At 38.8% G+C, this 72,089-nt stretch overlaps 5 protein-coding genes across 5 annotated transcripts in view; 1 reads left to right on the top strand and 4 right to left on the bottom strand.

The window, feature by feature from the left end:
• Positions 1-19,341: 19,341 nt before the first annotated feature.
• Positions 19,342-39,213, bottom strand: LOC109242655 (ATP-dependent DNA helicase PIF2-like). The gene is made up of 4 exons (XM_019409493.1): positions 38,361-39,213; positions 35,287-35,378; positions 34,586-34,705; positions 19,342-19,407 (listed from the first exon to the last, which is right to left on the bottom strand). The coding sequence occupies exons 1-4, from the start codon at positions 39,211-39,213 to the stop codon at positions 19,342-19,344; spliced, it is 1,131 nt and encodes a 376-aa protein (XP_019265038.1).
• A 100-nt stretch (positions 39,214-39,313) lies between these two features.
• LOC109242654 lies at positions 39,314-45,549 on the bottom strand. The gene is made up of 8 exons (XM_019409492.1): positions 45,480-45,549; positions 45,004-45,010; positions 44,767-44,859; positions 44,530-44,622; positions 42,228-42,547; positions 42,060-42,125; positions 39,512-41,632; positions 39,314-39,393 (listed from the first exon to the last, which is right to left on the bottom strand). The coding sequence occupies exons 1-8, from the start codon at positions 45,547-45,549 to the stop codon at positions 39,314-39,316; spliced, it is 2,850 nt and encodes a 949-aa protein (XP_019265037.1).
• A 174-nt stretch (positions 45,550-45,723) lies between these two features.
• Positions 45,724-49,095, bottom strand: LOC109242665 (pentatricopeptide repeat-containing protein At1g02370, mitochondrial-like). Its single transcript, XM_019409505.1, has 2 exons — positions 48,625-49,095; positions 45,724-47,352 (listed from the first exon to the last, which is right to left on the bottom strand). The coding sequence occupies exons 1-2, from the start codon at positions 48,931-48,933 to the stop codon at positions 46,201-46,203; spliced, it is 1,461 nt and encodes a 486-aa protein (XP_019265050.1). The 5' UTR covers positions 48,934-49,095; the 3' UTR covers positions 45,724-46,200.
• Positions 49,096-65,752: 16,657 nt separating this feature from the next.
• LOC109242664 (nucleolar protein 56-like) lies at positions 65,753-69,886 on the top strand. The gene is made up of 8 exons (XM_019409504.1): positions 65,753-66,074; positions 66,761-66,975; positions 67,237-67,394; positions 67,805-67,992; positions 68,077-68,329; positions 68,500-68,648; positions 68,763-68,897; positions 69,285-69,886. Exons 1-8 carry the CDS (start codon positions 65,870-65,872, stop codon positions 69,626-69,628), a joined length of 1,647 nt encoding a protein of 548 aa, XP_019265049.1. The 5' UTR covers positions 65,753-65,869; the 3' UTR covers positions 69,629-69,886.
• Positions 69,887-70,170: 284 nt separating this feature from the next.
• LOC109242663 (disease resistance protein TAO1-like) overlaps positions 70,171-72,089 on the bottom strand; it is a 2,417-nt gene continuing 498 nt past the window's right edge. The window contains exons 1-2 of the mRNA XM_019409503.1: positions 71,788-72,089; positions 70,171-71,159 (exon numbers count right to left, since the gene is read on the bottom strand). The exon at positions 71,788-72,089 is cut by the window's right edge and continues 498 nt beyond it. Coding sequence (XP_019265048.1) covers positions 70,434-71,159; positions 71,788-72,089 — 1,028 coding nt within the window. The 3' untranslated portion in view covers positions 70,171-70,433. The remainder of the gene's footprint in view (positions 71,160-71,787) is intronic.

The following is a 72,089-nucleotide window of genomic DNA, read 5'->3' as shown; positions in this document are numbered from 1 at the left end:
ATCTTCTCTCAAAATCGTCCACTCTCGGAACTAGGGTTCAAAATATGATAAAATGGAGCTAAGTCCTGGAATGGGAGTCTTAATACCAATCTCAGATGTCGCATTTGCGACATCAGGATCGCAAATGCAACATAAGTATCGCAAATGCGAAGGCTGGACAGTTGTTATCAGGTCGCAAATGCAACACACGACTCGCAAATGCGAGCTCTGAGATGTTCGCAAAAGCGACAGATGCGTCGCCAATACGGAGCTGCCTAGTCGCAAATGCGATGAAGTTGTTCGCAATTGCGAACTCCCCTGCCCCAGCCCAGCGTCGCAAATGCGAGAATGATCTCACAAATGCGGTCGTCGCATTTGCGATGAAATCCTCGCAAATGCGAGAACAGAGACACCAGCAAAGCTGAACCTCCTTCAAACACTCTGAAACGCGTACGAAACTCATCCGAGCCCCTGGGGCTCCATGCCAAACATCCACACAAGTCTGAAAATATAACACGAACTCGGGCGATCAAAACACCAAAATAACCTCTAGAACCACGAATCGGATGCCAAAACACATGAAAAATCACCATGAACTTCAAGAACTTCTAGAATCGCAACCAAGCGTCCGAACCATATCAAATCAACTCCAAATGGCACCAAATTTTGCAGGCAAGTCCCAAATGACATAACGGAGTTGTTCCAACTCTCGGAATCACATTCCGACCACGATATCACCAAAGTCAACTATGGGTCAAACTTCTTCATTTTCCAAAACTTCAACTTTCCAATTTTTGCCAAAATGCTTCAAATTACCCTACGGACCTCCAAATCCAAATCCGGACGTGCGCCTAAGTCCAAAATTACCACCCTAGCCTATCTGAACCATCCAAACCCCAATCCGAGGTCAAATACTCAAAAGTCAAATCTTGGTCAATTTCTTTCAACTTCAAGCTTCTCAAATGAAAGTCATTTCTAAAAAATCCTTTCCGAATTTCTCAAAAACCCGAACCGATGATGCACGCAAGTCATAATACACTGTGTGAAGCTACTCGTGACCTCAAACTGCGAAACAGGACGCAATTTCTCAAAATGACCAATCAGGTTGTTACAATTAAAAAAGATGACTAAAGGAAAATTCCTTATTCTTTTATACTTGAATATTCCATGAACATGAGAGTACATAATCTCATATATTATCTATAACAATAAAGATATCTTTTTCATTATTGCTAATTATAGGTAGTCTAAAATCTATCTTACATAAGTTTCTTATGATATTCTTAAATCTTGAGAAGATTATGTGTCACGACCCAAGTTCCCCCTCCGTGAACTGTCATGACGGCACCTAGTCTCTACGACTAGGTAAGCCTAAAAATTACGGAAAGAGAATTTAAAAGTACAAAAACTAGCCATCTAACAGGTAAATATAGATAAAGTGTTTAACACTCTCTCAAACGGAAGATAGCACTCCCGAAACCCGGAATCTCATGAACCACAATCTAAAGAAAATAAATAGTGTTCTAACTCCAGAAGTCTAAACGAAAGAAAATACAAGAAGTCTATAGCTAAAGGGAGAATAGAGAGGGACTTCTAGGTCTGCGGACGTGGCAGGTGTACCTCGAAGTCTCTGGATCGCCTCGCCTCACGGATAGTATGGCTAAGCAGAAGAACCTGGATCTGCACACGAAAAACATGTGCAGGAAAGGGCGTGCGTACACCACGGCGGTACCCAGTAAGTGCCAAGACTAACCACGGTCGAGTAGTGACGAGATCAGGTCAAGGCCCTACTAGTTATACATATATAACAAGGTAAAACAGTATGAAAGGTGACAGTATAATTAAAGATGCTGACAGTCAATAAAGATGAAATCACATAAAGAATACATCAATATGCAAAGATAGCAACAGGGGATCTCCCACGATAACGTCCCGTAGTCCCGAACGTAAATGTACCAAGGATCTTCCTGGATATCGTCCCGTAGTCCAAATCGTAAATGTTCAGGGGATCTCCCGGAATACCGATCCGTAGTCCAAAATAAACATGCAAGGAGATCTCGCGGAAATCCGTTCCGTAGTCCCAAAGTAAATACACAACAATTTCAACAAGGAAATTTACAGTTCTATACAAGTTCGTATCAAGTAAACAGGTAATTCTACACTAAGCATGCTACACAGAATTCAAGTAAAACAGTTAAAGCAGTTAAGACAGTTAAGTCACATAAGCATGCTTTCCTAAACTACACAGGAGGCCTCAAATACTAATATTACTCAATTAAAGGAAAAACATAGATATTTACTTAATGGAAACGGGGTTTTTCAACAATTAGCACATGTACGCACTCGTCACCTCACGTACAAGGCATTTCATATAACAACAGTACCAATATCCTAAGGGGAGCTCCCCCACACAAGAATAGGCAAGCCACTTACCTCGAACCAAGCTCAAATCAAATCCAAAATCACGCTCTTGCCACCAGTATCCAACTCCGAGAGGCCCAAATCTAACCAAATCAATTTCATAATGTAAATATAACTACAAACAACTAGTTTAGCTAAAGGAACCGAAGCTAAGGCGAGAAAATAGAAAAACACCCCAAAATCCTCCCCCGGGCCCACGTCTTGGAATCAGGTAAAAATTACGGATGATGAACACTCATCCACTCACGAGTTCACTCGTACAAAAATCATCCCAATCTGACATCAAATTCTTATTCAAAACTCAAATTTTCCATTGGGGAACTTTTAACCCATTTCCAAACTTCTACCCTCAAATTCCTTAATTAGATGAGAAAAATAACAATAGATTAATGTATTAGAACATGGTTAGAGTTAGAATTCATTACCCAATTGTTCTCCTTCAATATCTCTCAAGAAATCACCTTCTACCGATCTCTAAATCAATTTTTGAAGTTATCAACTCAATCCCTCGATTTCACTCTTTTCTACCCAGCAATTTCCGCTTCTGCGAGGGGTCCACCGCACCTGCGGTCTCGCTTCTGTGGCTGGGGTTCCGCATCTGTAGAAATTCATTAAGCCTCCAGATACCGCACCTGCGCTCCTTTCCTCGCAGATGCAGTTCTGCTTCTGCGGTCCTTGAGCCTCATCTGCGACCAACTGCCCTTATGCCTTAGACCGCATCTGCGGTTGCAAAAACCGCTTCTGCGGCGCCGCACCTGCGGTCCAAAATCCGCAGGTGCGAAAACAACAGGTTTGGCAAGTTCAGAAATTGCCTAAGTCCAAATTCAATTCCGTCAAGCATCCGAAACTCACCCGAGGCCCCCGGGACCTCTACCAAACATGCCAACCAATCCTAAAACATCATACAAACTTAGTCGAACCCTCAAATCACATCAAACAATGCTAAAACCACAAATCACCCTCCGATCCAAGCCTAACGAACTAGAAATCTCAAGAATTCTACAACCGATGCCGAAATAACCCAAACCATGTCCGATTGACCCCAAATTGTGCACACAAGTCACATTCAACACTAAGGACCTATCCCAACTTCCGGAATCGGATTCCGACCCCGATATCAAAATTTCAACTTTCGGCATTTCAAGCCTAAATAAGCTACGGACCTCCAAAACACAATCCGGACATGCCCCTAAGCCCGAAATCACCCAACGGAGCTAACGGAATTGACGGAATTCTATTTCATGGCCGTCTTCACACTGTTCTGACTACGGCCCAAATTCTAAAGCTTAAGCTCTCATTTAGGGACTAAGTGTTCCAAAACACTCCGAAACTCAAAACGAATCATCCCGGCAAATCACAATAGTAGAAATAAACACGATGGAAGCATTTAATAGGGAATCGGGGTGTAAATTCTCAAAACGACCGGCCGGTCGTTACATTATGGTTGTAGAAAGAACATGTTTCTATACATAATGTGGTTAAATATGCAATGGCTATTTCAACTGATGTATTTAACACTCTCTTGAGGACTAGATTCTATTTTTTGCACTTAAAAGAATTTAACTCTTAGCATGTTGTAATTTAATTTGAACAAAGAGTTATAAAATCGAGTTTTATTAATTGAAGTTATGTCTTGGGATTACATTTGCTATCTTAAATCCATATGAATAATTGTCTCCTTACTTTGCTATCATGTTTTACCTAAAATGCCAATTTGTGAATCTTTGATGGTCAGATGGTATAAAAGATAGCTATAGGCAGAAATATAACAACTTGAATGTGAGATACATGCTGGCTTTAGACTTGTATGTAGTGATACTGCTATAAGGCCTTGTGTATGTGTTTATGCGACATGGCCATGAATGGTTTATTCTTTAAGTTTTAAGTAAATGTTGCCTGACTTAATATGTCATAGTAATGCATTAAAAGCGTTAAATTAGTTGCAAATCCTGCCCGTGATTATATTAAAATAAACAGAATATGTGCTTTTCTCTTTTGGTTCATGGCCTGTAGCTATTCTGTTGACTTCAATTTCCTCTATAAAGAACAAACTTTTATATTGATAAGGAGTTTTAGCATCACTTTAATAATTGTGGTGCTTCACCGTTTTTATCTTCAACTAGTTGTGCATACGATTTGTAATATTAAGATTATATTGCTCATTCTTTATTTTTCCCTTTCATTGCATGTACACTTTGGAGCAAATGGAGTATTAATTCAAGGCTCTCACAGTGGAGTCTCTTAGAGACTCAACGCTACCACCACCACATGGAATCATTGCATACCTTCTTCCACAGAGCACCGGATAGCGAGAAAAACAAGCGAAACGCTTGGGGATGCCTAGCGTCTTTCATTTCTTTTCCTTTATCATTCATGCTATTTGATCTTTACTTGTGATTTGAGTTTATCTCAAATTTCTAGGATTATATGTTAAAAATTCGTACTAGCATAGTATGTTTAATTATGTGGAATATTTACTTTTGTTATCGATTTGGTACTATCTTAATCACATAAATGTAGCCAGTAATATAAGAACTTAGAATCAGTTTTTAAAGTGACGCTTCAAAACCTTTTCATCAAATTATTTTCTAACGGCCTTGTGTTAAACTTTCGTAAACACAAGATTTTTAAAGTCCGGCGGAATGATTTCTAAAGTATATATATGAAAACTATTTTTGCAAGTCCTAACCTTTAAAGAACGATTTTAATTGTTGGGTTTGTCAAGGCACCGTGGGGTTTAAACATTTTCCTAGAAGTTAAGTCCAAACTGTTTATTGTTTGAGTTTCAAATGCATAAAATTAATTTGCTTTCTCAATTATGAATGTATACAATACAATTCTGAAAGACTCATTTCTCTCTTCATAACGTTACTACATGGGTTTTTTTTAAAAATTCATTTGACAAACGTTTTATAATGCAAACACATGTTGCTACTTAATTTTTAAAATCAATTAACCTAGGTTTGGTCGGACCTCCGTAAGTAACGGATCATATAGGGTGCTTCGATAACCTTCCCTATAGTATTAACTAGAATCACCCTCCGATCCAAGCCTAATGAACTTGAAATCTCAAGAATTCTACAACCGATGCCGAAACCAACCAAACCATGTCCGATTGACCCCAAATTTTGCACACAAGCCAAATTCAACACTACGGATCTATCCCAACATCCGGAATCGGATTCCGACCCCGATACCAAAATTTCACTATCGATCCGAAAACTTTAAAATTTCAACTTTCGGCATTTCGAGCCTAAATAAGCTACGGACCTCCAAAACATAATCCGGACACGCCCCTAAGCCCGAGATCACCCAACGGAGCTAACGGAATTGATGGAATTTTATTCCGAAGCCGTCTTCACACTGTTCCGACACGGTTCAAATTTTAAAGCTTAAGCTCTCATTTAGGGACTAAGTGTCCCAAAATACTCCGAAACTCAAAACGAATCATACCGGCAAATCACAATAGCTGAAATAAACACGGGGGAAGCAGTAAATAGGGGATCGAGGCGTAAATTCTCAAAATGACCGGCCGAGTCGTTACATCCTCCCCCTCTTAAAAAATTCGTTCGTCCTCAAACGAGCATAGAGACATACCTGAAGTGGTGAAAAGATGAGGGTAACGGCTGCGCATATCTTACTCGGTCTCCCAAGTTGCCTCCTCGACCGGCTGACCCCGCCATTGAACCTTTACTGATGCAATGCTCTTTGACCTTAGCTTTCGAACATGCCTGTCCAATATAGCCACCGGCTCCTCAACATAAGATAGATCCTTGTCCAGTTGGACTGAACTGAAATCCAACACGTGCGACGGGTCACCGTGATAACTCCGGAGCATCGAAGCATGAAATACCGGATGTACTCCTGCCAAGCTGGGAGGTAAGGCAAGCTCATAAGCAACCTCCCCAACACGTCGCAATACCTCAAAGGGACCAATAAACCTAGGTCTCAATTTGCCCTTCTTCCTAAATATCATAACGCCCTTCATAGGCGAGACCCGAAGCAAGACCTGCTCTCCAACCATAAATGAAACATCGTGAACCTTCCGGTCCGCATAACTCTTCTGTCTAGACTAGGCTGTGTGAAGTCTATCCTGAATCACCTTAACCCTCTCCAAAGCGTCCTGAACCAAGTCTGTGCCCAATAATCTAGCCTCGCCCGGCTCTAACCAACCCACCGGGGATCTACACCGCCTACCATACAGAGCCTCATACGGTGCCATTTGAATGTTGGACTGGTAACTGTTGTTGTAGGCAAACTCCACAAGTGGCAAAAATTGATCCCAAGAACCTCCAAACTCCATCACACACGCACGGAGCATATTCTCAAGAATCTGAATAGTGCGCTCGGACTGTCCGTCCGTTTGGGGGTGAAATGTTGTGCTCAACTCCACCCGAGTACCCAACTCATGTTGTACGGCCCTCCAGAACCGTGATGTGAACTGAGTACCTCTATCTGAAATGATGGAAACTGGAATACCATGCAGACGAACAATCTCCTGAATATAAATCTCAGCCAACCGCTCTGAAGAATAGGTAGTACACACAGGAATAAAGTGCGCGGACTTGGTCAGCCGATCCACAATCACCCAAATGGCATCGAACTTCCTCAAAATCCGTGGGAGTCCAACTACGAAGTCCATGGTGATCCGCTCCCACTTTCACTCCAGAATCTCTATCTGCTGAAGCAAGCCACCCGGTCTCTGGTGCTCATGCTTCACTTGCTGACAATTGAGGCACCGAGCTACAAACCTGTGACGACCCGGCCCGTCGTCACGTGAGTTACCGCCCCGTTTCCCCCGTCTTATGTTTCTCTATGCTTCATTGTCGTTATTTGATGTGATCGAGTTGATTTGGATTGGTTTTGGTAGGAAATAAGACACTTAGTCTCTTTAAGGAAGGCTTGTTTTGGAAAAGTCAACCGGATGTTGACCTATGAGTTAGAGGGATCGGATGTGATTTTCGGTGATTTGGTTAGCTTCGGGGGATGATTTCTCACTTAGGAGTGTGATCGGAATCGATATTGGAGGTCCGGTGTAAAATTAGGCTTGAATTGGCGAAGTTAGTATTTTGGCGAATTCTGGTTGATAGGTGAGATTTTGATCCGAGAGTTGTTGTAGCTTCGTTGGGTGATATTGGATGTGTGTGCAAAATTTTAGGTCATTCGGAGGTGTTTTGGTCGGGTTTTTGATCAAATGCGTATTTCGGAAGTTTTGAGAAAACTTTGGCTTGAATTCGGAGAGAATTGATGATTTTAGCATTGTTAGATGTGTTTTGATGATTGGAACAAGTTTGAATGATGCTTTAGGACGGGTTGGTGCTTTTGGTTGAGGTCCCGAGGGCCTCCGGGTGATTTCGGATGGCCATCGGGATGAATTTTGGAGTTAGGAGATTGCTGTGTATATCTGGTATATGGTATTTCCGCATGTGCGGAAAAGGAACCGCAGATGCGGTTGCGCAGGTGCAGGAGGAGGTTCGCAGGTGCGGTCTATGGCTTGGACGGAAGATTTCGCAGATGCGGAAGGGAAGATGCATCTGCGATGCGGTGGCAGAGTCGCAGGTGAGAAAAATGGAAGCTTTGGTGTTTCCGCAAAAGCGGACAATCAACCACAGAAGCGGGGTCCGCATATGCGGATATGGGACCGCAGAAGCGGTCGTTGGTCTAATGAAGATCCGCAGAAGCGGAATTTTTACCGCAGAAGCGGTAGCTGCAAATGCGGTAATGGGACCGCAGATGCGAAAATCACTGTTATCAGAAGGGTTTTAAAACTCATTTTTTTGTTCCGCGAGCTTAAGTCCATTTCCACCATTTTTAAGCAACCTTGAGAGCTCTTGGACGGAATTTGAAGGGGATTTCGACTAGGTGTGATTGGAGGTGAGTTCCTTGGCCTAAATACATGAATTAATGGTAGAATTTGCATTAAAATTTGTGGAAATTCATCAAAAGAGGGTAAAGCTAGGGCTTGGCAATTTGATATTTCAAAGTGGAATTTGAGGGGTAAAATGGACTCCGATTTTGGTAATTTTGATATGCATAGACTCGTGGCGAGATAAGGAATCCAGCGATGTTAATTTTCTGATTTTTCGAGAAGTGGGCCCGGGGCTCGGGTTTTGTCAACTTCGTGAATTTTGATGTTTTTCGAGTCTTTTCGATTGGGTTATATTCCCTTAGCCTATTGTAACGTATTCGTTGTGGTTTTGGCCAGATTCGACGTGCGAGGAGGTTGATTTGCGAGGCAAGGTTATAGCGAGCTAGGACTTTGGCCGGCTTGAGGTGAGTAATGATAGTAAATGATATCCTGAGGGTTTGAAACCCCGGATTTGCACAACGTAGTGCTATATTGAGGTGAAACACGCGCTTAATGGCGAGCGCGGGGTTGTTTACTACTGGGTATTGTGACTTGGTCCGTCCTGTTTGATATTTTACTGAGTATTTGATTAAGCTGATTTGTTTATCATCATGATTTGGGCTAGTTTCCATGTTTGGGGCCTCGTGCCAACTTGTAGAACCCTTAGGGGTATTATGACTGATTTTCCTCACTTTACTTAGTACAAATCACATCCTCAGTCATGTTTCTAATTAATTAAACAACGTGAACCGTTTTTATAAGTGTTAATCCTAAATGAGGGGAGATATGTGGGCTGAGATCCCTACCCTATACTATTGTGTCCTAAAATGACTGAGAGGGGTTGAGAACCCAACAGTGAGGATATTATATATATTATGGATCGGGTTGCACGCCGCAGCAAATACTCATATGGATCGGGATGCACGCCGCAGCAAATATTTATGTGGATCGGGCTGCGCGCTGCAACAGTATTGCGCTTGGGCTGTAGGAGCCCCTCCGGAGTCTGCACCCCCACAGTGAGCGCGGGTACCCATATGGATCGGGCTGCACGCCGCAGCGATGGATCGGGTTGCACACCGCAGCGAGATATTGATCGGACTGCATGCCGCAGTGGTTATTATATGATACTATTCTGAGAGTAATCTGAGTTACTGTACTGAGCGGTTGATACTGGGCCCGAGGGGCAGTTGTTACTATTTATCACTTATTAGCTGTTTTACTTGATTTACCTGCTTTAAAATGGATATTTCACATGATTTCACGGATCTTACTACTTTAAGGGATTTACTGCCTGATATAGAACTGCCTTGTGCTGTTATGTGTTTTCTTATCTTCAGCTATTATTTATTATTATTACTCACTGGGTCGGAGTACTCACATTACTCCCTGCACCATGTGTGCAGATTCAGGCATAGCAGAGTCCGTTCCTGAGCACTGATATCCTTGTCCAGATCAGGCAGCGAGTTCGGAGCTTCGAGGTAGCTGTTGGCGTCCGCAGCCCCCTTGACTCCTCTATTTCATGTTATTTCAGTTATTCGAGACTTCTGTATCAAATATTCTGTTTGTAGACTTACAGAAATTCTGTAGTAGCTCATGACTTGTGACACCCCGGTTTGGGCTGTGTCGGGATGGTTTCTACTGTTATAATATATGCTTCCGTGGATTATTGTTATTAAATTATGCTTTAAAATTGTTTAATGGTAATTAACTGCTTAAAAGAGGTGTCGGCATTGTTCTGGCTGGCCTTGTCTTCACGAGAGGCGCCATCACGGCCGGGTTTGGGATTTGGGCCGTGACAATATCAGGCAGCGAGTTCGGAGCTTCGAGGTAGCTGTTGGCGTCCGCAGCCCCCTTGACTCCTCTATTTCATGTTATTTCAGTTATTCCAGACTTCTGAATCAGATATTTTGTTTGTAGACTTATAGAAATTCTGTAGTAGCTCATGACTTGTGATACCCCGGTTTGTGGTTTCTACTGTTATATTCTATACTTCCGCGGATTATTGTATTAAATTATGCTTTAGAATTGTTTAATGATAATTAACTGCTTAAAAGAGGTGTTGGCATTGTTCTGGCTGGCCTTGTCTTCACGAGAGGCGCCATCACGGTCGGGTTTGGGATTTGGGCCGTGACAAGTTGGTACCTAACTATATCTTTCTTCGTCCTCATCCACCAATAGTGTTGCCTCAAATCTTGGTACATCTTCACGGCACCTGGATGGATGGAATACCGCGAACTGTGGGCCTCCTCCAAAATCAACTCCCGAAGCCCATCAACATTGAGTACACATATCCGACCCTGCATCCTCAATACCCCGTCATCACCAATGGTCACATCTCTGGCATCACCATGCAGGACCTTGTCCTTGAGTGCAAGCAAAAGAGGGTCATCATACTGACGCTATCTAATACGATCAAGTAAGGAAGACCGAGAAACCAAACAAGCAAGGACCCGACTGGGCCCCGAAATATCCAATCTCACAAACTGGCTGGCTAAGGCCTGAACATCCATCGCCATGGGCCTCTCTGCTATTGGTAGTGTCACGCCCCAAACCTAGGGAGGCGTGGCTGGCACCCGGTGCCGTAGTGGCCCGAGCGAACCACTTTGTAACTCATTTACTTTCTTTATAACTATCATGAGCCAACAAGGCCACAACTCATAATGTACAACTGTAAGTGGGCAAATGTGATATCAATGAACCATCGTTCATAAAACATGAATACATATGGGCCGTCAAGGCCTCTGACATACTATACAAAATGAACCTCTGTCTACAAAGCCTCTACGATTATTTGACATCAAATGGAACAGGGTACCGGCCTACCCATAAGTTTGTAGCAAAACTCTAACACGATGACTCATAGTCTCGGATGCACTCCGAATGAGGTGGAGTCTTACCGATCCTTCGCTAAATTCCAGTCTCGTCTACTATGAGGGCTCGTCAAACTGATTATCTATACCTGCGGGCATGAAACGCAACGTCCCCAACAAAAGGACGTTAGTACGAATAATGTAATGAGTATTTAAGGCAGAACTGAAACATAACAGTAAGTCAACATTAATTAAAGACACATAAGAATCAGCCTGACTCTATAAAGTGTCACCGTATATTCATACTTACGTATATAATGCTTCGCTTTGAGACTACTATTCATATCGTATGATGCATGACTGCCCAACTGATCAGTGGTAACTGTCCGACCGGCCATCGCACGGTGGTAAATATATGACTGCCCAACCGGTGGTAAATAATGATACATAACTGCCCAACCGGTGGTAACTGCCCGACCGGCCATAGCCCGGTGGTAAATTAATATGCATGACTGCCCAACCGGACGTAGCACGGTGGTAAATATGTAACTGCCCAACCGGCCGTAGTTCGGTGGTAAATGCATGACTGCCCGACCGGCCGTAGCTCGGTGGATTATACTATATTGAACTATATACACAATCGTATATCTTTTATGTTAGTAACCCAAAAGTGGTCAAGATAGCCATTGTTAACAGTGCAATTATCAATCATAACAATACGTGGTAATTGTCTTACATTAAGTTGAATGAGTTTCATCATAGTATTTATCCAATAATACATATCACAACGTCAAACTACCTATACAACTAAATAAAAATGCATTATAAACCTTTATTATGCATGAATCATTACTTCAAAATCAATCTACGACAATGTAACGATATATTATAATCAAATTGATATTTTATAATATTTTGTGTTGTAACAATATATACTATTTATAATTCATTATGTTATATTTCATAATCAATTTTCAAGTGTAACTTGTCCAGACAACCGCAAGCTATAATATTAATATGTTTCTACAATCAATTATTGATCACAATATGACTACTCTGCTACTAAATATCATGTAATAACACAATAGTGTAAGTCTAATATTAAAAATAATCACGTCATATTTGTTCATTATATGAATATAATTACTGCATGTTTAGATAAACTATAAAAACTATATTTATAAACAAATCCCAACGCATATATTTGTAACACAAGTTCTCTATCATATACCTCAACAGGAACTGGGGACATACGTAGACATGCTTGAATAACCCTTTACAGGAATGAATAACATAGACATCCTTAACTGCTAAGAGTAGAACCATTTATGGAATATCATTACGTTTACGTATCGTTACTTGGATCATGCCAAAAGAAAGAAGGACTAGCCTTAACATACCTGAGCAGCTACTCGGTGATAATCCAGAACCTTAGTTTAATTTGCTCTTAACAATCCTCTAACACACGTCTTTTGCGAAGAAAAAGTAACGCCGGATCAAAGTAGGGAAAGCGAGACGAAAGATGATTTCAACCATCAATCAGAACTAGCTCAAGCTTTAGATAATTCAAGTATTAACACATTTATTTGCTGCACAAGTTAGTCGGAAGATACTTGTCTATACACGAACTAGGATGGGGTAATAAAAGCTCAGCATATAGTGATGACGACCTGTTCATCATTTGCTTCCTTTAACAATACTCAAAGGCTTACTATCTTTCCTCATTAAAACATAAGCACAAGCACCAATACATACTTCAAACCATCTACCTTGACCACATTCACCTTCAGTAATTTGAAACACCGTTCTTTTAACATCACTGGATTTATCGGACAATTCTAATTGGAGCATTAAATCTTCAATTAATTTCTCGGCATGATAAATTTTAGATTCTTTGTAATTATAAACAGAACCTGAACCAGCAGATCCGTGACGTACGTAAGTTCCAACTGAACCAGTTATTCCACCAATTTGAGGGTCGTAATTATCGAAATCTTGCAATATTCCACATGATTTGCAGACGAGATTCCTTGAATCTTCATCTTGAGTTAAAGTCCTTTTGTGACAATCAAACTTATGCCTTCATCTTGTGCAGGATTTCTCTTCCTCCTGTCATGACTCTAATATTTTTACAGAAAAAGTAAAACGTGTTCTTTGAGTGATAGATATATAAACTATGATATGATAATAAAAATATGGGAACTAGAGGGTGGGCGATGAGATAAAAATATGTGCAAGTATATAAATCACTGTGACTAAAGACATATGTGAAGGCTAACTTTTTGATTCACGCCTTTTTAAAAGGAATGACTCACGTACTTAATGCTTTTCCACAAAACAATATGACTTTAAGAGTCATCTTACTTAATCATATATGCTTGCCACGTAAATCCTTATCCTAAAGATTTTAACTTCCTAGTTAATCTTACCACCAAAATCATTAACCAGCCTAGTTATTCACATAATTAAGAATTATTTCAAGTTAATTAAAATACTACTCACTTTTAATACACATTATATCTCTTACTATCATGGTTATGTGGTACCATAAAATAAATACATACATTATTATTTTATTAAAACATCCATGTAAAAATACATATATTTTCTCAACTTATAATTTTCCTAATCTCATATAAAGAGTAAAAATTCCCGTACGCTTAATTCTTAAAATGGTAAAAGATAACCTTCTTTTCTTGTGAGAAAAGAATTTCTATCTTTACAATAAAGAAAATCTCATAAACTTTCTCATATTACGTGTATAATTTAAAGCATATTCGGAAGTAGTAATATTAATAACTATATAAAATCATATTTTTCAAACCATTTTTTTTTGTTTACAAAAATGTTCCTACTCAAAATACCATAGCAAATGCATATAACGGTGTCAATGTTGTTAAACTTACGGCGTGTAACAGGTAGATAAGCTAAACTCCCCAAACTCTCCGCCCGGCGACTCAAAGCATCGACCACCACATTGGCCTTGCCCGGGTGATACAAGATAGTGATATCATAGTCCTTCAGCAACTCTAACAACCTCCTCTGATGCAAATTAAGGTCCTTCTGATTGAACAGATGCTGCAAACTCCGGCGATTATTATAGATCTCACAAGGAACACCGTACAAATAATGACGCCAGATCTTCAAGGTGTGAACAATAGCAGCTAACTCGAGATCATGGACAGGATAATTCTTTTCATGCACCTTCAGCTGTCTGGACGCGTAGGCAATCACCCTACCATCCTGCATCAATACCGCTCCAAGGCCAATCCTCGAGGCATCACAATAGACAGTATAAGACCCTGAACCTGTAAGCAATATCAATACTGGGGCTATAGTCAAAGTTGTCTTGAGCTTCTGAAAGCTCTCCTCACACTCTTTCGTCTACCTAAATGGAGCACCCTTCTAGGTCAACCTGGTCATAGGTGTTGCAATAGACAAAAATCCCTCAACAAATCGACGGTAATGACCCTCCAAGCCAAGAAAACTACGGATCTCTGTAGCTGAGGATGGTCTGGGCCAACTCTGCACTGCTTCCACTTTCTTCGGATCCACCTTGATCCCTTCACTCGATACTACGTGACCCAAGAATGCCACAGAATCCAACCAAAACTCACATTTCGAGAACTTTGCATATAACTTCTTTTCTCTCAAAGTCTGAAGCACTGTCCTCAGGTGCTGCTCATGATCTTCCCGACTTCGGGAGTATACCAAAATGTCATCAATACACGAACGAGTCAAGATATGGCCAAAATACACTGTGCATCAAATGCATAAATGCTGTTGGGGCATTGGTCAGCCCAAATGACATAACAAGGAACTCGTAATGACTATACCGAGTCGTGAAAGCAGTCTTTGGGATGTTTGCCTCCTGAATCTTCAACCGATGATAACCTGAACGCAAGTCAATCTTAGAAAACACTCGAGCACCCTATAACTGATCAAACAGGTCATCAATACGAGGCAAAAGATACCGGTTCTTCATTGTAACTTTGTTCAACTGGCGATAATCAATGCACACGCATAGAACCATCCTTCTTCTTCCCAAACAAGACAGGAGCACCCCACGGTGACATACTGGGCCGAATAATACCCTTATCAAGCAATTCATGTAACTGATCCTACAACTCTGGAGGGGCCATACGGTAAGGAGGAATAGAAATGGGCTGAGTGCCCGGCAACAGATCAATGCCAAAATCAATATCTTTGTCGGGCGGCATACTCGGAAGGTCAGCTGGAAACACATCAGAGAAATCTCGCACTATTGGGACTGAATCAACTGTAGGGGTATCAATACTGACATCTCTCACATAAGCTAGATACGCGTCACACCCCTTCTCAACCATTCGTTCAGCTTTATGAAATGAAATAACTCTACTAGAAGTGTGATCTAAGGTACCCCTCCACTCTACTCGCAGTACACCTGGCATAGCCAGCGTCATGATTTTGGCATGACAATCAAGAATAGCATAATGGGGAGACAACCAGTCCATGCCCAAGATAACATCAAAATCTACCATGCTGAGCAATAACAAATCGGCTCTGGTCTCAAAACCACTAAGAGCAATCAAACACGACCGATAAACGTGGTCCACAATAAGAGAATCTCCCACGGGAGTAGAAACATAAACAGGAAAACTCAAAGAATCCCGAGACACGCCCAAATGCGGGGCAAAATAAGAGGACACATAAGAATAAGTGGAGCCTGGATCGAATAGAACCGATGCATCTCTATGACAGACCGGAACAATACCTGTAATAACAGAATCGGAGGCAACAGCCTCAGTACGGGCAGGAAGGGCATAGTATCTGGCATGGCCTCCCCCTCTAGGGCGACCTCTACCTCCCCGAACTCCACCTCTAGCTGGCTAAGCAGGTGGGGTAGCAACTGGTGCTGTGATCATAGCCTGGGAACTCTACGGAGCACGCTGTGGCTGAGAAGTCTGTAGAGGTGCACCCCTCCTAAGTCTAGGGCAATCCCTCACCATATGGCGTGTGTCTCCACGCTCAAAATAAGCTCTAGGAGGACGTGGCGACTGTGACTGGCTTGGGCCAGGTCTACTGGACTGACCACTGAAAGCACCCCGCGCAGGAGGCGCACTAGATACTGGAGGTGCATAAAAAGGCTCCTGAGGTCTAGAAGGAGCTGGAATACCACTGGCTGCTGGAAGAGCTGAATGAACGGGGCGACTCATATAACCCCTACCATGACGAACAACAGCTAGGGCACGGGCACCAGAATAATGGCCCGACTCACGAGACCTCTTGGCCTCTCTCTCCTCTCTATCCCGAGCATGCATGCCTTCTACTCTCCTAGCAACGCTCACCACCTGCTGATAAGCAATATCCATCTCCAACTCCCGGGACATGCTAGATCTGATGCTGGGAATAAGCCCCTCAATAAATCGGTGAATTTTCTCACGAACCATAGAAACCAAGGCTGGTGCATGCCTAGCCAAGTCACTAAAACGGACAGCATACTCCGAACATAGAACCCTAGCGCAAATTCCCAAACTCCGTGCGCCATGCGTCCCTGAGGCTCTGAGGGACATACTCCCTCAAGAACATATCTAAAAATTGAGTCCATGTAAGGGAAGCTGCCTTAGCCAGATTGTCCAACTCAAAAGTACGCCACAACTGATAGGCTCCTCCTCGAAGCTAGAAGGCAGTAAAATAAATCCCACTCGACCCTGATATACCCATAGTGCAGAGGATACGGTGGCACTCCTCCAAAAATCCCTGAGCATCCTCTGATGCTAGACGACTGAATGTAGGAGGCCGGTACTTCTTGAACCTCTCAAGCCTCCGCTTCTCCTCCTCTGAAGCTACTACCGTATACTCGGGCTGAACTGGGGCTACAGGCGGTAACGATATAACCTATGGGATATGATCAACCAGAACCCGCTGCTCTGGGGTGCGGGCAGCGGGAGTCTGTGCTCCTCCCCCGGCTTGAGATTGGTTGCACCAAAGGGAATCAACCCTGCCTGAGCTAAAGTGGTGTACATGCTCATGAACTGGGCAAGGGTCTCCTGGAGAGCTGGAGTAGTAGTAGTAGTATTAGGCGTATCACGCGCCTGGGCTTCGGCTGGAGCTGCTGGTGGCTCCTCTGTAGCAGCTCGCCCGGGTGCTCTGGCTGCACCACGTGCGCGTCCTCGACCTCTACCTCGGCCCCGACCTCTGGCGGCTCTAGCAGGGGCGCGGGTGTCTGATCATCTCCGGTAGCACGTGTCCTCACCATCTGTGAGAGAATAGAAGATAGAGGTTTAGAATTTTGATATCAAAAATCTCGCACGACAAGGAATCAAATGAAGTGGAATTTTCCTAACAGTTACATAGCCTCTCGAAGATAAGTGCAGACGTCTCCGTACTGATCCACGAGACTCTAATAAACCGACTTGTGATTCATGACTCCTATGAATCGAGAGCTCTAATACCAACTTGTCACGACCCAAGTTCTCCCTTCGGAACTGTCGTGACGGCACCTAGTCTCTATGACTAGGTAAGCCTAACAATTGCGAAAAGAGAAATTAAAAGTACAAAAACTAGCCATCTAATAGGTAAATATACATAAAGTGTTTAAAATACCGCTCGGCATATACAATAACACTTTCTCAAACTGAACATAGCACTCCCAAAACTCTGAATCTCATGAACCACAAGCTAAAGAAAATACATAGTGTTCTAACTCCAGAAGTTTAAATGAAAGAAAATACAAGAAGTTTATAGCTAAAGGGAGAATAGAGAGGGACTTCTAGGTCTACGGACGTGGCAGATGTACCTCGAAGTATCTGGATCGCCTCGCCTCATGGATAGTATGGCTGAGCAGAAGAACCTGGATCTGCACACAAAAAACACGAGCAGGAAAGGACGTGAGTACACCACGGCGGTACCCAGTAAGTGCCAAGCCTAACCTCGGTCGAGTAGTGACGAGATCAAGTCAGGACCCTACTAGTTATACATATATAACAAGGTAAAACAGTATGAAAGGTGACAGTATAATTAAAGATGCTGACAGTCAATAAAGATGAAATCATAGAAAGAATACATCAATACGCAGAGATAGCAACAAGGGACCTCCCAGGATAACGTCCTGTAGTCCCAAACATAAATGTACAGAGGATCTCCCGGGATACCATCCCGTAGTCCAAATCATAAATGTGCAGGGGATCTCCCGGAATACCGATCCGTAGTCCTAAAATAAACATGCAAGGGGATCTCCCGGAAATTCGTTCCGTAGTCCCAAAGTAAATACACAACAGTTTCAACAAGGAAATTTACAGTTCTATACAAGTTCATATCAAGTAAACGGGTAATTCTACCCTAAGCATGCTACACAGAATTCAAGTAAAACATTTAAAGCAGTTAAGACACTTAAGTCACATAAACATGCTTTCCTAAACTACACAGTAGGCCTCAAATACTAATATTACTCAATTAAAGGAAAAACACAGATATTTACTTAATGGAAACGGGGGTTTTTCAACAATTAGCACATGTACGCACTCGTCACCTCACGTATAAGACATTCATATAACAACAGTACCAATATCCTAAGGGGAGTTCCCCCACACAAGGTTAGGCAAGCCACTTACCTCGAACCAAGCTCAAATCAAATCCGAAATCAAGCTCTTGCCACGAGTATCCAACTCCAAGCGGCCCAAATCTAATCAAATCAATTTCATAATGTAAATATAACTACAAACAACTAGTTTAGCTAAAGGAACCGAAGCTAAGGCGAGAAAATAGAAAAACGCCCAAAAATCCTCCCCCGGGCCCACATCTCGAAATCGAGTAAAAATTACAGTTTATGAACAGTCATTCACTCACGAGTTCACTCGTACAAAAATCATCCCAATCTGACGTCAAATTCTTATTCAAAACTCAGATTTTCCATTGGGGAACTCTTTCCCCCATTTCCAAACTTCTACCCTCAAATTCCTTAATTAGATGAGAAAAATAGCAATAGATTAATGTATTAGAACCAAATTAGAGTTAGAATTCGTTACCCAATTGTTCTCCTTCAATATCTCTCAAGAAATTTCCTTCTACCGATCTCTAAATCAATTTTTGAAATTATGAACTCAATCCCTCGATTTCACTCTTTTCTGCCCAGCGATTTCCGCTTCTGCGAGGGGTCCACCGCACCTGCGATCCCGCTTCTGCGGCTGGGGTTGCGCATCTGCGAAAATTCATTAAGCCTCCAGATACCGCACCTGCGCTCCTTTCCTCGCAGATGCAGTTCCACTTCAGCGGTCCTTGAGCCGCATCTGCGACCACATGCCCTTATGCCTTAGACCGCATATGTGGTTGCCAAACCGCTTCAGCGGCGCCGCACCTGTGGTCCAAAATCTGCAGGTGCGAAAACAACAGGTTCAGCAAGTTCAGAAATTGTCTAAGTCTAAATTCAATTCCGTTAAGCATCTGAAACTCACCCGAGGCCCCCGGGACCTCAACCAAACATGCCAACCAATCCTAAAACATCATACAAACTTAGTCGAACCCTAAATCACATCAAACAATGCTAAAATCACGAATCACCTTCCGATCCAAGCCTAATGAACTTGAAATCTCAAGAATTCTACAACCGATGCCGAAACCAACCAAACCATGTCCGATTGACCCCAAATTTTGCACACAAGTCACATTCAACACTACGGACCTATCCCAACTTCTGGAGTCGAATTCTGACCCGATATCAAATTTTCACTATCGGTCCGAAAACTTCAAAATTTCAACTTTCGGCATTTCGACCCTAAATAAGCTACGGACCTCCAAAACACAATCCGGATACTCCCCTAAGCCTGAAATCACCCAACGGAGCTAACGGAATTGACAAAATTCCATTCCGAAGTTGTCTTCACACTGTTCCGACTACGGTCCAAATTCTAAAGCTTAAGCTCTCATTTAGGGACTAAGTGTCCCAAAACACTCCGAAACTCAAAACGAATCATCCTGGAAAATCACAATAGCAGAAATAAACACGGGGGAAGCAGTTAATAGGGGATCGGGGCGTAAATTCTCAAAACGACCGGCCGGGTCGTTACATTATGGCTGTAGAAAGAACATGTTTCTATACATAATGTGGTTAAATATGCAATGGCTATTTCAACTGATGTATTAAACACTCTCTTGAGGACTAGATACTATTTTTTGCACTTAAAAGAATTTAACTCTTAGCATGTTGTAATTTAACTTGAACAAAGAGTTATAAAATCGAGTTTTATGAATTGAAATTATGTCTTGGGATTACATTTGCGGTCTTAAATCCATATGAATAATTGCCTCCTTACTTTGCTATCATGTTGCACCTAAAATGCCAATTTGTGAACCTTTGATGGTCAGATGGTATAAAATATAGCTATAGGCAAAAATAGGCGAAATACATAGTTTACCCATCCAACTTACGACCAAATCCCTGTTACACACCTGTTGACCACGGGTTTCATTTTACACACCAAACCTTTCAAAAGCTATACTGCTTCATTTCCCAACCATAATATACAACACTATGATGTGCAAATTCGGGGTTTCAAACCCTGAGGATATCATTTACAATCATTACTCACCTTGAACCGGTGAAATCTCTAGCTCGCGACGCCTTTGACCCTCAAATCGGCCTCCACGCGCGTCGAATCTAACCAAAATCAGAGTGAATACATCACAATATGATAAGGGAACAATACCCAATAGAAAACCATCGAAAAATAGCAAAGATCTCGAAACTAGCAAAACCCGAGCCACGGGCCCACTTCTCGAAAAATTACAAAATTCACATCATCGGATTCCTTATCTCGCCACGAGTCTAACCATACAAAAATTATCCAATTCCCATAACATTTCGACCCTCAAATCCATGATTCTATCCAAGAGGATTTTCTATACTTTCCAACAAAATTCGCGGATTAAACACCAAAACTAGTGATAGATTCAAGTTATACAACCAAAATTGAGTTAAGAATACTTACCCCGTTGTTCTCTCCAAAAATCTCCCGAAAAATCGCCTTATCGGAGCTCCAAATCGTCAAAATGGCAAATGGGACGAAGTTTGGACTTTATTCTTCTGCCCAGGGATTTGTTCTTCGTGTCCGCGGTCCTCCTCTCGCGTTCGTGAAGAACAAAGTTCCAAAAATTCATTTTCCAAACTCTGCTCGGACAGCCTCTAGTGTAATGGTCATAACTTTTTACACACAACTCCAAATGACTATTATAATATGTTTCTGGAAACTAGATTCAAAGAGATACAACTTTCATTTTTGATACATCTCCAAATTCATTGTAGATTGAGAGATACGAGCCTCCAAAGTAAGACCTGCGCAACAGAATTGCCTCTTCTTCGCGAACGCGAGGCTCTCTTCGCGAACGCGAAGAACAAAACCCCAGAAGCCAAATCCTTCTTCGCGAACTCGAGGGGACCCTCGCGAACGCGAAGAACAATACCAGATACCAGCTTCAGCCATTGCAAAACAGCCCGAAATGATCCGAAACCACCCCGAAACACACCCGAGGCCCTCGGGACCTCAACCAAACACGCCAACATATCCCATAACATTATTCAAACTTGTTCCAACCTTCTGAATGCTCAAAACAATATTAAAACACCAAATTTGCATCGGATTCAAGCCTAACAATTTCAAGAACTTCCAAATTCCATTTTTGATCAAAAACCCAACTAAACCACGTCCGAATGACATGAAATTTTGCAGACAAGTCCAAAATGACATAACGAAGCTACATCAACTCTCGGAATTCCATTCCGACCCTCGGATCAAAATCTCACCTATCAACCGGAATTCGCCAAAATACTAACTTCGCCAATTCAAGCCTAATTCTACACCGGACCTCCAAAATCAATTCCGATCACACTCCTAAGTCACAAATCACCTCCCGAAGCTAATCGAATCACCGAAAATCACCTCCGAGCCATCTAACTCATAAGTCAACGTCCGGTTGACTTTTTCCAACTTAAGCCTTCCTTAAAGAGACTAAGTGTCCCATTTCTTATCAAAACCAATCCAAATCAACTCTAACAAACCAAATACCGATAACGAAACATGAAGAAACATAAAATGGGGGAAACGAAGCGGTAACTCATGAGACGACGGGTCGGATCGTCACATCCTCCCCAACTTAAACCAGCGCTCGTCCTCGAGCATACCCAGAGTTGTACTAGAAGCCGACCAATAGCTGAATGACCTTACCTGCAACCTCAGGTGCAATCACATGATATACTACATAACCCAAATACTCGAAACGATAACTTCTATCCATAGCAGTTGCCCACAACACCAGAATACCGGTTAGAAACTTCTTATTAGCTAAAGTCTTATTCCAACACTTTCATATACTGCCAACGATAAATGAAACACGCGATAAACCGTAACCATTTTCTCAGATCAACCATTCATGAAATCCCTTCCCTTTGACTATTACCACAACAGATTTCCGAGCCGAACCTCGATATTATCCTTCTAACAAACTGAAATCAAATCTGTTCGTATTCATTAATGACTCCACGATCACCTCGAATCCAACACACCACTCTGGTGATATGACATCTCAACACAGGCCTAAACCACAACTTACATAATACCCACACCAATGAGGAACGGTCTGAACATACTCAAATCATGACAAATGACTCAACGAAAAAGCTGTACCTCAAGCTCATCAATATCATTACAACACAAGGCTGAGACCCCGTCTCACATCATAGAAATAGAACAGCTGAATCTACCTCGAAAGGTCATAACTCCACGTGGCCTCGCCACAATGCGCGATCCTATCCAAACACTTTTACACATGAAACTCCTCAAGTCGCTATGCTCAAAACCGACAGCCACGCACAATTTGATGCCTGAAACCAAAGCAATTCATTACACCCACGGTGAAACAAATAACATACGACACGCAACCCGATAGGTCATAACCGATACTCCATTTACCGATCAACACCCAATTACTCTTCCCGCTCGACTTCCTCTATGAATCCCCAATAGAAACGCACCACATGTGCCCATATCCAACAAATCATAACGTCTCACAGCACAGAAAAGCAACTCATAGATCTCCCCAGATCACTAGCAAGTTCAATAACGATCGAATCAACCTAACCCTCAACAACACAATTCAGGGCCAACCGAGCCAACTCAAGCTAAACACGTATCCAAGCTTACCAACGACCTCATTACCAAGAAGCCTGAAGCTGCTCCTTCCACTACTATAACTCCTGTCGGAGCCGTACGATACAGTGCCCGGCACCAAATCAGTATCGAAATCCACAACCTCGCCCGGCGACATGCCCGGCCACAAGAACGCATCCGAAAAGAGTCCCTTAATACTGGAACTGAATCAATGGTAGAAACCTCTGCATTGACATTCGCCACGAAGGCCCAATTAAGAAAAGCAATCCTTCCCAGCCGTCCGCTGGTCTTCGGAATACAAACCACTCTGCTAGAACATAATCCGATGCACCTCGCCACGCAACCTGTGACATTTTCCGACATAGCCCATAGCACAATAGTCTAGAATAACCCAACACTGAGACAACCAGTCTACACCCCAATATCATATCCAAAATCTAATATACCAAGCAAAGAAAGATCCACTCGAGCCTCCAAATCCCAATAGCCGCTAACGGTACCAATACACACGATCCACAACCACTACATACTGAACAGTCTCCAACTCCATATAGCACACGAATCACTGTACCTGATCCCAAATTCTGCCGTATGAATACATATTACATCTCAAGTACCCAATCATTCCACGAAAGATATTCTTAAAATTCCCCTGTGCCATCAAACAACTCAGACATCAGCAGTCGATCTAACAAGAAAGCACCGCAATACTACCGAAGTATCATCAGTTAAGTCACATTACCCCTTTCCGAGACAAATACTCTCGTCAAATCACTTCCAATTAGCAGTATCATTTCCTTCGTTATCTGAGGCTACTCTTTACTTAAGAGTTTTATGAACTTCTTTTCAGAACTGAACTGTAACTCACCTAGCCAACAACTTCCACTGATCCCATTTGGAAGAAAATCATTTTCCATGCTTCGTATGCCCATAGAAGATATATACATCTCCAAACCATGGTGAAACCTAACAAGAATTCTTCCCCAATTCCATTTGCACAAGCTAAACTGTCAGGACTCAATCTTTCTAACTAGACCAGACTAGACAAGCCGTCAGCACTCAAGAGCTTTGCTGCACAATACCTGTAAGGGCTCATTACCTCGAACACATACAAAGAAATTAATCATATCCTTACCATACCGATTCGGTCCACTATCAAGCTATTCCATCTATCTGATTTCCTTTGTGATTCATCATCCACTTGACATTCCTTCTTGCTGTAGCACCACAATGCCTCAACCCAGGCTTACCGCACGAGACCCAAGCACGAGATCACACTGTCTAAGACCCATAAGCCACTGAATACTCGCTCAAATATTCCCAGAAATACCACATTCCCAAAATAATCTACTATGAAGAACTTCCTGCGAATCTAAATCCGTTACCTTTATTCTCCTGATACTGATGCATAGAATCCTATAATTAACATAAAAATACCATAAGTCTTGACATTTTCCAATGAAAACACAGTCTCTAACAACATACACAACCTTAAGACACCTGGTTGTCACATGTAGAATCTTGAACACATTAGAACCATTCTCGAAAGTCATTCACTAGTATTCAAACTGCAAATTACCTGACCCAATGAACAGAGTGACTCGTGCCTTATTGGCACTCCGATAACGCAAAATGAGATCCTTATCCCAATACAAACAAACATCTTCCTGCTCCATGCACCGAGCATTTTTACCAACAATAGCTTAAGACATCCTCTGATTCTTACACATCTACGAGGCACCATATAACCTTTGTCAAAATTTTGCTTCGCTCGTGCCATCCTCGGCTCAATTTATGCAACCAGAACTGATTCGCCATCGTACCTCGGAACGGAACCAACATAGCACATAACCGTGCAATCAGCTAATCAACAGCAACCTCCCCAACTTGGCTCGAAGCCATATATCAGGACACACTCAATAACACATAATACTTTTACTCTAATGATGTCACTATATCATAGTGAGATTAAAATCAAATCATCTACCAGTTCGTGAAAACACAGATCATCTAGTACTGTAATCCTCTGCAAACCTCGCATTCGTTCCCACCTAAGTTGAGTCCACTCTCATAAGCGACCCGAATTCTCAAATTTTAACACGTACCCTTCAATTACACATGAGATCTTCTAACATACACATAAGGATCATACCACTTAAGAACACTCCGCAGGGGATAACCCACCTACTTCGCCTCAATTTAGTACTTCAGCATACCTTCCACCATCATATACGTTTCACAGTCAACTTAGTCTTCCTGAGTCTGAACTCATACCGCCACACGTATTGCACTTTACTTTCCAACTAGGAGACACGAAAATATTCTTCACGCGCCCATATTCGGGCTACACATCAAATCACAATAGGAAACGAATCACTTAACAGTTCATCTATTATCCAGCAGGCTTCTTCGTCACTTCCAAGTCATCTAAATACATCTCGCAGTATTAACATACTCATCACATGAATACCAAACCGCCATTCCGGCTAATAGGGACAATACCGAACATATAAGTTCGAAACACTTGCTCACACGATCAGCACCTCAGTGCTCAAGCCATAGGCAAGATCCGGCCTCAAGTCCTCCAGACTGGCCCAACATCAAACTCACGGAGATTTCATCTCGCCCCTTGATCGGGGAATCACAAGCCATCAAGGCACATCAGATACTGAGCGCTCACGTGCGCATACAATCGCGTGGAAGGAATTTCAAGAGTTTTCTTTTCAAGCTGAATCAAGGACGCACGATAAGAGTTCAACAATGTGAAGTTTTCCTAAAGGTTCTGTAGCCTCTCGAGGATAAATACAGACGTCTCCGTATCGATTCGCGAGACTCTACTAAACCTGCTCATGACTCGTGAGACCTAGTAACCTAGGCTCTGATACCAACTTGTCACGACCCAATTCCCAACTCGGTCGTGATGGCGCCTCTCGTGAAGACAAGGCCAGCCAACAAAACAACAACGCCTCTTTCAAAATTTTTTAAACATAAATGATTAGATAAATACAACTTAATGACAATAACAATCGATATATCTACGACCCAACACAGCCCAACCGGGGTGTCACAAGTCACGAGCATCTAAGGAAGTCTGAACACGACCACAGGGTCAATAATATACAGAATAAAGTTTAGAATCAAAAGACGAAGTCCGGTGCTGCGAACGCCGGCGGTCACCTTGCTCAGCTACGATAGCAAATCCTCAACCAGCTCAAACCCACTACCGGGTAACCAATACCTGCATCTGCACGCGAGGTGCACGGAGTAAAGTGAGTACTCCAACTCAGTGAGTAATAAAGGTAAATAATAACTGAGCAGCAAGAAATCACGAAAGACACTCCATCATGCTATATAAAACAGTGCTACCCTTTGAGAAAACAGTAAAATCGTGAAATTCTTTAGAAAATCTATCTGGGCTTAGTTAAAACCTCTTTTGAAAATGTCTTTTTCAACAGTTAAGCAAATGAATGCGAAACAGATAGTGCAAGTCAGCACATAAGTCAGTCCCTCGGGCACAGCACTCCATCAACCAATAACACCAGGGTATCAGGTAAGCAGTGCAAGAAGTAGCATAGAAGCCAATGAAATGCGAGTGCTGAATGTCATGACACGTAATACAAACAGGAACCAATGCATGAGTGCAATGCAATGCATATGACCGCTGCGGCGTGCAGCCCGAGCCATCCATATTTAACGTAGACGACGCTCACTGGGGGTGTGTACCGACTCCGGAGGGGCTCCTACAGCCCAAGCGCAATATCAAGCCATCTCGTGGCATCAACCAGGCCCTCGGCCTCAAAATCAATGTAACACCGCTGCGGCGTGTAACCCGAGCCATCCATAGTCCAGAAATGCACATGTAACACTGCTGCGGCGCGCAGCCCGATCCATGCTCAGTCCAGAAATGCACATAAGCCACTTGGGCAATACAACATGGTAGTTATCAACTCAAAACGTCAATAAATGTTTCAGTTTTCAAATCGTAGAAAAACGGCTGAGTTTGCAAAAGAGTATTAAAACCTTGGACCGAGATCAAATAATATGCAAAGTAATGCGAAAACAGTGATATCAATCCCTGAAGGATTCACATAGTTGGCACGAAGCCCAAACATGGCAATCAGCCCAAATTATGATGATAACAAGTAGTTTCAGTCAAATACGTAGTAATTTCATCAATTGGGACAGACCAAGTCACAATCCCTAACGGTGCTCTACCCCACGCTCGCTATCCGGCGTGCAAGTCACCTCAATACAGCACTATGATGTGCAAATCCGGGGTTTCAAACCCTCAGTATATCATTTACAATCATTACTCACCTTGAACCGGTGACGCCTTTGCCCCTCAAATCGGCCTCCACGAGCGTCGAATCTAACCAAAATCAGAGCGAATACATCACAATATGCTAAGGGAACAATACCCAATCGAAAACAATCCAAAAATAGTGATAGATTCCTTATCTCTCCACGAGTCTAACCATACAAAAATTTTCCAATTCCCATAACATTTCGACCCTCAAATCCATGATTCTATCCAAGAGAGTTTTTTATACTTTCCAACAAAATTCGCGGATTAAACACCAAAACTAGTGATAGATTCAAGTTATACAACCAAAATTGAGTTAAGAATACTTACCCTGTTGTTCTCTCCAAAAATCTCCCGAAAAATCGCCTTATCCGAGCTCCAAATCATCAAAATGGCAAATGGGACGAAGTTTGGACTTATATTCTTCTGCCCAGGGATTTGTTCTTCGCGTTCGCGGTCCTCCTCTCGCGTTCGCGAAGAACAAAGTTCCAAAAATTCATTTTCCAAACTCTGCTCGGACAGCCTCTAGTGTAATGGTCATAACTTTTTACACACAACTCCAAATGACTATTATAATATGTTGGGAAAAAGCCTATTATTACCCCTGTACTATTGAAATTCATGCACGTTCGTCCCCCGTTATACTTTACATTCAATCTCCACCCTACCGTTAATAAAGTCTATACAATTACCCCTAACCCTAACGCCCCGTCCAAGTGGCAGCTGACCCATCTCTTTTTTCCAAGTCAGCTGCCAATTGGGACTTCCACTAACCTATTAGACCCAAGTCAACACCTAAATATAATTCTCACTATGTTTTATTGACCAAAATAATTGGGATGAGGAGAGAGAAGGATGCCTTCCTTGGTCGGAAATGGAGGTTGGAGCAGCCAACTTTTTGAATGAAATCAATCTCTCCAGTTGCCTTTTATATTCATTTACAAATATTTGTTCCACCGTCCACCTTCTACTGCCTAGCCCTAGCCCCACCCCACCATCATCTCCTTTGATGTTTTTCAAAAAGTTCAAAATTTTCGACAAGCCGACGAGGATAAACTCACCGTTTACTCATAGCCGGAGAAGCACTGCAAGTAAGGATATGAACATTCAGATTGTCCTAGAAGCTGATTAGATCCACCCCCATCTCTCTCTCTCTTCCTGTATTTGTGACCTATCGAAAAATATCCCCACCACTAGAAACCAGATCTGTCCGAACACCGTCGGAAGCCACCAGAAAATTCTTTGACCATGATTTATCTTTCTTGCCTGTTCAAATCCATATCTAGTATATTTTCGAAGTCAATTTTTTGTTGATCATAAACCCCAGCTCAGTTGCAGTAGTGATTTCATTGAAGTTTACGAAAATTGCTTGAAATTAGAAAGGAAATTGCAATGGATTCGATGTCTTCGAATGGCAATGGTGCTCGGTAGATCTCCATTGACTTAAGTAAGAATGGTAAAGACGTATTAATACATCAGAAATAGAAGAATAAATTGTTAAGAGTTTTGATTAAAAATGGTGGCATGACGGATCTAGTTTTCGGCGTCGGCAACTGCTAAAGGAGGGAGGCAGAGTGGTTTATAAAACAAAACTAGTTTAAATGTGGGAGAATTGCTTTTTTAATTTTCTAATTTAGTAAAGGCAATAAACAAGATATTAGGTGTTGACTTGGCTGCTGACATGGACAAATTAACAGAAGGGTCGGCTGTGAGAGTGGAGATCCGTTAGGGCTAGGGGCAATTTTACATACTTTGTTAATGGTAGGGGTTGATTTGGACGAAAAGTATAACGGGGGACAAATATGAACTATATACCATAGTATAGGGGCAATTTCAGACCTTTTCCCTAATATGTTTCTGGAAACTAGATTCAAAGAGCTACAACTTTCATTTTTGAATCATCTCCAAATTCATTGTAGATTGAGAGATACGAGCCTCCAAAGTAAGACCTGCGCAATAGAATTGCCTCTTCTTCGCGAACGCGAGTCTCTCTTCGCGAACGCAAAGAACAAAACCCCAGAAGCCAAATCCTTCTTCGCGAACTCGAGGGGACCCTCGCGAACGCGAAGAACAATACCAGATACCAGCTTCAGTCATTGCAAAACAGCCCGAAATGATCCGAAACCACCCCGAAACACACCCGAGGCCCTCGGGACCTCAACCAAACACGCCAACATATCCCATAACATTATTAAACTTGTTCCAACATTCGGAATGCTCAAAACAACATTAAAACACCAAATTTGCATCGGATTCAAGCCTAACAATTTCAAGAGCTTCCAAATTCCATTTTTGATCAAAAACCCAACCAAACCACGTCAGAATGACATGAAATTTTGCAGACAAGTCCAAAATGACATAACTAAGCTACAGCAACTCTCGGAATTCCATTCCGACCCTCGGATCAAAATCTCACCTATCAACCGGAATTCGCCAAAATACTAACTTCGCCAATTCAAGCCTAATTCTTCACCGGACCTCCAAAATCAATTCCGATCACACTCCTAAGTCACAAATCACCTCCCGAAGCTAACCGAATCACCGGAAATCACCTCCGAGCCCTCTAACTCATAAGTCAACGTTCGGTTGACTTTTTTCCAACTTAAGCCTTCCTTAAAGAGACTAAGTGTCTCATTTCTTATCAAAACCAATCCAAATCAACTCTAACACACCAAATACCGATAACGAAACATGAAGAAGCATAAAATGGGGGAAACGAAGCGGTAACTCATGAGACGGCGGGTCGGGTCGTCAGATGAAATCATTGCATACCTTCTTCCTTAGAGCACCGAATAGCGAGAAAAACAAGCGAAACGCTTGGGGCTGCCTAGCGTCTTTCATTTATTTTCCTTTATCATTCATACTATTTTATCTTTACTTGTGATTTGAGTTTATCTCAAATTTTTGGGATTATATGTTAAAAATTTGTACTAGCATAGTATGTTTAATTATGTAGAATCTTTACTTTTGTTATCGATTTGGTACTATCTTAATCACATAAATGTAGCTAGTAATATAAGAACTTAGAATCGGTTTTTAAAGTGGCGCTTCAAAACCTTTTCATCAAATTATTTTCTAACGGCCTTGTGTTAAACTTTCGTAAACACAAGATTTTTTAAGTCCGGCGGAATGATTTCTAAAGTATATATATATAAAAACTATTTTTGCAAGTCCTAATGTTTGAAGAACGATTTTATTGTTGGGTTTGTCAAGGCAGTGTGGGGTTTAAACATTTTCCTAGAAGTTAAGTCCAAACTGTTTATTGTTTAAGTTTCAAATGCATAAAAGTAATTTGCTTTCTCAATTATGAATGTATACAATACAATTCTGAAAGACTCATTTCTCTCTTCATAACATTACTACACGGGTTTTTTTTTAAATTTATTTGACAAATGTTTTTTAATGCAAGCACATGTTGCTACTTAATTTTTAAAATCAATTAACCTAGGTTTGGTCGGTTCACCATAAGTAACGGATCATATAGGGTGCTTCGATAACCTTCCCTATAAGATTAACTAGAACCCTTAATCATAATCTTTAGGTTAAGACTATAACAACGAAGTTAACTTCTTAATAAAATAAGGTGTCCTAATTCACCCTTAATCAATTAGGTGGCGACTTTGGCAGTATTATATTACGACGATGTTACACCCAGTAGTATTGTGCGCTGAATTTGTCGTAAGATAATTGACATCAGTTCAAGGACAAGATTATTTGGAGATTATAACTATTATGTTATTTCAAACAAGTGATAAGTAAATTCGTGAAGGTGAGAGGGTAAGCGAATCGAAGAAATGAGTTTCGTCGAAGTTTGACAATTTGGGGATAAAATATGGTCCAAGCTATAATACCCGATATTTATGGACTAGTACCATACAAGGTACCACATGACCATGATAGTAAAGTATATAAAATATGTTAAAAGTGAGTAGTATTTTAAGTAGTTTAAGATTCTTAATTATGTGGATAATTGGGTAATTATAGATTTTTAGTGGGAGATTAACTATGTAATTAAGCATGTTTGGATAAGATTGACGGGCCTCCCACGTGGCAGCCAACTAAGCCCACGAAGTGACTCTTAAATTCATGTGAAAGGTGGCATATTTAGAAGGTTTGGTGTGGCTAAGTCACCGCATAAGTGGGGCCCACACCCAAAGACTTAAAAACCTCTCTAAATTCATTTTAAATCTCTACAATCACAAGGAATCTTCAGCAAACTCATTCATAAAAGATTAGATGTTAGCAACGTGATTTTGCTACAAAAATCATACGAGACTACGTAATGTTATAGCAACGGGATTTTGCAATTCTAAGGGAGTACACTACGATCTTTCTCAAAGAATATCATACGGATTTTCCCTACTTCGATCCGCCGTTATATGTTTTATCGTAATCAACGTGTGTTAGAGGGATTGTCAAAAGAATCGGTTTAGGTATGTTAAGGCTATCCCTTCTTTCTTTTTGGCATGATCCATATGATACAAACGAAACGAGCAAATGCACAACTTTCATAAATGACTCTATTCATAGAAGTACTAGAAGTGCCTATGTTCTTGATTCTTCAAGTGTCCTATTATTCTATCATTTGTTCATGGGTATCAGAAAAATATGTAAGTTGAAAAAGTTTACTTCATGATATTACTCAAAGGCATAATGGTCTTATGACATCCCGAAAGATTTTATTAACGTATTCTCATGCATTGCATTCATTTATACATGTACATTGACCCATGACCAGATGACGTTATATATGCGTATATATGTTCTCATGCATTGCATTCATTTATACATGTACATTGACCCATGACCAGATGACGTTATATACGCGTATATATATATATATATATGGGAAAAGGTTACGGCATTATATACACACCACCACCTGATCAGCTGGTATACGTTGATGATTTTGCCCATAGTGGCCGATATGATATGATGGGATTCCTTCAGAGGCTTGATGATGTTATGAACACATGTACCTATGCACGACATGACATTCATACGCATATGCATGACACTATAAGTATTTCATGATTTACAGAGTTATCCAGACTTACAGGTTGAGTCATTTACTCTAAGTTTCTTCCATGTCTTTTATATACTTATTTATGTGCCTTACTATACTCGGTACATTATTCGTACTGACGTCCGTTTTGTTTGGGGACACAGGCATTCTGCCTGCAGTGTATTAGACATATCAGTTTGACGAGGCCCTCATAGTAACGAGGTTTAGAATTCAGCGACATGATCGGTAAGACTACAGCGGAGTCTATGAGTCATCGTGTTCAGAATTTTGCTACAGACTTATGGGTAGACCGGTACCGCTGTCCCATTGATGTCAAATAACTCTTAAGGCTTTGTGGAGAGAGTTTATTTTTTGACAGTATGTCAAAGGCCTTGACGGCCCCATATTTATTCATGTTTTTAAGAAAGATGGTTCTAGATACGTGTTTCCGCAGTTATAGTTATACATTACGGTTGTGGCCCATGTTGGCCAGTTACCAATGATAGTACGATTAAGAAAGATATGTTACGTGGTAGTGATTGAGTAAGGCACGGGTGCCTCGGTTTGGGTCGTGGAACATTATGGATAGTTACGCTATAGTCAAAGACAAATGGATTCAACGTTTCAAATATAAATAAATTCGACGTGTAACCGGATTTCTTAGCATTGAACTCCTTTTACTTTTAATTTGAATTCAGATTTAAATATTTTAAATTTTAGTAGATTTCATATATAAATCTTTCTACATGAAAAATAGTTGGTTCGGATGCAACGTCCACCAAAAGTAGATTGATGTGAATGTGATTCAAAATTCTGAAGTCTATAAGATAAGAAGAAGCTTTCTTATACGCAGGGACTAGGTAGATGAGCCCCGGGCTTATGTCGGGCCAATAACTTTAAAGTTTTCAATATATCCTCTATGATTATTTGAAGCAGTAGATTCAAAAAAGAAGTTGCACGGGGCAGTTTTAGAGCTAAAGTATCAATTTTTTTGAGCAATTATGGCTTGCTACTTCATTTCCGCAGAAGTTAAATTGTAATATCCAACAAGTGATTTACCTTCAGCAGTATTCAAAAAATAAAATATGTGCTACTGACAGAAAGCAAGAAGTTATACTCGATCCCAACAGTGTGTCAGTTGCAGGGATAGGATCATCGATTGACAAGCATCTAAAAAAATCCTTGTAACTTGTTACAAATGGTGTCAACTTATGCCACTTTATATCCATTTTTTTTCCAGTTGAGAGGCCCAATGTACGTTATTTGCACTTCCATGTGCATTAGAAAATACGAACATTATATGAAGTTAATCGTATTTTTAGAATTAAATAAATCATACATCATATTGCTAGACTTTTACTTCTCCTTTTTTACTTTTTCATTGAATTTGTAGACAAAATTAAATATTCGTTGCATATTTGTAATTAGTTCTGGAATGGTTTGGTTTTGAAGAATTTTAAAAACACAATAGACGCATGTCTATTGTGTCTTCGAAGTGTTGGATTGAATTTAATTATCGAGAATCATTGTGATAGGTATTAGAATGTTGGATATTAAATAAAGATTTGTTTGACCATAGATAATTTGTGAACAAAAAATGTGTTCACAATTTTGTTTGTGCAAGTCGTCTGAATTTGTAAATGATTGATAACGAAGTTGTGACAATGACTAAAATATTGTACCACAGTAAAGAAGTAAACGAAAATTCACTTGACCCACATAGAAAAACCTCTGCTTTCAACATAATAAACCATCTTCACATGTTAGCTAGTATTTTTTTTGCAACAGCGACAAAATGAGCTGAAGAACATCCTGAACAAATTCAAGCACATACCGTAAGATTTCAACCATAAGAAGTTCGGTTGTTGGAATTTTTTTGTTGTTGAAGGTCAGTGGAAGAGGGAAACATCATAAAACGAACTGAAATCACATGAGTTTTTGGTTAATAAGCTAAGTAAAAAGACAAAGGTCTACAAATAACTATAAATTGGGATTGCCATTGTCAGCTCGCATATACTTGTTCTTGATATAGACGAAATGACAGCTCACTGATGCACTTCATAAAATTTGAATCTTTACTGTTCCTGATGGTGAGTTAGTATTTGTTAAGGATTCCATAGTCATTTTCAGCTGCAACGTATACTGAAGCTCTTCAATTTCAATTCTCCGTTCTGCTATTGCTATCAGAAAAGTGGTGATCTACAAGAGGAAAACAGAGAAAATCAAAAATCAAGAATAAGCCTGTAAGAAACCAAAAAATAGATAGAGTAAAATTAATGAAAGAATATAAGTTTGTATTAGAAAGGCAAAGAAGGTTAAGCATCGGACCTGAGTAATGAATCTTTCTCTTGCCACTATTGACATAGCTGTTTTGAGCCCTAAGAGAAGAGCACCAATACATTGTCGTTGACTACCAGGTAATCAGGTTGTTACAACTGGCTCTTTTTTTCAAATCTCAGTACATGCACACTTTAGCCTTTGTTATCCAACTTTCACTTGCTTGCGGCAGAGTTTCAACCTGCCTTCCACCGAATATAAAAAACCTTAGAGCTCACACGCTCGTCTATCTGGTAGTTAAGTTGTCTCATGGCCCTTAAAAGTATATTGCATAGAGTGAGTAGCAGCATCTCACAATTGAGTAGGCATATTAAACAAAGGCAGCTTAATATAACTGCAATCTGAGGGTGGAGCATTTAGTAATAGCATATTAGAACATATTGAACAGTTATCCATATCGTGAACGTAGCAGTGTGAGAATTTTTTTGAACTCATATACTTACCTTGACAGATTGAAAGTGTAGTTGGCAGAAGACGATGTTACCAATATTGCACAAAAATGACCAAATGAGTCCACCTAAACCTTGTTGTTTATCTGAATAGTGAAGAAATTCAACAAATATTTATATTAGACAGATAAATATGATTATAATCATAGCTAGCAAACCTTGGTCGTAAGATAATTTAAGAAATTAATTTACTTTCTCAACAAACCTGAGATAAAGGCAATCTATTGGACATTACCTTGACTCCATCATAGCTTGACTCTATCATAAGTTATCATAAGATGCGTTGAAGCTCTTTAGCTTTTAGCTTCTGTCTGAAAATGTAGCTTTGACAAACACAAATATTATACAAATAACAAACTGAGGTAACTAAATCTGAAGGAAAAATGACCGCTTGTCTCATTTGTTAATTTGGACTTCTAATGTAGTCTAGCTGGTTGTCGCCCATGTATAGCCCGCCCTCAATGACGTAGTTTATATAAGATAAACTTTAAAGTGTTTAGTGATGTTCGATAATAAATATTTCATTTAAGAAAAAAAAATGTTTTTATCAATATTTTAGTGGCAGTGAATTGTTAAACATGGCCACACACTTTTATAACTGAACTAAAATTAAAATTATGTAAATGATATTTGTGTAAATCTTTTATTAAAGAGTAAGCGTTGACATCAGTAGTATAAAGGAAAACATCATGCGGTAAACGTTGTAAACTTTTGAAAATGTACATGCATTCAAGTATAATATGTTGTTGCAAAACATTTAGAGGCTGCTCCAATATCCAAAAATTAATATTAATTGCCTTCACAAACATAGGCACACACTACTTACAACTATTTACGCAAAAAATGTGGAACAATTTGTTAAGGCAGCGAACTATCTAAACCTTGTTAAAAGATCAGTCTCCTTGTTGAAATAGATTCTGGATCTTAGAATGCACAGAGCATTATCTCATTGTTGTTAATAGCAGCAAAGTATTTGTCACCTAACTGAACAACAAATCATGGATAGAACATAACATCATAGTTAACTATAGATGCCAGCAAAGATGAAAGTTACTAAGTTGGAAATCTAGAGGAGTATCTATACATAGTTAGCCATATTTTTCAGGAAAAATAATCTTTCATACAGAAAAGGTTTCAATTGGGTAGAAACTGAAAAAATAATAAGATATAATATCTTAAATTTAGTTTATGCATGCACATACTTTAAGTCTAGTAAAAAGCCTTGAATTTATCACAGAAGTACTTACTATTTGGCATGCTAAACGTCTGACTTCTTGAGGCTCTGCACCCAGATCAAGAATTATAAATGGTTGTGACAAAGTAGAAAGCAGACCAAGCAATGAACTGTTATGATCTTTGTTATGGTTGTGGGCCAATTTTCCTGCAATATGTTTATACAAGTAGAGAATTTAGACCATAAAGTTGATAAGAAAACTAAACAATTAGAGAACAATACTATTTGATTATCTGGTTATGGTTGCCAAGTACCAAAAATAGTATATTTTATTTTATCTTTTTTAGCATTGAACTCTCTGTTCTTTTATGTCTACACTGAATGACGCCCAAACCTAAAGCTAGCAGAATTATTGCAACCAATAATGGCAAGAAGCTGCGAGAATAACAGTTCTTTTTTCAAATATGTCTTCAGGATCTACAGAAGTATTCAGCAAAAGAAATTATACAGTTAAGGGAAACTGAAAAGGTAAAATGAAAATATTAAGATGTCATTCATTTCTAAAGAACTCAAACAATTTAGAAAATTTCGTCAAATAACATGTTAAAACTATTTAAAGAAACTTACCTTGGAATCATCAAGTAGTTTTGTGGAATATTATCTGAAGTAAGTTGATATTGAACGAATTCATTTTAGATCTCCATTGCAGAAACTAAGCCAAGCTCTTTCATTCATTCTGGAGAAGATAAGGAGATATCATATTTTCAACAGCTAAAGAAGAAGAAGAATTTTATTTGGTATACTATTGGAATCTGTCCAGAAATAGGCAAACATGTAAACATATAGATGCACACGCAAAATTATTAATCAAAGCAAGGTTTCAAGTATTAGATGTATATTCAAGAAAAAAATTACTTACCGGATAGTTAGTGCAATATTCAAGTAGTATTCCATCTTTAGGATCTTTAGTGAAGCAAGGATTCAAGATGCAGAGACACCTCAGTTAACATCTATGTGATATCAATCCAATTTGTAGATGCTGAGGATCAATTTTTTGTAGGATATCAGTCAGATGTACATCAAATCTCAAATAAGTGATTGCTCATAGTGTTACTGTTAATTCACAAGAGAGACGCTTGAATGATTTCATCATATACTACATTGTATGTTGTATGATCATCGTTGCTATCAGGTGTTGGTGGTCGGATCAATAATTTCACAGAACTTGAGTTTTTTGCTCGTGATAAAGCAACATAAAGCTGACCGTGGGAAAAAACAGGCTCTCGTAAATAAATTCCAACAAAATCTAACGTCTGACCTTGAGCTTTATTTATTGTCATAGCAAAACATAATCTAATAGGAAATTGTGTTCTTTTGAAAGGAATAGGCAGGTTTTCATCTTGTGAAGACAACAAAGGTATTCTGGGAATAAATACATGTGTGTTTTTCAAGTCACCACTTGCAATTTTAGCACTTATCACATGTCTTTCGAAATTACAACATATAAGTCGTGTACCATTACATAAACCTTCACACGGATTTAAATTACGCAGTAAAATAACGGGACAATTCTTTTTCACAGTTAATTTATACGGAGGCAAGCTAGCTGGGTGTAAAGTATGCAAGAAATCTTCATATTGACTTTGGTCGGTAGTTTCAATAGTTTCGTCAAACGCTACATATGTCCTAGATTCACCTAAAAATTTACTTATTAGCATATCATTTATTTCGTCAACGAAATCATTTTTTGTTGTCAAAATGACACGAGAAGTTGTAGAAGACATATCACAAGCAGATGTATATAAATCTGGATAAATTATTCTAAATAAAAGATTCAACGATTCTTTTTCACTTATAAAAGGAACAATGAAACAATCAGGAATTTCAATCTTACCTTGGCAATTTGGTTTTTCTTTTCCGCTCCCTATTCGCATCAAATATTCGCAAAAAGCAGGATCTGTTCTTGCTCGCATATTTACTGATAATCGCAATTTTTCAAATTGGTTCCAGATTTCAGAATGCAATAAACTTTCTCGTATGAAATCCTCTTTTTTTCCGCTCAGAACAACTGGAAGAGTTTGTCTGAAATCACCGCAAAAAACGACAACTTTTCCACCAAAGAGTGTCTTTGTATCCATTAGATCTTTCAGTATTAAATCTAAAGCTTCTATCAATTGTTTTTTGGCCATTGATACTTCATCCCACACAATTAGTTTGGCATCTCGTATCAATGATGCAAGCGAACTCTGCTTACTAATATTACAGAAGAATTGTTCATCAATATTAATAGGAAATTTAAAACGGGAGTGAGCAGTCCGTCCTCCGGGAAGAATCGAAGCTGCAACACCAGAGGTTGCTGTTGCTAAAGCTACGAATCCTTTTGATCGTACAGCAGCCAATAATGCACGATACAAAAAAGTTTTGCCTGTTCCTCCGGGACCATCGATAAAAAAAGCTCCAGATTTGTTCGTAAATATTCTATCAAGGATTACATCATATGCTTTTCGCTGTTCATTGTTCAATTTTGTTTCTAGTAATAAATCTTCTTCTCTAACAATTATATTTCTTTCAAAATGAGAATCTTGAGCCTCCCTAGCAGCAGATGAAGCTACAATTCTTTCTGGTACAAGTGCAAATTCATTTATATCACGACCCATTGAATGCAAAATGTTGTTAATATGATCTAAAGCCATACGGCGAATTTGTTTCTCATTCAAATGTGGCAAAATCTTGAAGTCTTCAGACATAGAATCTTCAAATCGGTTCCAAAGTTCTTTTGGGTTAGAGGATTACAATATACCAAAAGTGTAGCAAATAAACGTCTTAGACTATAAGGCATTTGATATCTTACAGCTTCTGACATACAGTCAACCAAGTTATTATCACATTGTAATAATCCTTGTTTTTCTGCGGCTTCTCTAAATGTACTACAACATATTCCATTAACAGTTAGCAAATGTTGGTATGATTTTGGTCCTCTAATATTCATTAATAATAATCTAAGATAATATCTTTCCCCCTCTGTTGGATGAGATGTCACAATACGTCCAATAACAGTGCCCTGTTGTCGACGTGTCCACATTTTATATTGTTTGGACCATACAAAATATTCTGGAAATTCTTTATAGAGTAAATTTAGTTTCTTGGCATCTTTATTTTCTCTGTTCATCAAAAAGAATTCCGTCAACATTGTTTTTCTAATCATGGGATTATTTATAATTGCATTTATGGTCTGTGTGGCTTTAAAAGAGACAAATTGTTGTCCTTCAAGATGTAGCTGAAGATGATAAACAGATGGAGTCATTTCGCTAATGGGAAAACCAAATAAACGCCAAGTTGCCTCTGGTGGAGATACCCATCTAGCAGATTGATACTCTTTGATTTCATCTATTTCAATATTTGGATCATCAGCATGTACGAAAAAGGCAATTTTATCATGTCCCTTGCAGATATATTTATAAAGGTATTTGACAACTTTAATATCAGAACAAACTTCAACATTAATATGACAGTTAAATTTGCTCAGTAGATATGGATTGTAAGGAACCACCCACGAATTGTCAAGAAATTGTCCTCTAATATTTACACGTTTACCGTTATTTCGCCTTTTGTAAATTGGGTATCCATTTTTTCCTTTTGATGTATGATCAGCAAAATCTTTTGGATATTTGAACTTACAGTATTCTCGGTTCTTCATACAAGGACATTTAGGATTTAAACTACCACAAGGTCCGTGCATCATATGTTTAGTAACAACTGAAAACAGGTAATCATTCTTATCAGAATCGGGTATTTCAGCACAAACAACTCTATCATAAGCTTCCGGAGTTAACAATTTATATTCGTCTTTGAGTATGATAAGAAAATGAGCATGTGGAAGACCACGCTTTTGAAATTCAATAGTGTACATAAAAGCAACAACTTTTCCAAATATATTACTCTTTAGAATATCTGTTTTCATCTCTTCTACCTTTGCTCTAAACACACGACTAACTAAATCGGGCCTATTTTGTACCTCATCTGTTACCAATAAATGTTTTTCTATTTCTGGCCAAGATGGATTACATGTCATTGTCAAAAATATATCAGGTTTCCCAAAATTTTGCACCAACGCAATAGCGTCCATATATCGTCGGCGCATATCCCTAGGACCTCCTATAAAACTTGCAGGAAGAAAACTTTGTCTGCCAATGTTGCATGGCTCTCTCTCTCCGTGTCTTAGAACATCAAGAATCCCCGCTAACGCATCAATTCTAAATAAATCTTGATTAAATGAATAGAAATCTAACCTTTGAGTCTCAAGCTTGATGAATTCGTCAACTGAGTATTGTTGGAATACTCTTCCGGCATGTAAAACCCCATTTTCTTCATCGTCCCTCATTTGAAGCTTGTAACAATAATACTCACGGCATGACACAGTATTTCTTTTTCTTTTCTTTTTTTCCAGAAGTTCTGCTTCCATGTCAAGTAGCATGTCGACTGAACACATGTTTTCTACACTTGGTAGCTGTTCATTTTCACAATAAGTTCCATGGCTAATAGTATTATTCGTTCGAATAATTTTTTTAATACCACAATGCCATCCGTTTTGTCCATAAGGAAATAGTAATGGATACTGCAATGGATCATAACAACCATAGTAGTAATTTACCAATTGGCTTTTACTACTATGTGTATAAATTCGAATATGTGGTAGAGAAATATTGGAACTACTTTCATCTTCTATCCATATTGCTGCTACTTCAGATGATGTCGGTAAGTTATATGTTCTTTGATCTAAACCAGAGTCGGACTTAAGCGCAATGTAGAAGTTTGATAATTCTGGAATATCTGTTAAAGATTTCAAAAAGATAGAGTATGGATTAACTTTTAATGTGTCCATCAAAGTCCTGATAACCGATTCATTAAGCTTGTCAGAGAATGCCATCCGATTTGCTAGTTCATTATCAGTATCATAGAAATATAACTGTAGATTTTTTGCTGCTTGACTTGAAGGCAGGAGGTCATTTATGAAATGATACATTTTCCCTTGAACTCTAAACGTATAAATACCACAATTTCTTCTTGCTAAATCTCTATCATAATTCACTCCAAGAGAAGTAAATACAAACATATTGTTATACAATCTAACATAAGTACGAAAATGTTTGGACTCCTCAGAATTTCCTAAATAAAGATTTAGCAATTTAGCAGGTAGTCCATAGTGAATCAATTTCACTGATCCATTATCACAACAAAATCCCGGTGATTCATATTGAAATCTTTTGGCTCTACAAAATTTGCAATTCGGCACAGTTTTCAGTATATAAGGACTATTGGGCAAGTCATTAGTGTTCCAGAGACACATTTTTTTAGATGTACGACCTATATATTTTAGATTTACCAGAATGGAAAAAGGTCAGTCCTGAAAAAGAAATGACTGAAATGACATTAAAGCTAGATGGAAACGAACCTTTGCTTGTAGCGTTACGCATGGTAATATTATATTGTTCACTACACGTTCCTGATGTAGACCCTAAGAAAAAACGAATTATCATATAAATTTGAGTCTTGAAAGATTGCACGACTTTGAACACTATACTTTCGCACTTACCAACTTCAAAAACGGGAGAACGATCATGTACATCTTTCCCATTATCAGAAAAAGTGGAATCATTAACTGTGAACACATTTATACTAAAACATAAGAGGAAGTTATGAGCATACAAAATATGTGAATCACATAGTTTATTCAAGGATAACAAAATGTCAGCGCGCAAACCTGTTCTCAAGGTAGAACCTGTTCTCAAGGTAGAAGATGAGGCTCCTGTTAGTGCAGCTCTCTGCTTCGCTAATTCTCTATTAAATTGGTAGCAAGCTGATACTTCAGTGGAATCACTGGTTGGATTCTGCTTTCTAGAATGAAGGTATGTCGTTCGGCGCTCCAGTAAATTTAGTTCTCTTTTATCAGCCGACCTTGCCCTATACATTTCGCGACGTCTTTGTTTAATTTGGATGCCTCTTTCTTCAGAGCATTGACGTTTCCCTTTTTGTTTCCAGCATGTTGGATCCACAGGGTTTTTAAAATTTGACATCTTTGATCTGCATAAGTTTCACATATACCAAATCAAAACTTAGAAGTAAAATATATGCACTACAAACCAATGAATATCAGCACTCACTTATGGTGGTATTAAACAGAATATACCAAAACAGGTAACAACTTTGGATAAAACATGGTAAAACAAAGTAATTTAGCAGGCATCAAAAGTTAAAACATGGATATCTTAAGTAGAAGCAGATCTGGGAAAATTTATTTTTTGCCGCATCGCTTGAACCCGGGACGTTTGACTAAGAGTGAAGAAACCATATTTACGACTTGCACTCGTAATATTTAATTAAGACTTGAGAGTAAAATTTCATAATCCTCTCATCACGATTCTCCGTGTCAATTAATTGTAGTATCGTATAGCATAATTGGATAGCTCATTTCTATCTACTGGACCAACCGATTATATTTCAAATAAAATCCTATGTAACTTACATATACCATATGACTCTTTTCAAATCTTTTTTCCAGTAATATAAACTATACTTTTCTTTCGCCTAATTAAAAACAAGAACGTAAAGGATAAACAAATAAAGCGTACAAGTTTCCTTGTACCTCAGTACCACTAAACATGCCATGAATATGATAAATCAAATGAACTGTAGAGTTCAATGTTACATCTTGAAATTAGGAAGAGTTCCTACTTTTAACAAGTAGTACTACTTTTAACTTGATTCTAATAGATTGCACCTATGGTCACCACCATTAATACTTACAAATTACTAACACTATCATCGATGACAAGAACTTAAGTAGATGGCAGAAGGTTAAAAATGAACCTTCAAATTTTCACCAATTACATAGAGAATTTTGATTGATAGGAACAGTGTTAAAGAAGTATAAGTTTTCTGACAAACATATATTAGGCATTATATTGGCTATAGAACAACATATTTCTATGTTAATTTCGGAGACATTACAAATAAGTAAGGAGATTGAAACAAGAAGTAGAATCTTTTGACAGAAGCTGAGGTCTCAATGTGTTGAAAGGTACATCAAATTAGAACGAAGAGAATCTTCGATGTCGCCGCAAAAATATCTTTTTTCTGGAAACATGATCAATCAGAAATTATTATGTGATATAAGCGAAGAAAATTTTAGTTAACTTACTGGATAATAAATATCCTATTTTCTTGACTAATATGTTTGTCAGAACTTAAGTAGAAATTATTATGTTCCACATTTGATGAACGTAACCTCAATTACTCATTCCAGTTACAAAGATATTTTTCTGTTGACTATCTACCTAGCTACGAATACTACTATATCACTCTATTTGCAATGTTCTTCTATCCAAAAAAATATGACAGAGCAAATATATCAACCCAAGGCAGCCGAAAAACTTGATCCCAAATGTAGCGGGCAACATGATTTGGAGAAATAATGAATTTCACAGTTAATATCTTAAATAGCAGCAACAAAAATTTGGTTCTCCTGTTTTCATCATATCAAAGCAGCAACACAGTATCTGCTAACATAGCTACTCAGCATGCTCAAGATAGATTAACTATTCTGTCGTAGCTTTTAATCGATTTGAAAGCGTTGATCAAAATTGGCATAATAGACATAACATCGTAGATTAAAAGAAATAGTTGTTTTAACCAAGTAATTACCTTGCAACTGTAGGGATAGAATTAAAGACAACTATATGTGGTAAACAAGATTTTACTTCTTCATGTAAAGTTAACAATTGCAATAGCAGAAAAGACTTTCAAATGCAAAGCGACAATTGGAAACAAAAGTTGAAAGATGATCTCAGGTGTTATATCCTCATTTTGTGCCTCTATAAAAACTGAATTTTTGCTTCGATAACACGATGGAGAAGGAACAAAGAGAAATTGTAGAAACACGAAACCAAAATTTGGATTTTTTTTCTTCCCAATTTTATGTTCGTTTTAGGGTCCAAAGAGTGAAAATTTAGCTTTGACAAAGACACAAATTCTACTATCTAAGCTGCTAAAGTGAATTAATTTACCTGAATCCTGGAGAAAACAATCGAAATCCAGCAACAGTGGAGAATATTAGAGGGGAAATAGATCTAGGGTTAAACCAGGGGAAAAGAGAAGAACTATTCAAACCAATAAGCACTGCAAATGTCGATTGTGTTACCGGAGAACTTTTGGTGATGGATTTTAGGGTCCAAAGAGTGAAAATTTAGCTTTGACAAAGACACAAATTCTACTATCTAAGCTGCTAAAGTGAATTAATTTACCTGAATCCTGGAGAAAACAATCGAAATCCAGCAACAGTGGAGAATATTAGAGGGGAAATAGATCTAGGGTTAAACCAGGGGAAAAGAGAAGAACTATTCAAACCAATAAGCACTGCAAATGTCGATTGTGTTACCGGAGAACTTTTGGTGATGGATTTTAGGGTTCAAAGAGTGAAAATTTAGCTTTGACAAAGACACAAATTCTACTATCTAAGCTGCTAAAGTGAATTAATTTACCTGAATCCTGGAGAAAACAATCGAAATCCAGCAACAGTGGAGAATATTAGAGGGGAAATAGATCTAGGGTTAAACCAGGGAAAAATAGAAGAACTATTCAAACCAATACGCACTGCAAATGTCGATTGTGTTACCGGAGAACTTTTGGTGATGGATTATGCGAGAAGCAGAAGGAATTTTGGTGAGAGGTAGTACGAAAAACAGTAGGAAGAAGCTAGCTAAATCAAAATAAAAAGTGACCAGAAATCCCAAAGGATAAAGGCAAAGCTGAGGCGGCGATTATTATAGGGGCAAAAATATAAAAGCTTAAGCTGGCATGTCGACGAAGACGCGTCTGTGTCAGCTGATACACCCGCACTTCTAATATAGTAGAAAAGAATAATCATTAACAAATAGTCTAAAAGATATGGCTGAACGTTTATTGGAGCTTCGAGATGCCACTTCCGGGACTAGACATGCTCAAAGCGCGAGATTACTTTCGCTGGTATCAGTAGGCACCCAATCTAGTTTGTGCTTTCCCACAGTGGAAATTCTGTGCTTTTGCATTCTGTTAAGCGTACGAATAACGAATCTTTCTCCGGGTAGGAATCAATATCTAGACTATACTTCTCATAATGATAAACAAATTCAAGATCCACGTAGTATTTCTCGTAAGAAAACAAGGATAAGATTCATGAATGAGCTCCATTCACGTCTCATCTTGCTAAAGTAAGGCCATGATTTGAAATTCAATCCCCTGTTCCACATAATTCAAGAACAATTAATAGATGATCCAGAATTTCACGCCTAACTGTGACAAGTTATTTATACACTCTTTTTCCAGATAATACAAAAGTTAAAAGACTAAAAAGAAATAACTTTGAGCTATCAAATTCATAGAGGATACAAAAAAACTGGAATAGACAAGATGGAATACAACTAATTTTTCAATCAGCTGCTCCATTATCTCATCTCACTTAAATGCCAACAGTTTTTTGCACTGAAAATGGGCGAGGAATATCAGTGAGCTGACATAACTCTCTTGGTTAATCAACATCATTCTTCAATGCATATAATGATAAGCGTAAAGAGCATGCAAAATAGATATATGGATCGATTTAAATGTAGACCGAGATTGTGAGATTCCATACAACTTGGTACTGTGTTGAGAAACTTCGAGCTTAGACTCTCATGCCTTCCTCTCAACCATGAAGGTGTTCATAATTCCACTTCAGAGGCTGCAGAGTTTTTGCTTAGAAGAGAGTCACATACAGTGGAATCGAGACGATTAATCTTCTTCATAATCTCGCAGAATGTCTTAACTCTGACAGGGTCATTATTATCCTCGTAGTATGCTAGAAACATCTTGATGGTTTCATCCACTGGGAACCAACAACGTTTCTCGGGATTTGCCTTGCTGGCACCCATCTCCAAATACTTCAGAGCCAAATCTATCTGAGTATTTTTTATATAGTAATTTGTGAATGCACCAAAAGTCCTTAAGTTGGGTTCAACACCTTGTTTCAACACATTCTCATAAACCGAATTTGCTTCTTCAATCATATTTCTCTTGAGATAGGACTCTATCATCACATTTGAAATTCTGATTTCATGTCTACAGCCTGAGTCCCATTCTCTAAAACACTTCTCAAGGTTTTCCAAATCCCCTACTTTGGATAAAGCCACAAGCACGATGAGATAGCTCACCTTACTGGGAGTTGGAACAACCGACTTCAATGATTCCCAAGCACGATTGACTCCTGATGAATTAGATGTTTTTTGATACAACGTGATTAGGGTGTGGAATGCCTCACGGTCATTTAAATCTTCTAATTTCTCCATCTTTTGAAGAATACCATTCGCCTTATCAAGGTCGCCGGTATTAATATACATGCCAGCTAGGTTTCCATACGTAAACCAGTCCAACTTTACCTGATTCTTTTCCATCTTTTCAAGAACATTCTCAACTGATACTATATCCTTTACCGAAACATAGCTGGTCATCAACTGATTATAGGTATATAAATCAGCTGCAATATTTGTCTGCTCCATTTCTTGAACCAGTAGAGGGACTTTTTCAGGCTGGCCATTGCTTAAATAAAGAGATATCACATTGTTATAACTTAAGGTAGATGCAAACTTGAGCTCTTTCATCTTCTCAAAAAGCTTCAAAGCTTTATCCAACTTTTTCTGCCTGCAATAACACCAGAGAAGTGCTCCATAGGTTTTACTAGTTTTTTCAGATTCTTGCAAGCTGTCAAAATACTTTTCGGCTGAATCTGCGCCCTCTGTCTTGGCCAGAAGGTCTATCCGTATTGCACGGTCGGCATCGCTGATCGTAATTTTGCTGATTTCCATCCATTTAGACAGCTGCATTTGGAAGTTTAATGATATAGCAACTTGTCAAAGACGGAAGTAGCAGCTTATGTAATTTAAGGGGAAAGAAAAGGAGATCAATCCAGATAAGACTATTTATGAAACAAGAATAATTTGAATTGCAGCAGTCAATGGAATATACATAGCAGACAAAGTCTCAGAAATAGGACTAACACTGACCAAACAAATCTTCTGCTGTTATTATCGTATAACTGTTTGCCCAATCTAAGCACAGGCATTCACAATTAACTGGTCAAGATCGAGACACCAATAGAAAAAAGGATAATACAAATATCGCTTATGCGTCAACTCAAGTCCGGATTACGACGCATAAGCTATATAGCTTATACGTATGCTGCGCTTCCCTTATCGATCATTGTAATATGTCAATTGTATTCATATTTTTGGAAGAAACAATAAGCCAACAAGCATAGTTATTCGAGACTTCACTAATTGCAAATGTGATGAATGTTAACAGCAGTAAAACGGTCATGTCTTTCCACTCTGAATCTCAAACAAATCAAAGCAGTGAAAAATAAGAAAAGCGTCCACTTATTAGTGTTAAATGTTCACGTAAAACTCAACTGAGTGTGTTTGGCATGACCAATTTTTTTTTTAAATTAGTAAGTCATTTTCGGTGTTTGGCTACTAGAAAATAAAACAACTACAGCTCAATCCTAAACAAGTTGGGATCGACTATATGAATTCTCACTAACCATGTCGCTCCATTTAAGCACATACTCTCGATTGTGAGTGGTTACAAGGAAATTAAAAGGATTTAGTTGACTTTTCTTGCTTATGGGGGAAGTCATTTTTCTTTACAACTTTCCCAGCTCTTTTGTATTACTTCATATCACCTGCTCCAAACAACACTTGGACATTATTAACAATTTTAATACCCAAAAGTTTCATCAAAACACTATCCAACTTGCTGACATTACTGTCAATGTTTAATAAACATTTTTTTGAAAAAAAAATTTCACTCACCCACCAAATACTAGCATTTCCATGGGAAAATGTGAACTTTATCATGAGATGCAGAGTCCAATAAGCTACCATGCAAAAGTGAACTAATAATATAATCAATAAATACTACTCCTTCCGTCCCAATTTATGCGGCAGTATTTAACTGTGCACACGGAGTTGAAATAAAGAAACACATTTGAAACTAGCCATCTAAAACAAGTTATAAGCATTTCTGTAGTGTGCTCGCTTGAATAATAACAAAAAAAGACATGGATAAATGAATAGAAGAAAATTAGATACCTGAAGGGCAAGATCAAACCTATTGCTTCTACGGAGATGGCTGAGGCAGTCAATAATCTCTACCTTTCTTAACGGTTTCCCTTCATTATGCAATTTATTCAAAGCATCTGTAAAGTTGGTTTTATTCGGGTCTGCTCTGTTCATAAGGTCCAATAATCTCCGGCGACCGGCGTTTCTTCGGTTGTTTTGAGTGATGGCCCGCGTTGATACCGTCGCCGTCGCCGCTGCCACCTCCATTTCTGTAGAGAACCATCGGCGACACGTCGTCGTTGATCGAAGAAGCCTCAAACAAGTAGCTCTGCTCATCATTTTTCTGGTACTCTAATTAGTTGCAGTGCGTGAAGCAGAGAGGGTTTAACTAGGGTTTTACGAAATGTTTCAGTTTCACATGTACGACGTCATTTTGGGATCGAATTTAGCAGCATTTAACCTAGCTAATACAAAAATTAACCAAAATGACATAATTATAGTACAGTAACGTAAAAGTAACAATAAGTAGGTTATAAGTTGTAACTTATAGGCAAAACGACCTTGTAAACTTGCACATGATTTCCATCCCAATAAACAAACAGTTATATCTTTTCTGTTTAAATACCTCAACTTATATATTTGAGAATTAATAATCCATTTGTAAGTGCATTGTAAATTTACAATCTTGACAATCCGGTCACCAAAAGATCAACTAAAATGCTACACGTCAAATTGGTCTTTTGTTGCTTGGAATGCTACGTTGTGAATTTGTAATGCAAGGGTTTATTAATTCTCAAATATATAAGTTACGAGATTTAAATGGGAACAATGAAAGTTTTTCTTTTTTTTTGGAATCCCAGGAAAACCCGCAGCTGCTATAGCCTCTGCCCTTCGGGTGAACACTCTGTGGTGAGCATTCTATGCGCATTGGGTAAACCCCCCACTGTGTAGTAACCTGCAAACCACACAGGGGATGTAAACCGCACTAGGCAAGCCCCGTGCGACAGGCTCATACCTAGAAGAGCATAGAGTTGGTTTCGAACCTGCGTCATCCATGTGGATATCGCCAGGGGCAGATTTAGAGGGGCGGAAGGGGGTTAATCGAACCCCCTTCGTCGAAAAATTACACTGTATATATAAGGTAAAATCTGGTTTTTAACTCTATATATTAAGTTTTGAACCCCCTTAACACAACCCAAAAGTATAGTTTAGTGGTCAAGGGGGTTATAGGTTGTAGGTTCAATTCCCACTAGCTACAAAAAATTGTTTAAAACCCCCTTCGTGGAGATCCTGTCTCCGCCACTGAATATCGCACTCCAAACCCAATTGGGCCGTCCCTTCGGGACAATGAAAGTTACTTACTAAGGTGAAAATCAGGTAGAAATTTAAGTGGCTACGAGACCGTAACTTATAAGTACTGTGAGCTTTACAAATTTTCAATTAAAACACAAGTCGACTAGATTGAAGATAATTTGACTTTTCAGAGTATATTAGCTTTAAAATTGCGATGTTTCAACTTCAAAATGTACAAATTTACCACAGTAGGTAATTTGCTAATTTTTTCAATTCTCTTCGATTTAATTTAACTCCTCTTTTCTCAATTCTGTGTTACCAAATATTTTAATGTAGTGAAAAAGGTTGTAAATTATGTTTCTGTTTATCTAAGCTTGTCTTTTTCCATTATTATCCAAAACTTCCGGCTTCTGTTTTATTGTTCAGTATTGCTTGTTAAATCTTTCAACGTAATTGTTGTTTAACAGTTTAAGAGCAATTGACAAAGAAGAATTTCATTATTTCAAATATTATCAGTAATAGTTTGGATTAGCTTAAATGTTGGTGGAGGAAAGATTGAAATTTACAAAGTTAGAGCCTTAGAGGCTTGGAAAATAGTAGTAAAAATAGCACGGTATAGCCAGTTTTCGGACTGGTCAATCAAAAATACCAGCGTTTACCAAGTCAATGAAAAATAGCCACAGTTTTGTTGCAATAGAGACCGGTCCAGCATAATATACTCGAGTTCGGTGCACTTGTGTATGAACTCCAGCATATTATGCTGGACCGGTGTACTTTGCTGGCTCCAGTATAATATACTGGAGAATGGAGCACTGGTGCTCCAAACTCCAGTATATTATACTGGACCAATATACTTGCTGGAACTCCAGTATATTACGCTGGAGTTCTAGTGTATTTATGCTAGAACTCCATCATATTATGCTGGAATTCTAGCATACTATCCTGGAACTCCAGTATAATATGTTGGAGTTCAAGTATACTTATGCTGGAACTCCGGCATAATATACTGACGTATTTTCCGGGTTTTGAACAGTGTTTTCGCTCAAATTTATCTTTACATAAAAAGTGGCTAAATTTCGATTACTTTTGAAATTTGGCTAATTTTGAATGACCAGTTGTAAATCTGGCTATTTTTAAAAAAATTCCAAAATAGTACTCTCACTAGCCAATGCGTACATTTGTAGTATAAGTAGGGCTGTTAAATTTGGCCCAAGCTCAAATAACCCGTTCAATCCGCTCAAGGTTAGGTTGTTATTGATCCGTTCATTTATTGAACTTAACCTATCTTGAACCAACTCATCTCAATACATGTAGGGATAATTTTTAGCCCAAATTGATCCATGAGTAACTTTGCTCAAAATATCTTAGATTTTTTTTGTTTGATATGTTATAAAATCATAACAAAAGAAAAAAAGTCTTATTTAATAATTATACAATTCATAAGAAAATAACACATATTGATTAAAGAGGATTTTTCAAAAATCACTATTGTTTAGTGGCTATTAACTTCCTATAGCTACCATATACATAATTACTTCCTATAGCTACTATTCAGTTGTTACGGTAGTGTATTCGTTGTATTCGTGCTACTGTATTTGTGAATACAACAACAAAAAGCGCCTAAAAATTAGGGTAGTCCAGCTGTACTCATATGTATTCGCGCCATGTATTCATGAATACAGCTGCAAAAAATGCCTAAAATCATGGCAGACCAGCTATACGCACATGTATTTACATGTATTCGCGTTGTTGTTTTCATGAATACAACAGTAAAAAGCGCCTAAAATCAGGCAGTCTAGCTGTACGCGCATGTATTCACATGTATTTGAGCCAATTATTCATGAATACAGCAGCAAAAAGCGCCTAAAATCAGGTGTGACGACCAGACCAGCCGTTTTGAGCATTTGCACTTAGATCGCCAGTTCTCGGGCATGACTAGCCCCGTATGATGTATTGTGACTTATGTAAATCGTCGGTTTTGGTTTTCAGATTAATCGGAACAGATATGGAAGAATGATTCTCAGCTTGAAGCTTTAAAATTTGAAAGGTTTGACCAAGTTTTAACTTTTTAGTATTCGATCTCAGATTTGGATTTTTATGATTTGGTTAGCTCTGTTAGGTAATTTGAACTTGGGAGCGCGTCCGGAATGTGATTTGGGGGTCCGTGCTAGAATTGGGCTTGAATTGGCGAAATTGAAAATTTGTATTTTCCGGTCGGCAGTGGAAATCTTGATATCGGGGTCGGAATGGAATTCCAGAAATTGGAGTAGGTCCGTTGTGTCATTTGTGACGTGGGTGCAAAATTTCAGGTCATTCGGATGATGATTGATAGGTTTTGGAATCGTTTGCGGAATTCGAAAGTTTGGAAATCATTAGGCTTGAATCCGAGGGTGATTTGGTATTTTGATGTTGTTTTGAGTGTTCCGAAGGTCAGAATAAGTTTGAATGGTGATATGTGACTTGCTGGCATATTTGGTTGAGGTCCCGAGGGCCTCGGGATGATTTCGGACGGCCATCGGAAAGTTTGAACTTGAGAAATTGCAGCTGGTGCTGCTGCTTCTGTCATATTCGCACCTGCGGATTGGGGACCACAGGAGCGGAAAGGAGGCGTTGGTGCGTGGAATACCGCAGGTGCGGCTTGGTATACCGCATCTGCGATGCTGCATGTGCGGTTAGGCGACCGCAGATGCGAGGACTGGCAAGTTAGGTGAAATCTGCAGAAGCAGAAGCGAAGGTGCACTTATGGGGTCGCAGGTGCCAAAACCCTGGGGCAGAAAGTATACAAAGGACCCTTCGCAAATTTTGGTCATTCTTCACAATTTCAACTGGGTTTTTGGAGCTTTTGGAGGGTTTTGAAGAGGGATTCAAAGGGAAACTTGCTGGGGTAATGTTTTTGAATCTAAAACTTGGTTCTATGGTAATTTTCAGCTGATTAAGCATGAAATTTGTGGGATTTAAGGGTAAAAATTGGAGAATTAGGGCTTGGAACTTGAGAATTAAATTGGGCGATTGAGGGGTCAAATAAAGTTAGATTTTGGTAAATTTGGTGTGTATGGACTCGTGAGAGGATAAGGAATGTGGTTTTGTGATTTTTGTCGAATTTCGAGGTGTGGGCTCGGGGATCGGGTTTGGCCAATTTTAGAATTTTTAATTTAATTTGATAATTATCGCACGAGCTTTGTTCCTTTAGCGTGTATTAATGATGTGATACTGATTTTGAATAGATTCGAGACAATTTGATGCCGAGTCGAGAAGCAAGGGCATCGCAAGCTAGAGTTTTGTCCGGTTTGAGGTAAGTAATGATTGTAAATCTAGTCCTGAGGGTATGAAACCCTAGATTCCACAACGTTTTATTATTTTGAGGTGACGCACATGCTAGGTGACAGGCGTGTGGGCGTTCACCGTTGGGGATTGTCACTTGGTCCGTCCCGTAGCAACTATTAAGTTGCGTATTTGACTGAAAACTATATGATATCTATGTGTTTTAGAAATAATTCTGTTAACTTGGGTTGAATGCCATGTTTGGGGTTGTGCCGTACTGTTTGGATTTACTATTATCCTCACATTGTTTTGATAGAAAGCATTATCCTCAGTTATGGTTTATACCTGTTTATTGTTTAATCTTGTTCATCACTCTATTTTAATATATGAAAGTGTTTTGGGCGGAGTTCCCTGAGTTTGTACTAAAATGACCGAGTGGCTTGTGAGGTTGATGAGTGAGTGAGGCCGATGGCCGGATTGTGAGGATAGTTATGGATCGGGCTGCACGCTGCAGTGATATAGCGCTTGGGCTGTAGGAGCCCCTCCGGAGTCTGCACATCCCTGGTGAGCGTAGTCGACTATATATTTATGGGTCGCGCTGCACGCCTCAACGGTTATTATAAGGTGCCTATTAAGCGTGAGTGCTGAGTGTGAGTGCTAATTTATGAGAGTTGAGTCACGAGTGACTGAGAGGCTTGCCCAAGGGGCTATATATATGAGTGATACTTTTCCCGAGGGGCTTATTTTATGAAATTACTGTTTTCACTTTTCTTTTATACTGAGCCTCTATTGAAAACGTTGAACAAATGTTTTAAACCACTTTCATTAAAACTGGAATTTTTTTTACGAGATGTTCGGAATTTAACTGCTGATTTGAGTCTTGTTATTTCCACTGAGGTTTTTACGTTATGAGATGTATATGATTTTAAATGCTCGTCACTACTGATCAGTCTTTATTTACCTTTATTACTTACTAAGTTGACTACTCACATTACTCCCTGCACCTTGTGTGCAGATTCGGGTATTTCTGAATCCGGTAGCGGGTGTTGATTACTCAGTGGCAGGTTTCATCGGAGTTAGCAAGGTAGTTGCCTAGCGATCACAGCCCTGGTTTCCTCCCTCATTCTCCCTTAGTTGTATTCAGTGATTTTTCCGGCCATGTTAGTCTTGATGTTGTCAAACAGTTGTAGTAGATGTTCATGACTAGTGACATCCCGATGTCGGGCTTTCTTTCCGCACTGTTATTTTGTTTAAAACACTTCATAAGGGTTTACTGTTAAATAACTTGATTTTATCCTAAGAAAGAAAATATTGATTGGTTTTGGGATTGTGTCGGTTGGCCTAGTTCCATGATAGGCGCCATCACGACCGGGTTGGTTTTGGGGTCGTGACATTAAGGCAGTCCAGCCGTACGCGCACGTATTCACATGTATTCGCGCTTGTATTCATGTATTCGCGCCATGTATTCATGAATACAGTAACGACAATCACCTTAAAAACAGGTATGTCCAGCTGTCTAAGAGAGAGGAAAAACATAAATAGCGTATTTCATGTCTTATTTCATGCCTCAATGGTAGTATATACCATAAACACATATTTTGCTATAAAATATAAAAGGTAGCTATAGAAAATAATATTCTAAAATAATTTTGGTTTATATAAATAGGGTATATACCTTTGCTATAAGAGGTAAATTTTTCTTAATTAAAGCTTGGTAAGAGTTGGACGGGTTGGGCTTTGACCCAAAATTTAGCCCATCTTGACCCAAATCCACGTCTCAACGCAAGTAACTTTTGGCAGGTCAATGACCCGTCCATTTATTGACTTAAACCCTTTTGACCCGCCTAAAATCGGTCCAATCTGCCCATTTGACACCCCTAAGTGTATAAGTATTAGAGCAAGCAAAACGTGGTAAAATGGATTTAAAGAAAAAAAAGTTATCCATCCATGTTATTCACTAAAAAATGAGTTGAATAATGAGCTTTTTAAAAATGGGTCAAATATGGATAAGATCCATATAATTCGCTTAACTAGTGAATAATCAATGTGTTTAACTTTTACATTTGCTAAGACTCAATTAGGGGTCCTCAAATTTGGGAGACTAGAAATTTTTCCAGAAGTTGTAACGACCCAACCGGTCGTTTTAAGCAATTGCGTCCGATTCGGCAGTTTGAGGTCACGAGCAGCTTCATATTATGTGTATCGACTTGCGTGCATGGTTGGATTCTGTTTCCAGATGAATGGGAGTCGAATTGGAGGAAGGAATCTAGTTTTGGAAGTTTAAGCAGTGAGAATTTGACCGGAATTTGACTTTTGAGTAAACGACTCCGGAATGAGCTTTGGATGATGTCAGTAGCTTCGTATGGTGATTTTGGACTTAGGCGTGCGTTCGGATCTGGATTTTGAGGCCCGTAGGGTAATTTGAGGTATTTCGGCGAAAGTTGGAAAAGTTGAAGTTTGGAAAATGGAGAGGTTTGACCCATAGTTGACTTTTGTGTTATCGAGATCGGAATGCGATTCTAAAAGTTGGAACAGCTCCGTTATGTCATTTGGGACTTGCCTGCAAAATTTGGTGTCGTTTGGAGTTGATTTGAGATGGTTCGGACGCTTAATTGCAATTCTAGAAGTTCTTGAAGTTCATAGTGATTTTCATGCGTTTTGGCATCTGATTCGTGGTTCTAGAGGTTATTTTGGTGTTCCGATTGCGCAAGAGAATTTGTGTTATGTATTCAGACTTGTGTGGGTGTTTGGTTTGGAGCCCCGAGGGCTCCGATGAGTTTCAAAAGTGTTTCGGAGTGTTTGGAAGAAATTTTTGAGTTGCTGTTGTCTGATCTCGCATTTGCGAGTAGTGGGTCACATTTGCGACCACCGCTTTTGCGAACATTGAATCGCATTTGCGAAAAAGGCTGGGGCTGGCAGGCTTCGCATTTGCGAAGCCATTCTCGCAAATGCAAAAATCATTTGCGAAGTCCTGGGCCGCTTTTGCGAAGGCCCTTCGCATTTACGAAGATTTTCATCGCAATTGCGATGTTGACAGGATAAATCAAGGCTTCGCATTTGCGAAGATTTCTTCGCTTTTGCCAGCCTGCTAAAAGCTGGGTATTCCGAGTTTTTGCTTCATTTTTTATATTTTTGAACCCTAGAGTCGAGGTGAGGCGATTTTGAGAGAAAATTTTCATACCAAATCAGTGGGTAAGTGTCTCTAATCAATTTCCAACTATATTTTGCGATTATATCTTGGATTTGACATCAAATTCATGAGAATCTAAAGGAAAATTTGGGGAAAATTGTGAAATCATTCAAAAATGTAAATGATGATTTGAAGGACCATGGTATCGGAATTTGATAATTATTGTATGAATGAACTCGTATCGGAATGGGTATTCGGCTTTTGTAAATTTTGTCGGGTTTCGAGGTGCGGGCCCGGAGAGTAGACTTTTGTTGACTTTTTCCAAATTGTATAAAAATCATAGTTTTGTTAATTGAAATTGTTTTCTCTTGCATTGTTTGAGGTATTCAAGTCGTTATTGGCTAGATTGAGCGAGCGTTGATGAATTGGTAAAGGAATAGCTAAATTGAGTATTGAATTGGCCGGACTGAGGTAAGTATCTTGTCTAACCTTGTGTGGGGGACTCCCCCTTAGGATTTGAGTCTTCTATGCTAACTGTAGTCCATGCACGCGAGGTGACGAGTGGGTTCTCGGACTTATTTGTGGAAAATTTACCTTTAGGATTTTTAGGTCCTTATGTTCATTAAGTGGAAAGTTTTTCCGATATGATTGGGTTTCCTAATTGCTTGTTTTTCCTCTATGTGCTCCATACGACGTTGTTAGCTTTCCTCTAACTCTTACTTGTTACTTGGCCCTTATTTACCTTAGTTGAAGTGATTGCCCTCCTTATTGTTTCGTTATCTCTTAATTGCGAATTCCTCTATGACCCCGTGCATATACGCTATGTGTCCAAATTATTGTGGTTGTCGGTGTAGTTATCACGTGCCCTATATGTCTTGTTGTTTTTATAAAGGTTGTTGTGCTTCTTGGTTTTTCCGTGATTCACTTGTAGTCGTGTACTCATACTCTTGGTGGTAGAAATCCTTATGATTGGGTTGTTGTTGTTATTGATTTTAAACTATGTCGGGTTGTTGTTATGTTGAGGAGGAATAAGGGAGAACTGATGTTGTCTGGTGGGATCGGGTTGCATGCCGCAATAAAGAGTAATAAGAGTGGACAGGTGGGATCGAGTTGCACGCCGCAACAGGAGGAATAAGGGTGATATATATTGAGGAGTAACAAGGGTGGACTGGTGGGATCGGGTTGCACGCCGCAACAAGGAGTAATAAAAATGATCATGTTGTTACTGATATGGTGATATGTATACTATTTATTCTTATTGTAATTGTTGAGGAGGAATAAGGGAGGATTGGTGGGATCGGATTGCTCTCCGCAACAAATATATACTATTTACTTTTATTGAAATTGTTACGGAGGAATAAGGGAGGATTGGTGGGATCGGGATGCGCGCCACATCAATATATATATATATATATATATATATATATATATGTGTGTGTGTGTGTGTGTGTGTGTGTGTGTGTGTGTGTGCGCGCGCGCTTATGTATTCCTGACTGTACAAGTTATTCGGTGGTTTTACATTTCATTTAGGATTTGGTTATAGCTGAATACTGAGAAGAAACTAGTTCATTTGTTTAAGACTTTGACAATTTGTATTTTGGGTTTCACTAAGTTGTGCGGATCGGTTATTGGCATTGGGTTGTTGACTCGCCGTTGTTCCTTGAGTTCTTTCCCTGAAACTATTGCTGGTGAATTAATTTGTAAAGTAAATTTACTACGTTGAATCATTTCCTCCTGTTCTGTTAAGTTATTAGTAGTATCGTGATTTAAAATAAAGGAATTTATACTACGCTGCTTCATATGACTTTTGAATTTGAACTCGCCGTATATATATATATATATATATATATAATTTGAACTCGCCGTATATATATATATATATATATAACCGTTGAGATCAAATCTTACCTAAAAAGGAATTTCTACTAAGTTTTAATTTATCAAATCCTATATTAATGGTAATAATTCATTCGATGTTGTATTTTATTTGAAAAGGGTATTTTCTTTGTTCAAATAATTTCTAAAAATAACTTCACCTTTCCTTGCTGATTTCCTAATCTACTTTATGTTATATAAGACTCCTTGAACATCTTAATTGCATTGGTTATGGACCCTATGTACTGAGTAACATGAGGATGACATTGTGCAAAGTGAGGCAGAAATGTGGGCACAAGGTGTCGTGTGTGCTTAAGGTCTGGAAATTGAGGTTATGATATGAGACACCGAGTATTGAGATGGTCGGAATTGTGTATTAGAAATGACGTGATTGATTGAGTTGGCATCGCTTTCTTTGTTTGAACATATTCTTACTTGTCTCTTTCCCAGTTATGTTGGTGTTAATTTACTTGGTTATCGTTCGTTACTATCTGTGTTCCCCTGTATTGCCTCTACTGTTTCTGGTTGGATTTTTCCTTGCTATTGATATTACTTTATTATCTTTATCCTGGTAGTTCATTATCATATCCTGCTCAATTTGTTTGACTAGTAGGTGTATTGGCTGTTTCTCGTCACTACCCCACCGAGGTTAGTCTTGATACTTACTGGGTACCATTGTGGTGTGCTCATACTACACTTTTGTACATTTTTTTGGTACAAATTCAGGTATTTGATCGGTAGTAGCTGTGCGGATCGTTGCGGTGGAGACTCAAGGTAGACTTGCTGTTGCGTTCGCAGGCCTCGGAGTCACCTTCATTTGTACTTATTTCCATTTATTCCCTTTTTATTCCGGAACAGTGACGTAATTATTTTGTATAACTACTCTTAGAAAGGCTTATGACTTGTACTACCAGTTCTGGGAATTGTGATTTTTTAGAGTTATTTAATTTAAAGTTAGTTAATATCAAAGTTATTTTTGTTAATGCTAGGCTTACCTAGTTTAGAGACTAGGCGTCATCACGACTTCTTCGGGGGGATTTTGGGTCGTGACAAGTTGGTATCAGAGCTCTAGGTTCATAGGTTCTACAAGTCATAAGCAGGTTTAGTAGAGTCTTGCGGATCGGTACGGAGACGTCTGTACTTATCTTCGAGAGTCTACGGAACTATTAGGAAATTCCACTTCTTTCATTCCTTATCGTGCGATATTGATCCAGCTCGAAGTATATAACTTATGTTCCTTTACATGCCCTCGTGTATGATATTACGCTCTTAGTGTCCGCTATGTGCTAGGGGTTCGTGATGCTACAGACGGGCTACGAGGGAGTCAGAGATGCTCAGACATTGTCTCAACGTGTTGTCCAGACTGAAGATACTGAGGTATTGAAAGACTATTCAGTTGTTCATATGGAGGCGCAGCGGTTCCCGGCACCTGGTTGATAAGTGCAAGGTTGAGAAGGTTTAACTGGCTGGTTAGTCGTCGAGATTGTGGCCGGGTCACGAGGTGGATGTTGATTGAGGATAGTTGGTTGGAGTACCTTGTGGTTTGTGTTGTACGAACTGTGAAGGTTAGTTTTGCGGATCATTAGATGATGTTTTCTATGGCTCCGCGCCAAGTGAAGGAGTCCATTAGCGGCATTCAGATTGCAGAGTCGGATTTACATCAGCTTTGGCCTGACGTATATGTATATGTGGTATTGGTAGGTTCCCGGAATTTGTATGTGACTAAGGTCTGAGATCTTGCGTGAGATGATATTGGGGCTTACGGTGTTTATGCGTCACTAATGAATCTACATTTTAGTATCAAGAGGAGTCGTAGAAATAACTTCAGATTCACAAAAGGTCTATTCAGCGTGGGTATCGTGATTGCGGCAGAACGGAGTGCTTCAGAGGAAATGCGACGATTTATGATCTTCTGGGCTACGTGGTTCATGTTAGGATCATCTGTATTTGGGGCTTGATTTGGGATTATTGCATATCAACTATCCGAAGGAATGGGTCAGTCCCGTGGTGTTAGGTCAGCATGGCAATGGAAGTAATTGGTCCTTTTGAATAGGAATTCTCTACTGGCATTTGTGGCAACACTCTGGTATTGGACGGTTTGTGTGACTCAATTGAGTTGGGGAAATGCGGTCCTAGTGGCTTAGTTGCGTGCGGGCGGATTTCATAGAGTTCTCGATGGTTTTGGCAACTGCTTGAGTTGGCTGTCTACTATGGGCATTAGGAATATGTTGTACAGTGTGGTTTTCTCCTGAATAGATATCAACAATTAATAGGGTGTTGGCATTGTTGGCTATCATATGTGAAGACTGAAGAGTGTGCATTTTTGAAAAGGACCATGAGTTTTGGTTTGCGGGTGCGTGGCTAGTAGCTTGGTGATTACTGGGTTTTGAGGCTTTCGAGGTTCATGTCTTGTTACGCGATCGAAAATTCTATATGGGTGCTTAGACATGATGATGGGATGTGAGTGATGTATCAGCCATTTGATTTGCGTAGTTGAGTTCGGGTATGGAAATTTTAGTGTTCCGGAGGTTTTGGGACTAGATGTCCCCATATGTGGACTACTTCCTGTCGGTGGATTATGAAGAAATGTTGAGAATGGGATAATTAATAGCATGTATTGTCGATAAGTTGATGTGGATCTTTTTGAAGAACATTTACCTAATTGGGAAGGATCGGGATTTGGTTGGGAGCTATTCGGATGCTCAACGAGAATATGTATTTTGTATCAGGTCAAGTTTGTGTACTCCTATGAGATTGTCATTACGGTTATGTCATCAGGCAGAATAGATATTATTTGTGCACCTAGCCTATGTTATGTGCTACTCTTCTACGTTGTGTTAGGCGATGAGGTTGTATGATTATTCCCCACGCATGTTGTAATTCTGTTCAGGCCTTATGGCGGTGTGGGCAAGATAGCCCTCGTGATGTTGATTTGCTCATTGCACCTTAGTCGTGCTTGCTTTTCCATGTTTGTTTATTTATTTCTATTCATTTTCCAACAGTTATACTTGTGCACTCTGTTGTGCTTGATATCAGTATTCATATGATCAGTGAATCCGAGCATTTTGGCTTGAAGAGTATTTGGGAGCGGGCTGCATGCCGCAGCGGATGTTATGTGGGATACCCTTTTTCTTGTGTTTATTTGGTGTTGTGTTTCCCTCTGTGGGACGATTTGATGAAAACTATACTTTTGTTGTTACACATGTTGTACTTGTTAGATAATTCTTATACTTTGCTTTCCTTTATTTGTGCTGCATAATTGAGTTATTGCTAGTTTGGTGTACGAACCGTGTAGTGTGAGAATCCGTGTGGTTCCGTGATGATTTGTTAGTTGGGCTGTTTGTATTGGCTGAGATGAGGTTCTTAGACATGAGATTAGTACTATGGTATTGAGGCTGAGGAGTGTTTGGGAGTATGAGGGTGTTTTTGCTAAGATTTGGGTAATGGCCCCTGGCGGGCAAGAGAGCTTCTTGACTTGTTAACTTCATGGGCAGCTATGAGTTTACACATGGTTCTTTATCATGGGCAGTGTTGTGAAGGTCCGGAACAAGGTTATATTTAATAAGAAATGTATTGCCGGTATCCAGGATGTTATTTAAGCAGCTATGGTGGTCAGAGGGAATTATTTCGGGCATTTGAGCGGTGTGGAACAACATGTGATATTCTGGATTGGAATTTTTTGCTCGATTCAGCTTGTTCAGGTTCATGCAGTGTGATGATGTGGGGTTCTGGCCCTATGATGAAATTCAGATGTTGAGGTTTGGGTTCTATCATAAGGTTATGGACTAAGGATGAGGTGAGACCTTCAGTTAAGTTGCATTGTCAGTCCTACATGGGTTTGGGTGATGGGGAATCACCCCCGGGTGTATGTATGACGAGCTCGTGCAGTGGTTCGATGGCTTTGGAACGACTCCGGGCACGTTCGAGGACAAACATATGTTTAAGTGGAGGAGGATGTAACGACCCGACTGGTCGTTTTGAGCGATTGCGTCCGGTTCGGCAGTTTGAGGTCACGAGCAGCTTCATATAATGAAGTACACCTACATGCTAAAGAAAGAAACATCACAAAAATCTATCAATATTAAAAAAAAGGTTATTTTTTTCTTTTGAAAGAATGTCTGTTTGAAGAGTCAATTTGTATAAATTGACATCAAACAAATAACAAAACCTTAGTTGTAGAATTCCTATCATTAATTTCATTTTGGAACCTTCTAGGAATTGAAGGGTATAAGCTGAAACCTCTTTATTTAGCCGCATTCAATCCAACAATGCAATGGTATAATATTTTTTCCGTTGTAGAATATTAATTTTGAATCACTAGATTATGTGAAAGGTTTTTTTTTCTCGAATTCAACAAGAGGGATATTCGTTTTTAATTGATAATTTCTATAGCGAAGTGTAACAAAAGTATATTTTAAAATCTGTATATATAGGGTATTCATAATTCAAAATTTGTGGCTAGAGATCTATAAACTCAAAATGGAGTCATACTGAACCAAAGTTTCAGTGGCTAAGGAATCATTTAAATTCTTAGATAGCCGATTAAAGTCAAAAAAATTAAGGATAATATCTTCACTTGCATTATTATAAAGATAATCATTATTGAAACACACACACACACACACACACACACATATATATATATATATATAAATTAAAATTTCAAGTAGAAATATTTTTTGAAAGATAATAACATACCAAATAAGAGTTCATGTCGTAGTAAAAGAGACACATCGTAACCAAAGAATCGTTCATATTGTGTCAACCTTTGTGTTTTGCCTTAAATACGAATTTTTATTTCGGTCTGTGGCTATTTTTAGGTTCCAATGACACCAATGAGAATGGTTCAAGAATAAAATTATTACTACGAGATTTGAGAAAATAGTAGCTATTTTTGTGTAGTGTTTCTTAATTAATATCTAATGATTATCTATAATTATCTAGACGGTATAAATTTTAAGATTATTTATATATAATTCAAATAACTCAGATATCTAACATGGTTAATATCAAAAATTAAAATGGAGTCATACTGTAAAAAAATTCACTGGCTAAAGAAATTTTTTAAATTTTTAAATAGCCGACTAAAATGAGTTTTGAATTAAAGATAAAGAATTGTACCAAAAAAGAAAAGTATAATTATAACTAGGAGAATTGAGAAATGATTAATTTTTTTCATGTAGTGTTTCTTAATTAATATTCTATGATTATCTATATTTATCGAGAATGTTTAAAATTTAAGATTATTTATATATAATCTAAAAACTCAAATATTTAACATGGTTAGTGTCCGCGCATCCGCACGGGTACTAATACTAGTCATATAAAAGAAATTTATCTTGAAAAATTTTCTCTCTTGAAATTCATGCAGATCTATCAAAAAGATAGCATAATTAAAGAAAAAAAAAGGTTATATAGATGTACCTATTAGCTAGGACTAAAATTTTGTGTAGAAATGGCGTGGGGTAGCCACTGTTTAAGCTGGTATTTACTTTTTATCCAGCATTTTTAATGCTTAGCAATAGTAGCCACTAGTCTATTAAAATTAATATGAAAAGACTGTATTACCCTTTCCTCCTCAAACGGAAATACACCGATGCATTCAAAACATAAAGACTTCGTATTCTTTGATGTTTTTAACTTGAAATATGTTGTGTATTTCCCAGTTCCCAGAAGTGTTAGAGAAGAGGAGACTGGCAATCCAGCTACTGAGGTGACACTATCTAAACAATGCTCAACTCAAAAAACAAAAACAAAGAGCCCAGGTAATTTAAGACCACTGTTTTGTGTGTATCAATATAATATTTTCTTTAGATTTTAATTTGCGCTTGTTCACTACTGTTATGATTGACAACGATGCTTTTGATTTTGAAAACAGCTGCTAATACAAAGATTGCGGATTCCGAGTCAAATGATGATAGTGACGAAGAAGTTCCTTATGATATTGATCTAGAGATAGAAATAGTCTCGCAAAATGTTGAACAGAAAACTCCTTCAGTCACTTCAGATGAAATACAAGTACTTGGTAGCAAGGAAATGTAGTCTTGAAGTCCTAAAGTTAAGTTCAATAGTTAAGGACACAAGTTCAAAAGTTAAGGACAGACAGTTCTTAACTTACAGTTACAAGTTCTAAAGTTAAGGACATGCAGTCCTTAACTTATAGTTACAAGTTCAAAAGTTAAGGACGGGCAGTCCTTAACTTACAGTTACAAGTTCAAAAGTTAAGGACAATAGGTCCTTAACTTTGATTTCCAAGTTCAAAATTTAAGGATAGATAGTCCTTAACTTACAATTACACGTTCAAAAGTTAAGGACAAGCAGTCCTTAACTTACAGTTACAAGTTCAAAAGTTAAGGACGCTTGGTCTTGAAGTTTGAGTTCCAAATTCAAAAGTTAAGGACATGTAGCCTTGAAGTCCTGAACTTAGAGTTCCAAGTTCAAAAGTTAAGGACATGTAGTCCTAAAGTCCTAAACTTAGAGTTACAGGTTCAAAAGTTAAGGACATGTAGTCCTGAACTTAGAGTTCCAAGTTCAAAAGTTAAGGACATGTAGTCCTGAAGTCCTGAAGTTAAGGACATGAGCAGAAGGGTATTTTCGTCCGGGCAGTTAAAGTTTATTAAAGCAGTGGCTAAAGACTAAAAATATTTTAAACGATAGCTTAAAAGTAAATACATGTGTTATTAGTGGCCAACCGTGCACTTCTTCCAAATTTTGTCGCGTTAATAAGTTTACATTACGTCTAATGTTTTCTAGAGTCCTTTTGTCATATTTGAGATAACCTATAAATAAAAAATATAGAATATTTCTAGTACTTTATTGTTATAATTATTATAATTGATAAGTGAAATTTTATATAACTGACCATCTACCCCAACTTGTTTGATATTGAAGCTTTATTGTTGTTATATTGTTTCAGGAAAAGATCATTTTTAGCCTGTGGCCAAACTAGTTACATCTGGTAGCCTATTTTAAGAGCATGTACAATTTCATTTTTCCTATTGCTTTTGAGTGAGATTAGGCCCAATCCCCCATCTAAATTAGGAAAAAAATAAATAAAAAATAGCATGATTTACAACGACTAATTGAAAATTAGCCACATTTTTAAAAGTAATCGAAATTTAGCCACTTTTATATGTAAAAATAAATTTGAACAAAAATATTCTTAAAATCCGGAAATATTACAGCATAATGTACTGGAGTTTGAATTTCTTTACAAATGAGATTCCAACATAATATGCTGGAATTTCATAATATGTAGGAAGTTTATACGCAGGAGCTCCATAATCTAGCATATTATGCTGAAACTTTTCGTGTTTCAGCTAGGGTATTTTTGTCTAGATTTTATCTTCGCATAAAATAGCGGCTATTTTTTAATGACTTTACAAATCCTGACTATTTTTCAATCACCAGTCCGAAACTGGCTAGCCCATACTATTTTGACTCTGAATTACCATACTGTTGGTTGAGCCCAATCCGTTTAACATCAAATGGCTTAATTCTTATCCAAGCTCGAGAATGGGCCTACCAAATGCAGCCCAAACCCTATCTTTCCCTTTTTCTCCCTGCCTAATAAAACCACTATAAACCTCTTATAAACCCTAACCCTAGTTGTTCCCACTCCACTATCCCAATTCCCACATAATATAAACATTTGGAGTTAGTTACAAAAACAGGGGCTGAGACCAAGAGAGAAGTTCAACCTCAAGCAACTTGTACATGGCGCTGTATCTACTGTACGAGTCGGCGTCTGGGTACGCGTTGTTCTTGGCTCATGGAATTGATGAAATTGGGCAGAACACGGAGGCGGTTCGCAACTCCATCACTGATCTCAATCGGTTCGGGAAGGTCGTAAAGATTGAAGCTTTTAACCCTTTTGAGTCAGCCCTTGATGCCCTCAATCAATGCAATGCCGTTTCTGAAGGTTAACAACTGTATTTTTTGCAGATAGAATTTGTTAATTTTGTTCTCTTTGTTCTTTTGTATAAATTTTATGTATAGTCACGTTTTGGGTGTCTGCATGTGTGGTTTTAGCTCTTTCATTTGATGGGGTTTTCAGTTTGTTTGAGTTTTGGCTGAGGTAGTGACATTGTGGTTGTGCTGCATGGTGACTAAAGTCTCATATTAAAAAAGAGGTATTTTTTAATTGTAGTTTGATTGAAGTAGAAGTGTCTGTTTTTTGGTGTTCCAAGATTTTCATGGGGTCAAACGATAGTGCCTTTGATGTATTGCAGGTTATTGTCAATTACTTCTTTTTATTTGTTGCATTAGCTAGGTCTTTATGCTCCAAAAAACCCCAGTTCTGAAATTCGAAAATTTAGAAGATTGCAATTGCATAGGATTTAAGTTCTATACATGTGCAATGTGTAGAATTCACGCTAGTAATGTGATTTTACTGCTTGTAGATTAACCTACTTTATTTTCCAGGTCATAAATCCACATTCACTACTGATGTTACCTTTAGTTGGGTTTTAAGTAACTTAATAGTGTTAAAATGCTGAGAAAATGTGGGTGTTCCAATTGTCTGACACATTGAGCTACTTGATACTTTCCCTCAGTTTTGTTCTTGTATTTATTGGTCTTACTGGATTTTTGGAATTGTGATTTCAGGGCAAATGACCGAGGAGCTAAGGAACTTCTTGGAGCGAAGTCTCCCAAAAGTCAAGGAGGGTAAGAAGGCTAAGTTCAGTTTAGGATTGGCAGAGCCTAAGCTTGGTTCTCATATCCATGAAGTAACTAAAATTCCCTGCCAAAGTAACGAGTTTATTCTTGAGCTTCTGCGTGGAGTACGCTTGCATTTTGAGAAGTTCATTGAAAACCTAAAGGTTTGTTTTCTTCCTCCATTTACCATGGAGTTTATCCTTGCCATAGTCCACTATGAAGTATCCCTGATTTTTTTCTCTCATCTGTTCAAGTGGTTTGGTTTTTCTATGAATATTGTTTGTTTTGGAATAAAAACAATGGGACAGGCACTTAGCCTGTCATAAATAAAAATAAAATTGAAGGAACAGGCACGCGAGCCTGATGAAATTTGAGAAACTTCAGATAGGTGACTTTTGCTTATTCTTTTGCACCTTTTCTTGTAGCCTGGAGATCTGGAGAAAGCCCAACTTGGTCTGAGTCACAGTTACAGCAGAGCAAAGGTCAAGTTCAATGTTAATCGTGTTGACAATATGGTTACTCAGGCAATTGTCCTACTTGATACTCTTGATAAAGATATTAATACCTTTTCCATGAGAGTCAGGTTTGTTTCTTCGTTGTCTTATCTCCACTTTGTGTGTTGTCAGTTTTAACATGATATATCCATATTATAATCAAGTTGGCACTAATGTAAAGTTACCTTTTTTATGCTTGATTTGTGGTCTCAAATGAATATATTTTGTTCACCCTAGAGAGCATAATTCATGCCTGTAGATGCATGGATAGTCTGATACAGACTTGTAATGTCCTTGCCATTCCTCTATTAGTTCAACTTATTTCTGTAACAGGTATAGCTATAAAGACATCTTAGGCCACTATTCGGTATTAGGTTCAATGTTCTTGCATCGCATACCTTTCTAGTTTCTGCAATACGCATGAAGTATATGTTTGTTCTGAATGCTACCCTCCATTTGATTTCTGATTTATTTCTCCGTCAAATACTTGTTGATGCAGAGAATGGTACTCTTGGCATTTCCCAGAGTTGGTGAAGATTGTCAATGACAATTATCTATATGCCAAAGTTGCAAAATTTGTTGATGACAAATCCCAATTGTCTGAAGACAAAATTCCAGACTTAACAGAAATAGTTGGAGATGAAGATAAAGCGAAAGAAATTGTAGAAGCTGCAAAAGCATCTATGGGTATGAGATTATCATTTCTCAAGTCACAGAAAGGATCAAAGGATGGTTATTCCTTCTGTTAACTTCTTTTGTTCTAATTTCCAGGCCAGGATTTGTCGCCAGTTGACTTGATTAATGTCAAGATGTTTGCACAGAGGGTAATGGACCTTGTCGAATACAGGAAGAATCTTTATGAATATCTTGTTGCTAAAATGCATGACATAGCACCGAATTTGGCTGCTCTGATTGGTGAAGTTGTTGGTGCTCGTTTAATTTCTCATGCTGGTAGTCTCACAAATTTGGCAAAGTGCCCTTCTTCTACCCTTCAGATCCTTGGTGCTGAGAAGGCACTCTTTAGGTAATCTACTCTTGTTAATTCTAGTTTGCACTTGCTGATCGTCTCATATATCAGGTTTTGCAGGTGGGTTGTGGTGCTGAGCCTATTTGGATTATTTTATTCAGCTATATATGATCCCAACATTTTGTCTAATCATATTCTGAGTGTCGATTCCTATCATCTGGTTTCAGGGCCTTGAAAACCAAAGGAAATACACCAAAATATGGACTCATATTCCATTCTTCCTTCATCGGCCGTGCATCTGCTCGTAACAAAGGTCGAATGGCTCGTTATCTTGCAAACAAATGTTCGATTGCTTCTCGCCTAGACTGTTTCTTAGGTCAGTCTTTGTTCCAGCAAACAATTCATTCATTAGTTGATGTTTTTTTTTCTCGTGCAGGATTTTGTTTCTTCCTTTTCTTTTTTTGCTTCACTTCTCATATTTTATCTACAGATACGAGTACTACTACTTTTGGGGAGAAACTCCGTGAACAAGTTGAGGAGCGTCTAGACTTTTATGACAAGGGGGTTGCACCACGGAAAAACATAGATGTGATGAAATCTGCTATTGAAACAGTCGAAGGCAAAGGTGAGTTGTGGGCGAATGAAGCTATTCATCCTAATGAGTTACCATCTGTATACTGAACATTCTAAATTTCCTAAGCTTTGAGGCGAAGATATAGACTAACATTGTTCAAACCAATGGAATTGGTACAAAGTGTACCTGCACAGTGCACATTCTTGACAATGTGTTGCCGATATGATGAAAGTTCTAAACGTTGTATCATGCTGCAGTTGTACTTGTTCAGTAAATGCTACCTAGTCAGACTTTATTTGCATGCATGACTACATGTAGACTAAATATGCTTTTTGCTTATTGGCTGAACATGTTCGAACTAATTCCTAGAATTTTGTTGGATATCCTTGTTTTTGCTTCTGCATTGAGGTTGTATGACACATTTGCGCTGTGCTGCAGATACAGAAATGGATGTTGATGAGCCTTCAGCAAAGAAAAGCAAGAAAAAGAAATCCAAAGTTGAGGTGGTGGAATATGCTCAACCCATGATTGAGGATAACCCACTTGTCACAAATGGTGATGCCTCTGAAGAACCAAAGTCTGAAAAGAAGAAGAAGAAGAAGGAGAAGCGGAAAACAGAACAGGAGCCAGAGCATGAAGAGGATCAGACCAATGGTGTTCCTGAGGATGGAACAGCAAAGAAAAAGAAAAAGAAGAGTAAGGAGGAAAATGGAGAGGAACTCCAAGCTGCAAGCGAAGTTAAAAAGAAGAAAAAGAAGTCCAAAGTCCAAGATGATGAATAAAGATACAATTTTAGCCACCCTTGATCTTCTTATTTTGTTTGTCTTTCTCACCTTGCCTGTATGCTCCGCCCTCAAACTCTTTTTGTAATCCTAGGTATCTGTGTCATCTATTAGTTTTGTTCCTGAACTAAGTTATTGCTAGAGAGAGCCATGTATCAAATGCTCATCTTCTCTATTAACAGATTGGCCTTGGTGATAACTTTCCTTTGATGTGAGGTTGGTTCACTTGGATTTATTTATTGTATCGGTTCTTGTTTAGATCCTTTTTAAAACATAAAATCATGATAAAAAAATCGGAGTTATTGTGAAATCAATCTTGCTAAATTGTTTTTTGTTTTTAGTTAGTCTTTTCAAAGCAGATTAAAATCATGAATAAAGAAAAAATCTATATCGTTAAACTTCATGCTCACTGAATACTTCTGGAGCAGGGCTACCCCAAAAACAACCCTGTTTTTCTTCTTGTTTTTGTGTTTATCGCGGAATCCTAACGATCATTAGCAGTTTCAATAAATCTGATCCGTATATCACATCTGTGTAGTGTATATGGCCAAACTGATTGAATTGAAATTGGAGCCAAAGCTCAAAAAATGTAAGCTCATAATGTATGGAGAAATTCTTGGTTAAAACAAAGAGACGTCAATGTTTAGCTGTGACAGAAATGGCTCCATGAGATCAGGGTATTTGTTGCCAAAGTTCCAAGATTTGTAGATACAAGTATAAAGCTCAGCAGGGATTTGCACAGGCAGGTCCACAGAGTATATTGAAGATGGTATACAATAAATGTAATTGCTGCTTAATAGGTTCCCTAGTTATATTCTGACATATTTCTTTTGAGCGCCTTCTCCAGAAATGGCTCACGAGCAACACGTAGGGGACGATAAGTAGGAGGAAGCCGAACAGAACAAGTATTCTTTGAACTAGCATCTTCCAAAACAACATCCCAAAATGGATTGACAATATCTTTCTCTCCTCTAGCATCTTCACAACTTGGTTCTATTATCTGCACTTTTGGCCCTTCAACATGCAGAATTTTGAGCCCAAACTCTAGAATTGTGATTCCATCTCCTGAGGTAACTGTGATTTCCAGAATATCATCACTGCCCAACTGATTCTCAAGTTTCCAATGGCTTAACCAAATCATTCCTTGTTTCCCTTCCGGAACTCCATAGAACAAGGGCTGGTAAGACCATTTCAAACTCCGAGTTAAGTTATTAACTATAATGCACGGGCAGTCAAAAGTTGATTCATATGGTTTATTTTCCACTGGCCGATATCGAATGGGTCCCCCTTGAGCTTTGCGCATGGCAAGAGGAGCTATTCTGGAAGGTGGAGTTAGGCGTGGGGGCCGGTGAACACTGAGACCAAACGTGGAACGCTTGTACACAATGCAAAAACTCAAGCCTTCAATTCTGGAATTACAAGTAGGTACTTTGAAAGAAGTATGCGATTCCTTCGTGTATTTTGAGCTGAACCAAGAAGGAACATGTTCACCTGGCAGAAAAGTGCTAAAGACACCTGGTTGGTACAGTACCTGCAAAAAGAACAGATGAACTTTTAATTGTTCTTGTCTATGTAAATATTCAAGGTATGTACTTCAACATCAGTATATATATCCCATTATCCTGATCGCCTAAGTAGCACGGACTCTTCATTTGTGGTGCCGCACCTGTGTCGACACTACACCGACACTAATATGGGTGTGGAATACATATACGGTATCTAGCCAATCAACATTAGGTACTTTGACCACAAACTACGGAGAAACTAGAGATAAGATTTGGCATTTTGATTTCTCAAGACAAAAGCTACTGTAGATTTCGAGATGACTACCTACAACTTGAGAATAAAGATTTGAGTTATTGCACTCTAAATGCTACATGTAAGTTTTTCACATAATGTCTGATAATTTTCGCATATTTTTATAGCTCTACTGTTAGATATAGTCGAATCCCCGCATCCATATTCATACCTGGATCCGTAACCCCCAATCTTAAAATTTAGATCATGAAGGATCCGACTTCTAGATCCGCACCCGTATTGGATACCCGCACTCGAGGCCGAGTTAAAGCAAAGAAAGAAGATTATTAACCAAGAAGCAAAATCTGCAGCTTACTGTTCACCAAACTGAAAAGAAAAAAAAAATGACGAGCAAGACATACCTGAAGAACAACTTTCTTTGTCTTCCTTGTTGGAGTCCACCCTTTACCATGAATTTTGTAGTAACTCAGGATATTAGACGTAAGATTGATCATGATATTATCCATAGAAGCCAAGTTCGACAAGCCCAACTTGCACAGCATCTCTGCCTCTGTATTTCTTAAGGGTTCTAACTTGAAATTTCCATCTATTTCAACTAATTTAGCACAATTTGACACAAGCAAATCCTTCAGTCTAGATGATCTTGATTGATATGATATTTTCTCTAACAACCAGCAATTAGTAACATTGAGATGTTCTACAT

Source organism: Nicotiana attenuata, unplaced genomic scaffold (genome assembly GCF_001879085.1).
Source record: "Nicotiana attenuata strain UT unplaced genomic scaffold, NIATTr2, whole genome shotgun sequence".
Lineage (NCBI taxonomy): Eukaryota > Viridiplantae > Streptophyta > Magnoliopsida > Solanales > Solanaceae > Nicotiana > Nicotiana attenuata.
Note: the sequence above shows the minus strand (reverse complement) of the source record. Positions and strands in the feature narration are given on the sequence as shown.

Coding starts and splice junctions, on each gene's coding strand:
- LOC109242655 (XM_019409493.1), bottom strand. CDS start 39,213: ATGTCTGAAGACTTCAAGATTTTGCCACATTTGAATGAGAAACAAATT. Junction 35,379..38,360: donor AGAAAAACCAAATTGCCAAG/GTAAGATTGAAA, acceptor TTCACTATTCAG/ATAAACAACAAGGTTTAGGT. Junction 34,706..35,286: donor TACACTTTCAATCTGTCAAG/GTAAGTATATGA, acceptor TTCCTCTTGTAG/ATCACCACTTTTCTGATAGC.
- LOC109242654 (XM_019409492.1), bottom strand. CDS start 45,549: ATGCAAAAGCACAGAATTTCCACTGTGGGAAAGCACAAACTAGATTGG. Junction 44,623..44,766: donor TTGTTTTCTCCAGGATTCAG/GTAAATTAATTC, acceptor TGGTTTGAATAG/TTCTTCTCTTTTCCCCTGGT. Junction 39,394..39,511: donor ACAGGGCACTGTTATTGGAC/GTATTGTGACAT, acceptor AATATGTTGTAG/TACATTTAGAGAAGCCGCAG.
- LOC109242665 (XM_019409505.1), bottom strand. CDS start 48,933: ATGATGAGCAGAGCTACTTGTTTGAGGCTTCTTCGATCAACGACGACG. Junction 47,353..48,624: donor GGTTTGATCTTGCCCTTCAG/GTATCTAATTTT, acceptor TTCCAAATGCAG/CTGTCTAAATGGATGGAAAT.
- LOC109242664 (XM_019409504.1), top strand. CDS start 65,870: ATGGCGCTGTATCTACTGTACGAGTCGGCGTCTGGGTACGCGTTGTTC. Junction 68,330..68,499: donor GCTGAGAAGGCACTCTTTAG/GTAATCTACTCT, acceptor ATCTGGTTTCAG/GGCCTTGAAAACCAAAGGAA. Junction 68,649..68,762: donor TCGCCTAGACTGTTTCTTAG/GTCAGTCTTTGT, acceptor TTTTATCTACAG/ATACGAGTACTACTACTTTT.